Here is a 67331-nt window from a genome sequence, read left to right on the forward strand (position 1 = left end):
CACAGCTTCGAAACCTCCCCAGGGATGAGGACTCTTACCACTTTTTTTACTGCTCTACTGCTAACACATGCAGCCTGTTCCAGGCCTTGACAACACTTTGGGGGAAGAAATTGTTCTTCATGCCAAATCTAAACCTTCCCTGGTGCAACTTGAGGCCATTTCCTCTTGTCCTTGGCAGAGGAGACTGATCCCAACATGGCTCCAGCCTCATTTCAGGGAGTTAAAAGAACCCCAGGAAGGTCTCCTCTCAGCCTCCTTTTCCCCAAGCTAAACAACTCCAGTTCCCTCAGCCACTCCTCACAAGAATTATGCTCTAGGTCTTCTACCAGTTCCATTGCCCTTCTCTGGACCCACTCCAGGACCTCAATGTCCTTGTAGTGAGGGGCCCAAAAGTGAATGCAGTATTCAAGGTGTAACCTCACCAGTGCCAAGTACAGGGAGGCAATCACTGCCCTGGTCCTGCTGGCCCCACTGTTGTTGATACAAGCCAGGACACTGTTGGCCTGGGCACACACCAGTTCATATTCAGCTGTCAGCCAACACACCAGGCAGTTTCCAGCCACTCTGTCCCAAGCCTGGCACATTCATGGGGTTATTGTGACCCAAGTGCAGCACACAGCTGGACTGTCTTGCTGCCTCTCCTAAATCTCAGGGCTCAGCAGGTGGACCTTAATTCTGTAGGTCCCACCTGGAAGGTGAACACAGCCCTGGGTGCCTAGCAGGTTTTGGAATGTTTGGGGGCAACTGTTAACACCTTCCCCAGGTTTTCAAAGGTTGGTTCTGACTGCTGGGAGCAAATCAAAGGTGGAAAGCAGCCTTAGCAGAAGTTATTCAGGAAGAAGTGTGGGTTTGTAGAGGGAAGACTGTGAACTTCCAGCAAGCAGACTTGAATAAGTTTGGGTCTCTGTCTCTCAGTAAACAAGGAGTGGGAGAAGACATCCAGGGAGGTGGCAGTTCCTCAGTGGAACATCTGCAGACCATCCCTGTGCCGAAGCGAGGTAGAAAGAATAGCATGAGTTCAGCTTGGTCATCTCCAGCACAATAAGGAGCACGCACAGAAAGTATCAATCAGCCCAACCCCTGCTACCAAGTGGAAGGCAAAGAGTCAGAGCGTGTGAGGACAGAGCTGGGAGCAGCGAGGCAGCAGCCACAGGGCAGCAGCAGGACAGACAGACACAGAGAGGGAGGTGTGGGAGATAAGGACACATCAGTGAGGGTGTCGGGAAACAAGGAGAGGGAAGCCAGGTGGTGGTTCTTGGCAAGGAGAGACACAAACAACTGCAATAGGAGAGAGCAGAAGGGCTGGGGCTGTTTCAGTGAGGAACTGTACTGGGAAGCACCCAGCCAGGCAACTGCTAATAGCAGCCACAAGTAAGGGAAGGGGAGGTGGTCTGCAGAGAGAGACATCAGGGGGGTTGTGAATCACAGAATGGCTGCAAGAGCACATGCAGGAAGAAGGCAGGACCCCATGGCTGAGCTCCTTAAATCATAGAGTAGCTTGTGTTGGAAGGGACCTCAGATCACTGAATCACAGGAGGGCTCAGGTTGGAAGGGGACTCAGAGATTATCTGCTCCAACCTCCCCACCATGGGCAGGCATCACCTCAACTAGACTTGGTTGCCCATGGCCTCATCCAATCTGACCTTAAACACCTCCAGGGAGGGGGCATCCACAACCACCCTGGGCAGCCTATTCCAGAGTCTCACCAACCTCATACTAAAGCACTTCTTCCTCAGATCCAGCCTAACCCTGCTCTCCCGCCACTTCAAACCATTCACTCCTGTCCTGTTGCTAGACAGCCTCATGACAAGTCCCTCCCCAGTGTTCCTGTAGGATCCCTTTGGGTATTAGAAGCAGTTTAGAGCCAGGAAAGACTCTTAGAAATTATCTTGAGGTGGCCTGAAGAAAATAGGATGTGATTTGAAAGAAGGAAAGAAAAAAGGAGGAAAAGAGGAGTGCAGAGGTCTTAACAGCAGGAAGAAGGAGCAGCTGAGGCCAGAGTGGCTAGGTGGCACTGCTGAGGAGCACTTCCAGCTGGGCTTACAGTATCTGATGATGCAGAGCAGATCATCAGGGCCACAGAAATGATCCAACAGCTGGAACACTTCTGCTGAGGGGACAGGCTGAGAGAGTTGGAGTTGCTCAGCCTAAAGAGAAGGCTGCAGGGAGAGCTTCTTGTGGCCTTTCAGTACTTGAAGGGGCCTGTAAGAAAGAAGGGGGCAGACTTTTTAGCAGGGTCTGCTGTGAGAGGAGAAGGGTGATGGGTTTTTGTTTAGTCAGGGAGACTCAGACTAGATAGAGGGAAGATATTTTTTTTTACTCTGTGTGGTGAGACACTGTCCCAGGTTGCACAGAGAGGTGATAGATGCCCCATCCCTGGAAACATTCCATGAAAGGCTGTTTGGAGCTCTGAGCAGCCTGCTCTAGTTGCAGATGTCCCTGCTGACTGCAGGGAGGACAGACTAGATGAGCTTTAATGGTCCCTTCCAACCTCAAGCATTCTGTGGTTCTCTGATCAGTGCTGCAGGAGCAAGCAGTGAGAGGGAATGTTCTCATTACTGTCAAATCATTAGCAAGGATCCTTGCACCGAGGACCACTGCACACAGCACATCCCCTGGCTTCAGTGACTGATGCTGGTGAAGCTCCCTGCAACATCAGAGCTGTGGCTCTTGGCCATGCACTGCAGGAAGTTCTTGTGTGCCCTGTTATGCCTAAGGACATATCCTGGGAGCACACCTGGAGGCACCTCTGCTGCCTGGCTGGCAGGGCAGGGCTTAGAGAGTTGGGTGGTCCCCTGCAGGTCTGTGGTCTTGTGCTCTGTCGTGCCTTGGGCAGGGTGAGTTTTGCACAAGGCTGTCCTTTCCAAGGGGAAGGCTTCCAAGCCCTGAAGATCTCTGGAGGTCTTCTTCACTCAGTATTCCACTCTAAACAATAGTACAGGTGCCATTCATCCTAATTTTAGGAAGGAAGAGGACCTCTGTGTAGTCATAGAATACCTAACTTTAGGAAGAAAGAGGTAGCCAGGAGGGGGTTGGTCTCTTCTCCCAGGCAAGCAGCACCAGAACAAGAGGACACAGTCTCAAGCTGTGCCAGGGGAGGTTTAGGCTCAAGGAGAAAGTTCTTCCCAGAGAGAGTTGTTAGCCATTGGAATGTGCTGCCCAGGGAGGTGGTGGAGTCCCCATCCCTGGAGGTGTTCAAGGGGGGATTGGATGTGGCACTTGGTGCCATGGTTTAGCAGTCAGGAGGTCTTGGGTGACAGGTTGGACTTGATGATCCTTGAGGTCTTTTCCAACCTTATTGATTCTATGATTCTCTTTGTAGTCACAGAATCATCTTGGCTGAAAGAGACCTTTAAGATAGAGCCCAACCATTAACCCAGCACTGCCAGGTCACCCTCAAGCCATGTCCCTCAGCACCACATCTACACAGCTTTGAAACCCCTCCAGGGATGTCCTTCCTAGCCCTATTTTCCTGCAACAGGAGGGTTTGGGGGGGATTTCTTTTCCTTTAAGCTCTGTGTAATACTCATGAAATTACAGGAGAGTCTCTGTTTTCAGTTAAGGAAGAAATGTTTCCCTAATATTAGTGTGTGTGTGTGGGGGGGTGGAAAACCAAAAAGGAAGCATTAACCACTGCCAACCCTAACAACTGCACAGCAAAATGCAAATAAACCCAAATGAAGCCAATTCACAGAACCCTCCAATTATTTTATGAGGAGTTATGGCTGTTTGAATCCTCAGGCTTGTGACTGCCTCTCAAGATGGAGATCCAAATGGCTTTAGAACAAACTCAGAAGGACCTACTTAGACTTGCAATAGCTTGGTTCCATTTTTTAAGAGCAATCTGTGTTACTTTTAAGATTAATTTTTTGAGGTCAAAGCAAGTCCAGAAGTCCCTGAAAGTACACTTTGTGCTCTGGGTGTGTTTTAGGGTCTTAAATCCAAGCTGTATAGACTCAGCTATTGAGTGCTCATAAGAGGGAGGTCACCCTTCCTGCTCAGCTCTCACTGGGGATGTTTGCCACATCCTTAATTTGAGGTCCTCCTGCCTCCTGGGGCAGATCATCATGCAACACCCCACCAGTGCAAAAGAAGTACCACCTGATTACATAGGCAATAGGTAATTGTCAGGTGTCAGCCCAGCTCCAAGAGAGCTCCTCACACACTGACCATGGGGCACTGGTCAGTCTCTGCAAGCTGAGGCCTTGCCCTGTTTCTCCAGCATTTTGCTTTAATTTCTCTTGCACTAAGCATTGCAGCTAGCTTCAGGCTTTGGTCAGAAGCCCTTCCCTGCCACAGATGTTTCCTTTCTGAACCATTTATCCTTTTCCTCCACTGAGTGCAACCAGTGCCTTTCCTTTTCCAAGTTTCCTCCCCTTTTGCTAGGCCATGCCTGATAAGCTTCATTGTATGGATAGGATGAAGAATTCTTCAGTGTGGATGAAGAACCTCAAAGGTTTAAATTATCTTCTGTAGCCCAGCCTCAATGCTCCAAGGGGACCCAGAGGACACAAAAAGCCTCTCAGAAGTGACAGAGATTCTTAATGTTCTGGATGAGCTGATCAAAGGCAGGGTCCACAATAGGGTAATGAAGAACAGTTCTTCTTAATCAAGAAATACTATTACTTCTTTCACAAGGAAGAGCTCCATCCCACCCCAAAGAATGTTGCCTCTTTCTATCTGCTAGGCTTTATTTGGTCCAGCTGCCCCTGCCTTTTTTCCCCCCTTCCCCATGAACAATGGAAAGAAATCTAGGAAAAAAGGAAACATTCCAAAAATAAAAACATTGTTCCCTCTGAGTCCTCTGGAGGGTGGGCAGAGGCTGAAGAGGAGGAGGAGGAGAACACATAGAGGCCACATCTCCAATGCCAGGGGACTCCTGAAGCCCCTGCTTATTTTTCCCAGCATCACATTGGAACTGAACCTTTCCATCCAAAAAAGATTTAGCCAAAAAGGTGGGAGGAGGATGACCTGCTATGGCAGCCTGGTCAGTTGAGCACATCTCCCTTTCTTCTGGCACGGGTGAAACTCTCTCAGCATAACACAGGGCAGCTCTGAGTGCCAGCTGCATATGCAACAGAGCAGGGAACCTCTCAGAAGGAGGTTGTAAAGACTTTAGCCCATTTATGTTTTGGCAACAGCTGTAATATTTGCAGCAGCCATACAGTCAATTTTAACATCTGTGACCTAAAAGCTTTGGAATTCATGACTTCCCTTTGAGGAAAGCTCCATTAAATTGCAGAAAAGCATCCCTCAGTGATGTTAGCAACAATGAGGTCTCCTGAAGTCACAGCACGCAGACAGCACGGCCTCAGGTATCTCTATGAGCCTTTAGGACAAGGCTCCTGCTGCTTAGAAAGCCTTCACACAGCACTGCAATTCCCATTGCTGCTGCTCAGTGAGAGCTGAGATGTTTCACACAACCTGGTTTACTCTGGATTGCCTTTTCTTTTTGCTGCCTATGAGTTCTTGCCTCTGGAGTGAAAGTAGCTCATAGAATGGTTTAGGAGGGGAGGGACCTTTCAAACTCCTCTGGTCCAACACCCCTGCAGTCAGCAGGGACATCTTTGACTTGAGCAGGCTGCTCAGTCCCAGGCAACAGCTATGGGATGTTTCCAGGCATGGGGCATCTACCACCTCCTCTAGGCAGCCTGGGCCAGTGTCTCACCACCCTCATTAAAGAAAACCATAACAATCATTCTATCTAGTCTAACTCTTTAAAACCCAGCACCCCTTGTCTGTCACAACAGACCTTGCTAAACAGTCTGTCCCCATCTTTCATACAGCCCCCCTCGCAGTACTCAACGGCCAGCAGGTGGCCTCCCTGGAGCCTTCTCTTCTCCAGGCTGAGCACCCCCTACTCTCTCAGCCTGTCCTCACAGCAAGAGGGGTTCCAGCCCTCGGATCATTGTTGTGGCCTCCTCCGGCTCTGCTCCAACAGAGGAGCTGACTGGTCAGGGATACAGGGAGCCGGTGGGCCAGGGGTGATGAGGCAGTGGGGGCCAGGGAGGTTGTATAACGTGGTTTGGAATATCATTGTTCCAGCCAGGATGAGTAAGAGCCCAGCTGACACTGGTCACCGACTGCACTTCCATGTGTCTGGAGGGAGGGGGAGGCTGAGAGACGGTTGCACAGTTGAAAAATAAAGACAATAAGCCTATAAAAGTTTAAGAACTGAATAGATTCCTAACATTTGTTTCTCATTATCACCAAATAACATATAAATAAACATACAACAGAACCAAGAGCAACATCCTAGTTACCCGCTCGAGAAGAAGCTGTGTTCAGGCTCAACGCAGCCTCCCTCGGCCAAGCCCCCTCCCCTCTATGCTCTGTGATGAAGTGACATAGCAAAGCTGGCTGAGCAATTAGGCCTCCATCTTCCCTTTAAAGCAGAAAGGAAAGCAGAGGCTGGTCTCTACAGGAGGAGATGTCAATGTGCTGCCAATTCTTAGAAGTCAGTAGCAGAGGGAGAAGAACATGTGAAAATAAAGCACAGCAAGAGGCAGCAGGCTCCTTCCCTCCCCCTTCTCTGTACAAAGGACATCAGCACACATTACTCTTTATTATTACTATTATTGCCTGCTAATAGTTAGTGTAGCTCAAAAAAACATCTGTGGATGCTTGCTGGTAGGTGCTGCTTTTCCTCCCTCGCCCCCCCCCCAATTTAATGGTGTGAAATGGAGCCCCAAGTGATGCTGTCTGTGAACACTGTCTGGTGTGGGTGAGGAAAAAAAGGCTAATTCAGGCTTCAATTGCAGCAGCTCTTCAGCTGACATTGGGCTGTCAAGTGGTTTCTAATCATCCTCTGCCTTTCACATCTCGTGGAACTCTGCCACTGTGACTGCTGCCTGCCCAGCAAATGAAGCTGCAGGGTGGGAGACGGTCAAGCCCCTTCAGCCCCCAGCTTAAGCATTTCTGAAAGTCAAGTGTTTCTCCCTACCTTCCAAAGCTGAGCCTGCAAAGATGCCTCCCTACTGGAGGAGAGCTCAGTAGCTGCTGGAAGCCAGGAACCAGAGTCTTCCCACCTAGCTTTGAACTTCTAAGCATCTCAGGAAGGTAAGGCGAGTGCAGGGTGAAAACTGGAGTTCCTTGGTCAATCCAAGGAACTTCTAGCAAAGCAGGAGTGGTCCTAAGGAGGACAGGTGGATCTGTCTTTCTGCTCACTTCTGCAGCTATTGGAAACTACACTCCCAAGGTCCTGATCCAGCCAGGTGAGCTGGGATTTCAGCAACTTGCAGCCTCGAGACTGTTAATATTCCATGACAGCAATAACCAGGGGGAGGGAAACCCAAGTGTTTGTCCTCAGATGCATCCCAGCAGCTGCAGAATTAGGTGAGGAGGGAGACAGGGCTCAGACATAATATCCTACAGAAACACAGCCTTAAACCAGCAATTTCCTCTGTGGACCCCAGGTCAGATCAAGGCTCAATAAAACATGGGCATGGGTCAGAGGTTTTGCAGAGGGGCAGGAGCCATTTGTTATGGTATGGAACAGCAAAAATCCAGTTGCTGATTACAAAAGCAGCAAGCAGATACAGCTCTGACAAGTGACATTTGCCATCATGTCTTTGATTACAGCTCTGGCAAGCAGGGCTCCACAAGATCCATGGGGAATGCTGGTTTCTAGGCAAAACCCACCAATAGCAACACACAGGTTCCATCTGGACCAGGGTGTTCAGTTCTGGGCTCCCCAGATCAGGAGAGACAGGGAACTACTGGAGAGAGTCCAGCAGAGGCTATGCAGATGCTGAGGGGCCTGGAGCATCTTTGTGGGCAGGAAAGGCTGAGAGCCCTGGGGATGAGCAGCCTGAGAGGGGATCTGATCAACGCTCATCAATAGGTGCAGGGTGGGGAGCAAGAGGATGGGGCCAGGCTCTTGTCAGTGGTGCCCAGTGATAGGACAAACTGGAACCCAGGAGGCTCCATCAGAACATGAGGGGAAGCTTCTCTCCTCTGAGGGTGCTGGAGCCCTGGAGCAGGCTGCCCAGAGAAGCTGTGCGGTCTCCTTCTCTGGGGAGAACCCAAACCCACCTGGGCAAGCTGCTGTGGGTGCCCTGCTTTAGCAGGGGGAGGTTGGACTGGGTGATCTCTAGAGGTCCCTTCCAACCCTCCCTGTGCTGGGATTCCAGAACAACAACAAAAAGGAGGCTGAAAGAGTAAAATCCTGACCATTCTGAAAGGAGTCCTTAATCTGCGAGTTACAGCAACATACTTTTGGATGCTCCTCCGGATCGATGGGATGGAGACATCTGCTTTATTTCAAGGAGATCTGAAGAGGCCAAGGCTTGACAGCTCTTTGTTGAAGCCTTCACTATCTCCTTTGTATATCTAAATTACATTTATTGATATATAACATTGACATTTCTGTAATACTTCTGAATCTCATAACCTTCTGTTTCAAATTCACAGGCTTCTACCACTTAAGCTATTATTATTTTTACCAGTCCCAGGGGGGTGCTTGAGTCTCTTTGGTACAAATTAGAGAGGCTTTCATGAAAAGCTTAGTTTATATAAAGAGGTTCTCTTTGACTTCCTAAGCTCACCATCCCCAGTGAACACAGGGACAATTTCTAGCATAGGCTCACCCAGAACAGGCCTCCACAGCACCTGGTATCCTCCACCAAGGCTTGATTTGTTCACAGCTAGGCTTGAAGGGTCTGAAACGGTGTTAGAGACAGAAATGTGCCCCCAAGAGGGAAAAGCAAAGCCAAATGTTGATGAGCTTGTGCATATGAACACGTCTTCTGTGAGCTGGGCTTTCCTCCAGGCTGTCACAGGCTTACCTGTGGCCTTAGTGGAGGTTGGGTGCTCCCCTGGGCTTAGCACCAAGTGACAGAGGAAGCAGCTTCGTGAAGAGGGTGCTAACAAAGAACAGATTGTGGGGTAGAAGTGGCTGAATGATCCTTGCATGGAGAAGGTGTGGGGAAACCCTGCCAGTTTGGGACAAAGATGAAGTCATGGGTAAGAAGGTTGAGTGATAGAGGAGGGCAGCAGGAAGAAGCTGAGGAAGTGTGAGAAGTGGGGGAAGAAGAGTGAGAACTCGCTCATGCCTTGGAGAAAGTGGCAGATCAGATGTGAAGTGTGGTTGGGAAGCCTGAGAGAGAGGCTGTATTTTTAATTACCACATACATGGGACTCATTTCACAGCAAAACCACAAAGAGGACTGGTAGGTAGAAGGGAAGGAGGTGATGTGCCCTGCCACAAGTAACCCAGAACATCCTCCTAATGTAGCAGTGCACCAAGCAACTCCTGTCACTGGGTTCAGGACATTTGTCTTGATGCTTCCACATTAAGACAAGGAAAGTTGATGTCCTTTGACATCACATGGATTTGTCAAGGCTATGGATCTTTGCTTGCTCCTCAAAGGAAAGCCAGCTCCTTCACACTTCCTAGAGGAGGCTGCCCAAAGGGATGGATGCATGCTGGAGAACACTAGACTGGCACACATGGCCTCTGGGTCTACATGTCTGTGTTGCCCTGTGAAACACCAAATCCACCTCCAAAACCTCCTCCTGCAAAGCCTCAGCAGCTGAAGGCACTTGAGTGCTCTCACCAGGAGGAATTTTCCCACTGCACAGCTGATTCCATGACAGGGATGAGATGTCCGTGGAGGAGGCCAGAAATCAGACACTAATCTGAGGCTCCACCATTAAGGAAAGACTCCTCAGGGCCCAGGAAGTGCAGCTGGTTGACAGGGGTTAAAAAATAAACACAAACCAGTGGAATGCTTTGTAGGAACTACCACTGAAGCAGAAATAACTCCTCACTAAGCATATCCACCTTCCAGCCCTGTTTGCTCACAAGGAGGATTGCATCCAGTCCTCCTCAGCCTACAAGACCCAGCCTGACCTCAGCTAATCTCTGCCACTATTTAAAGGGAAGTGCCCAGTGTGGGACCTGCATGTTCCTGCTGATCACCACACCTCAGCAGCTAAGGATCTGCCCTTCTGCAGGCTTGAGGAACACAGCAGAGGTCAGCTCACTCCCAGCACTTCTCTCTCAGGCTTTGGAATTCAGCTTTATCTTTTTTCCCCCCAGAGTGCTGGGAGCTGCATTTTCACCTGCTGTGGTTTAATTAACAGGTTTTGGAGGAAACTCCAGGCTCAGAGCAAGCTCACAGGAGAGGATGATCATCCAAGTCCCTCATGGCACCAGCAACACCTTCGGTGCCTGACCTTTTCTTTGAAATAGGCAGCACTGAAGAGAGATGAAAGCAAGCAAGGAAACTTCTACAGCTTCCAGGTGAAGGCAGGGGGGGGGGGGAAAAAATCCCTTCACAGCCCTATCCCATCAAGGGGCTTCACTTCAATGCAATTAGCACTGAATTAATGAAGACGCTGATTCTTCCAGGGGAGTGGAAGCACCAGGATGGCCTTGGTCTTCCTCAGGCACCAAAACAAAGAATCAGAATGATTGTATGCCCCAGGATCATCAAGTCCAACAATTACTCTAACAGATGACACAGACCACCATGCAGCCTTAAGGCCATGACCCAAAGTGGGTGAAAGAGGCCAGAAGAGGCAAAGGAAGAAAGAGGGCACCCAGTGAAACCCATTTGTCTCCTAGCATCTAGCACAACCCCACCTTCTACAGCCTGTCCAGGCAACTCCTGCTCTGCTGTGGCAAGGGGCTTGCTAATGAAAGATAAATTGTGAGCTCTTACTTCACGCCCATCTGAGACAAAAAGAGAACAAAGGAGTCCTCCAGGCAACAAAATGTGGGAAATTACCCTCATTAATAATTTCTTCAACTCCTAACTACAAGGTTTTCATCGGTTTTCTGAGGTGGCATCATGCTAACGTCCCAGGCACACACAACACAGCAGCAGCCATAAACCCACCACAAATACCTGACTGCAGCAAATATAAACCAAGAACTCCCCAGCCAGCACCAAGGTGCTCTGGTTGCAATGTAGCCACCACAGCCAGGCTTTGAAATGCCTCAAGACATCCTTGAGCTTCCTGGTAGGTGGAAAACAGAGCCTGGAACTCTGTTCTACTGTGCCTCCTATTCTTCACTGGAAAAACACTCTCCAGCATTCTTGCCTCCCACGTTCAAATGCTGGTGTGGAAGAGGCCCCCAAGAGCATTTTTAGATCCACTGTAAGCAGATCACTGATTATGAGGAATCCTGAGTTCTCCTGTGCCTAGGGAAGATGGAGAAGCCTCAGGAGCTCTGAAGCTGATCAGGCATAGAATTGACACAGCTAACAATTTCTAGATGCACATGAGAATCACAGAATGTTAGGGGATGGAAGGGACCTCCAAAGATCATCCAGGCCAACCTCACTGCCAGAGCAGGAGCACCTCAAGCAGGTCACACAGGAATACATCCAGGTGGGTTTGGAATGTCTCCAGAGAAAGGACTCCACAACCCCCCTGGGCAGCCTGCTCCAGGGCTCTGTCACCCTCACAGGGAAAAAGTTTCCCCTTATGTGCCCATGAAACCTCCTCTGCTCCAGCTTGCTTCCATTGCCCCTTGTCCTGTCCTTGGGCATCCCTGAGCAGAGCCTGGCTCCATCCTCCTGACACTGCCCTCCACATCTTTATCAACATCAATGAGGTCACCCCTCAGGCTCCTCTGCTCCAAGCCCCAGCTCCCTCAGCCTCCTCACAGGGAGATGTTCCACTCCCTTCACAGCTTTGTGGCTCTGTGCCAGACTCTTGCAATCAGTTCCCTGAGGTCCTTCTTGAACTGAGGGGCCCAGAACTGGACACAATATTCCAGCTGTGGCCTCAGCAGGGCAAAGTAGAGAGGGAGGAGAACCTCTCTCGACCTACTCACCACAGCCCTTCTGATCCACCCCAGGATGCCATTGGCCTTTTTGGCCACACAGGCACAATGCTGGCTCACGGTCATCCTTCTGTCCACCAGGACCCCCAGGTCCCTTATGCTGCAGAACCTCATGTGCCACACATCAAACCCTATAAACACAGGCACAATGGGACCTCCTAGCTCACATCTAGGAGGGGTGATGTCACAGATCCAGATCCCACCCACCATTTCAGCGTCTGGATAGACCCATCCTGCACCTCAAAGGGCTCCCAAGCCTGGGGTTGGATGTGGGTCGCTGAGCTTTGTTCCTATGCCTCTTTCTTTCCAGCAGGAATATTTTCAGGCTGCCCATTGCAGTTTTTTATGGACCCCAAAGGCAAATTTGCAGCTGAAAAACTTCTTTCTTGTTCCACGCTGCCTTCCAGCTTTGATGTCCATAGGCCTATAGGCATGAAAATTTATATCCACTTCACTCACAGCAACTCCAAGCCCCTAGGAACAGGCACATTCCTGGGTGGATTTTCAGCTGCTGCATCAGTTTGGGCACAGTGTGGTGACTGAGACACTCCCTGTGCCTTGCCCCGTGCTCATTACAAGTTCAGGGGAAACATTGCTCCTTCCTGGGCAGTTGTCTCCTTGCCTCCTTCTCCAACACCATAAAGCTTGAGGTCAAGTCCCATGAGGTGCCTCCTGGAGGCTAGGAGACAGAGCATGCTCCTGGTACCTCTCTTCCTGGAAAGGAACCAAGGAGAGAGATGCTTGAGGTCTGTTAAACCACAAGCGTCCTGGGGAGCGTGGCTGAGGGACATCAAAGGAGCTGCCAAGAACAAATGCTTCTCAAGCACACAACATGGTACTGCAGCAGTCACTGCCACAGGGTGGAGGATACCAGGGGACTACCTGGGGCCCAGAATGCAGCTACACATCTTGTAGGGCTTCCCAGACCGCCTGCCACAGCAGCACACCTCACACCCTGAGCCCAGCAGCGCCACACCATGGTGTTATTCCCTACAGGCTCAGCAAGCAGCTCAAGCTGCATCTCCCACCCCCTGGCCCTACTCTCTCAGGCCAGGGACTTGACCTTTTAATCTCCACCAGCAGAACTATTTGAAAGGCTTCATAACAAACAGACACCACTTACCCAGCACAGCATGGCAGAGACACCAGCCAGGGGCTTTCTCATCACTGCAGCAGAGGCCGATAGAAGGAACCATGGCATGTGGCTCACTGGGACCTGTTCTGCCAGCAGGCATCTCAAAGGAAAAAGTGCTCCCAAACACATTTTCAGGTCAGCCTGAAGCTGTCTGGGTCCTGAGGCTGTGGAACAGCTCAGCCTCTTCAGAGGACTCTTATATGGAGCCCAGCTGAGGCCCAGAGCTGCCCCAATGGGGGCAGCTCAGGACACACCCATGAGAAACCCATCATGGGAGCTGAAGTTCAAAGCAAGTGGTGGGGCCTGCGGATATTAGGGCATGGCTGAGTCAAATTCAAGTGGCTTCAGCAGGGTGGGTGCTAACCTGAGGCACCTGAGGGCTCTTCTGGAGGTAAACCCTGGTCTGTGCTCTTCTGCTTGTCTGTGGGGATAAGCATGAGCCCCTCTGTACCAACGGTAAGAGACCTCCCTGGTCCTGCTTGCTGTCCATCATGCTTCTGTGTTGAATGTTTGTGCTTCACCCTGGAAAGCATCTTGAAGCCAGCCTGCAAACCAGCCTGGTTTTGTGCCTGCTGGCACCAGGAGATGGTACTCCCTGAAAATCCAAATAGGCTGGAACAAACCAGGACCAATGGATTTCAGAACAAAGGAGCCCACTGTCCTTAATTTGCCATGCTCCTGTATGGCATCCACACTGCCTCCTCCCTTCCCTGCCACAGCTGGGAAGGTGCCCTGAGAAACATGGTGGGAATTCACAGTCATTGCTGCTGGAGACCTTGGGAGAGGGTGGAGATGACTTAGAAACGAGTGAGCTGTGCAGATGGACTGAAATGTTGAGCTCTGGTTGCTGAAACTGGGAGTTTCAGGACCCTCTCACCTGCTTCTCCCAGCATCCCAAACCTCTGAGACATGCAGGGGATGGCATCAACAACAGGAGGTGTGATGCCACCTTCTGCCCAGTGAGTGATACCCTGAGCAAAGGAGAGCCAGGCCAGGGAAGGAATGTGTGTGTCCATGTGTGAAACGGGCTGCAGGCTGCTGGTGGGGCAAGACAGCTCTCTGGTGAATTTATAGATTTAATAATTCATTTAATCATTTAATTGGTTTGGGCAGAGGTGCACAAGAACCTCATGAGAGGCCTGCAAATAATCTCTTCACTTCTAGCCACGGGGAGGCTGAAGGAGCTGGGGGTGTTCAGCCTGGAGAAGAGAAGACTCCAGGGGGACCTCAGAGCTGCCTTCTGATAGCTGAAGGGATCCCCCAGGAAGGCTGCAGAGGGACTTTTCATGAGGGTGTCTGGAGACAGGACAAGGGAATGGTTTGAAGCTGAGGGAGAGCAGGGTTAGACTGGAACTGAGGAAGAAGTTCTTCAGTATGAGGGCAGTGAGGCACAGGCTGCCCAGGGAGGCTGTGGATGCTTCCTCCTGGGGGTGTTCAGGGCCAGGTTGGATGAGGCCTTGAGCAGCTGAGTCCAGTTGAGAGGTGTCCCTGCACACAGCGGGGGGCTGGAGCAGATGCTCTCTGAGGTCCTTTCCAACCTGAGCCATTCCATGACTCTATGCATTCTTCACTGCCAGCCCCTGGTGCAGACACACACCTGACACCCACCTCCCCCTGCCCTCCTGCGCCCACACCTCCCGACCCTGCCCCTCGCACTCCCTTCCGCTGTCTAGATCCATTTCTCTCCATCTCTGTCCAGCTCCACTCCTCGTTCCGCTCCTTTTCCCCCCTCCTCTTCTGTCCAGAGGGACAGGCCGGGGCTGGGGGCGGCGGCAGGGTCCCTGGAGCGCCCGGGGCCGCGGCCCCGCGGCAGCCTTCGATTCGGAGCCCGGCGTCCTCGCCGCCGCGCACGCCGAGGATCTGCTGTCCAGATGAATTAAATCCAGATTACATCTTGGGTGTGGACTTCAGCTGGGCAAAATTTGGATACCCTGGTTGAGTCATTATTCTCTGATGAATCTCTTGGTGACAGTCTTTGCCCCTATTGTTCTGAGGTGAGCCCCATGGCAAGGAATGTGAAGGCGAGGAAACAAAAGAATATAAAGAAAGGTTACGAAATCAGCTGCAGCGAGGCAGGGTTATTGTCCCTCTGCTCTGCCTTCTTCTGTCCTCCATCTGAGGTTGGGAGTTTGCAGAATGGGGGGAAAAGGAGGGAAAAAAAGACAAAACAACCCCAGCACAGGGCAGGTTCGGGGTGGGGGGGTGGGGGTGTTGGACCTTTGAAGATAAATTTAACTTGTTCTTATCTGGGCTTCATGCACTCAAGGAGATGTTAACGCGGGGAGGGCTGGCTGGGGCTGCTTTTAATCTGTAGCCTGTTCCATTTTGGGGCTCATTATAGTGACATTCATCACTCCAGGTAAATAAGTGGGGGTCCTTGCTGCAGCCCCAGCGGGAGCACCGCGGGCAGATAAAGGTGAGCTCCTCCACCCCGGGGCTTGTTAACGGGGGCGGTGCTGGAGAAGCCGAAAGCACTCGCGGGGATGTGCTTTTACTTCTCATCAATTAGCAGGGTGGGAACGGGGGTGGGGGGAGGCAGCAGGGCGACCCCCCTCCCCCCCAAATGAAAGCGCAGAGAAAAGGGAGGAGGAAAATTATCATCAATTCTTAACATTTTATTTCTTTACTGGGTTAAACAAGGAGCGGAGCAAACCCTCTGCCCCCCAAATACAACAGAACTGAAAGCATTACAGGTACAGAGACTATTGAACACAGAGAGTAGTAGGATAATAGTTTTAATACAACTGAATTATAGCGTGGGGGAGGGGAGGGAATAGGAAGGGGGAGGGAGGTTGGTTGTGGGTTTTATTTTTTTTTTTTCTTTCTTTTTTCGTGGTTTTTTATTTTTTTGGAAGGTTTTTTTTTTGTTTTTTTTTTTGTCTTGTTTTCTGTCAAACCGGTTTGGAAAATAAATGTAATAGGAACTAGTGCAAAAAAGTTCTAAACATGAAGCACAGTGTATAAAATGGCATAAGAAAACTGTCCCCTCGAGGACACAGTCACTTTTCTTATGACAGAGGGGAGAAAGAGAAACAGAAGGGGGGGTGGGAGCAGAGAGGGAGGGTCCAGGAGGCAGAGGAAGAAAGCTGGAAAGAAAGAGAAACCGGGCAGGGGGGTTAGAAAGAATATTTTGACTTCAGCAGTATGGTTTTTGTTTGTTATCACCTCGCCACCACAGACTGTAAAAGGACCTTTTTTGGGTGTTTGGTTTTTTTTTTTTAATGTGTTTTTCTTTTTTTTCTTTTTTTTCTTTTTTTTTGTCTTTTTTCCTCTTTTCATTTTTCTGTAGGTCTGAGCTCTGTAACCATCGACGTTTCACAAGCACTTGAGAAGGGTTCGGTCACAAGCAGCCCGGTCACACACACACACGCAGAGGCAAAGCCACCCCAGTGAGGGGGGCTGCGGTCCCTTGGCTGAGCTCTCCCGGTGCCCCCTGGCGTGCTGGGATCCCCCAGCCCAGCCTCGCCGGCAGCCGTGGGGCAGAGAGACCTCAGCTGCCAGCAGCAGCATCTCCCGTGCTCTGGATGGGGGTGGGCAGGAGGGGATGGACACATTCTCAGGGGCTCTCCTCACTCACCTCCCTTAAAACGCTTCCCCTTAAACCGCGGGGTTTGCCTCCTTCGCTCGGTGGGATCCCTCCCGGAGCAGCGCATTGAGTTCCTCCCCCACCTCAACTCCCAGGAACATCTGGAAGTACCTCTGGTCTTGAAGGCATCTCCTAACTGTGACCTCTGAATGTATCAGAGACCAGAAGGTGGATTCATTTTGGTTTGGGGAAGAAAATCAAGCTTGGCTAGAAGGACACCCGTCACCAGCTGAGCTCCTAGAGAAGAAGAGACGCTTCCTCCCAACGAATTCCCAAGGGCAACGTGCCCACGGGGGCTCCCAAGGTGAGTTATCCTTGGTTGAAACCACCCTGGCAGGAAAAGCAGCTTGCTTTCAGCCCCCAAGAAATTGGCTGGATGCTATTTTAAGTCGAGCTGGGTGGAATTCCTTACAAATTGCTATTCTCTCCCAATCCACTGCCCCCAGTTCCAACTGTGCGAGCAGAAAAAGTGCGATTTGAGGCTCGGGGGTTGGCTTGGGGGGTTTCTTTCTTTCTCTCTTTTCTTTTTCTCTCTCTTTCTCTCCTTTATTTTCTTTCTCTCTTTTCTTTCTCTTCTCTCTCTCTTTTCCCTCTTCTCTTTTCTCTCTCTCCTTTCTTTTTTCTCTCTTTTCTTTCTCTTTCTCTCTTTTCTTTCTCTCTTTTCTCTCTTTTCTTTCTCTCTTTTCTCTCTTTTCTTTCTCTTTCTATCTTTTCTTTCTCTCTTTTCTCTCTTTTCTTTCTCTTTCTCTTACATCTTTTATCTCTTTTCTTTCTTTTCTCTTTTCTTTTCTTTCTTTTCTCTCTTTTCTTTCTCTCTCTTCTTTCTCTTTTTCCTTCTCCTTCTTTCTCTCTTTTCTTCTCTCTTTTCTTTTTTCCTTTCTTTCTTTTTTCTTTCTTTCTCTCTCTCTCCTTCTTTCTTTCTCTCTCTCTCCTTCTTTCTTTCTCTCTCTCTTTCTTTCTTTCTCTCTCTCTTTCTTTCTTTCTCTCTCTCTTTCTTTTTTCTTTTCTTTCTTCCTTTCTTTCTCTTTCTCTCTCTCTTTCTCTCTCATTTTCTTTTCTGAAAACGAAAGGGCTTGTGGGGAAGGGCTGTGCTTGATCCATTTCTCAATGTGGGGGTTAAAACCAAGAGCAGTGGCCATAGCTGTGCCTATGGCTTGTTTTGACAAGTTTCAAACTGAAACAAAATAAGTTAAAATAGAAATAAAATCCCTGTCTGGCTCCAAATGTCTTTTTTGTTTGTTTGTTTTGCAACTCCAGCACATCCAGCTTCCAAATGGGTTTAAAAATGGTAAAACCAACCCCAAAGTTCATAAGCCAAAGCTAATTTGTTGTGTGTTTGCAGTTTACAGCCAAGGGAAGCTCTCGGCTTCCCAGGCTGAAAAAGGATCAGCAGGAAACTCCTGCCCTTGTTTCCAACAAAAAGTGCTGGGCATGCAGCCTGGGACAGGAGGTTGGAGGTGTTCAGCAACTCAGCCCAGCTCCTCCCTGCTCCTGAGAGCCTGGATAAAACCCCAGCAGCTTTCAAAAGGACTCATTTTTTCCCCAGTGATCCTTGTTTGAAATCATTTCTCCTTCACGTACGGACAAAGTGCTTCCTTTCCTCCTTCCATCCCCAAGGGGCAGAACTGAAGTGAGACCTGCCCTGGAGCAGCTGATGCTCCTCACAGCATCTCAGTGCAGCTCTGCAGACCCAGGATGGAGGTAAAACCCCTCTTTGCCTTACACTCCATGCTCCCCACCCTATGGGACAAGCATCCACCACCCCACACCCATGAAGGAGGCAGCTGCACCTCCTTCACAGGCAGAAGGCCACAGCTGAGATTCCCAGTGGGTGATGGAGTGAGTCCTTTTCTGGGGAACCCCAATTTTGGGAGGATGCTCTTCCCCACTTGGCCATGGGGAGCATGGTTGGTGCTGGCTTTGGTGCTTGAGATGTTTGGGGATGCAGAGATAATGTAAACCACCAGGATTTTCAGCACTGAGGTGCTGGCCTTTGGCTGGCACTCAGAGGACAAGCAGAAGAGCTTTTCCTGGCCCCCTCCCTGCACAACGCACAGGACAGGATGAAAAGAACACCCAAAATGAGCAAGAGCACCCAAAAGGAACTGCTGGAAAACCTTCCCTGATGAAATAAAACTCAATCATGCTTGGACCTGTGAACCCCTCCCAGAGCTGCCATGACCCAGGAGCTCCAAACAGGCTCCTTCTGGGGGGTGATCATGGGTTTTGAAATGCGAGTCCCTCTGCCACAACGCAGGGATGGCCAAGAGCTGACTTTGATGGGCTCAAGTAGATTGTTAGTAATGTCCTGCCTAAACATCAGACACTGCCCTTCCTAACATCTGAAGGATAATTTAAGAGAGATTTTTATCCAGGGGGCAGCTCAAAAACTCTACAAACAGAACTGTCTGGCACATGGTGTGGGATTCTAACAGGGACTCTCCCAGAATCCAAGCATCTTTGTCTCTAGCAGCGTCCATAGGCATTCCTTTCCAGGGCAGCAGTGAGGTATCATGTTATAATGTGTTAGAAGCTGCAGGGTGATGTTGGAAAGGCAGAGCCTTCATCCCAAAGCTGAGCACGAGGCAGTGCCTTCCCCCTGCAGCACAGGGGGTCCTTGTCCCACTGGCAGCTCCGACAGCCCCAGCTCCACGCTGGAAACCAGAAGGGACCTACAGAGCTTGGCAATGGGAAGCTCCATCGTGTCACCAAGGAGGATCCTGCCCTGGGAGCTGCAGATATCAGGGATTTTCTTGTTCTAAGCAGGGGCAGAAGAGCTGTCTCCCAGCATTGCCTGCAGTCCTGAGTGGCAGTGAATGAACTGCCTTGACATCTCCTATTGAAGCAAAGCAAAATGTGTTGAAGGAAAACCATTTCAAGATGTTTTCAGAGTGTTGCCAAGTTACTCAACATGTTCTGCTTTAGTTGTCAGATGCTTTCAAAGCGATTTCCCTAACTCAGAGCACGAATGGTGAGGGCTCTCCCTGGGAATCTTTTGCCTGGGGCTACCATGGATCTGTATTTTCATAAGAAAAAGGCTCAACTAATGATTAATCTTCACCAGAGGAAGCAGGGCCTTTCTTGGGGATTTTTCTTCAGTTATTTTTAATTAATTTGTACAACTGGCAGTTACATTAAAGTGCAGAACCCAGGACTAATGCTCCAGCTGCCCAGGACCCGGCTACCTTTCCTCCTGCAGCCCTGCCTGCTCTGCCCGCTCCTGGTCCAGACCCCTCAGCACTCAGCATCCCCCCTTGGCTCCTCAGACTCTGCCATGGGGCAGATAAAGCCCTTCCCAGGGAGGAATCCTTGCTTTCCAGTGGGCATTTCCCTCCAAGCAGGGAGTTTATCCACAGCAGGAAAGGTTGTCTTTAACAGATTAATACCAATGTGTGGCACCTTCTTTAGGGAGGAGAAATAAGATCATTGCACGAAAAGGACAAAGCACCTTGGTATTCAATTCCTACTGGGATAAATCCCTTTAGACCAAGTGTTTTCCATGATGCCAGGCTCTGCAGAGTGCTCCTGGTCTGCTGGGCACCAAAGGGGCTCAGGTTGAAGCATACCTGCACTGTTGGGGCAAAGAAACTCTTCCTTTCCTCATCCCAGGGGCAAAGAAAGAAACTCTTCCTCTCCTTATCCTAGGGGCAAAGACTCCTTATCCCAGGGGCAAAGAAAGACACTCTTCCTCTCCTTACTCCAGGGGCAAAGAAATCCTTTCTCTCATGCCATGGGCAAAGAAACCCTTCCTCTTCTTATTCCAGGGGCAAAGAAACCCTTCCTCTCCTTATCCCAGGGGCAAAGAAACCCTTCCTCTCCTTATCCCAGGGGCAAAGAAACCCTTCCTCTCCTTATCCCAGGGGCAAAGAAACCCTTCCTCTCCTTATCCCAGGCACATCACTTTGTGCTTTAATAAAAAGAAGGTCAGGGGTATTAACTGAGACAATGTTAACATCTCCTCTCTGGGCTCTTCTCTTGCCTAGCAAAGAGCAAGCCAGCGAGGATGGAGGATTATGAAGGTTGTAAAGTCAGACCAAAGAGAAGATTTTTATCCCAGAGCCTTATAATGATGGACTGTGACATGCACTGCTTCCAGCTGCTCCGTCCTGCTCTGTGAACAGCCCGGTCTGGATTCATTTAAGGAGATTGGCAAAGTGTTGAATACAGCATATGGTACCCTAAAACCACAGAGCTTATTGACAGCAGCCCAGACTCGCTAAATAAAAGAACTCCTTCCAAAAGCCCTGCTCTGTGAAGACTCAGCACTTTCCTCCCAGTCACACTAGGTAAAATCCCAGCCCTGTCCCTGCCTGCTGACCCGGCAGCCTCCCGGCCCGGTGTCCGTACGTGAACACCTCCTGGGAAGCCACAGCTGGCAAAACATCAGCATCTCCTCTGTCTACAACGTGACTGCTCCAAAGAGCCTCCCTGCTCCCTGTCAGACACAACTGAACCTCCCCAGCAATCACACCGAGACCTGGTTTTTGAGATGGCTCCGCTTCCTGGGATGCGGTGTGGGCTGCACCCTGAGACGAAGCCCATGAGCTGATCATGAGATCATTGTGGTTGGAAGAGACATTTAAGATCATCAAGTCCAACCATTAACCCAGCACAGAATGTTGCTACAGAAGGTCTTCACCTTCACACTTGTCACAGCTCCCTGATTATTCTTTCTAAACCCTGCCAGAGCCTCCCCTGGTCCCTGAAGCTAGCTTGGGCCCTCTGACCTCACTGTGTTAATCACCCGTCACAAAGCCTCCCGCTTCCAGTGCCACCAGCAACTGCCCGAGCCTGGACGTGACACTGGTCCACAGCTCTGCTTGCTGGCGGTGCAGGGGAGCCTCAGGGCGTGCAGGAGGACACCTACCCCTCGAGAACGCTCTCTGCAGTGGAGTCACACACGTGGTGCCTGTCCCAGCGTGCTGCCGGCGAGCACGCAGGCTCGGGCACTGCTCAGTGTCACTCCAGCAGACAATGAAGAGTGACTCAGGGCCACTTGCTGACGCACCACACTGGGCTATTCTTCTCTCTCTAGATGAGCTGCTCCAAGATTGGATGCAGCCTATCTCTGAGAGAGGCGCCTGGAATTAGCTTAACTCTTGGCAGTACATGAGCAATCTAATTTCCTTAAGAGCGAGCTGGATCCGGCTGTCTCAGGGCAGGCACAAGGCTGGGCTCCCTCCCTCGGCCTGGCTGAGAGCTTTTGCCAGTCATCAAAGCAGCCACACGGCTCACTGCTGGGCAGCAGAGCACCCGGAGGAGCTGGGTCCCTGTTTGCACCTCCCCAGCTCTCAGGCTGGTGTAAGCGAGACCCAAACCACTCAGAGGCTGTGAGGAACAGTCAAAGGAGAATCATCCGACCTGCTGTGGGTGGCAGCAGCAAGGCAAGCTGCTGGGGAAACGCTCCCTGGCTGACTGGTTTGGGTGGGAAGGGGCCTTTAAAGGTCATCTAATCCAACCCTCCCTGCAGTGAGCAGGGACATCTGCAACTACATCATGGTTGCCTCCATGAGCAACCACTTCTCCTAACCCCATCACCAGAGGACAGTGGGTTCACAGGCTTTGTATCTGCAGGGCTTTGGTAACAGGCAACTGGTAACATGTAAACATCATCCCAAAGCTCTGAGATTCAAGTCAAAGCAGAAAGCAAACATTCAGCTGCTTCTCAGAGCCTCTTTGGTCTGGAAATGGGCTGGAAACATCAGGAAACCTGTCCTCCCCATGAGATGCCTGGTACTTCCTTCTTCCAGCCAGGTAGGAAGTAGCTTTGCTCATGGGCTCTGCTCAGTCTTGCTTCACCTCAACAGACCTGAAACCACGAAACTCTTACACTCCTCAACTCTGGGACTTCTTGGACCCAGGCAGGGCTCTGGGATGGGTGTGAGATGCAGCAGGATATTCCTCCTGTTTCATCCTTGCCTCCCGACAGGGCTGCAGTGATCCACCCTGGGCTCTGCTGTAGGCTCCCCATCAAGAAACACAGGGACCATCACACCTCCTCTGCAGGCAGCAAGCAGGTTCACATCCACGCTGTGACCAGGATACCCTGCACCTGACTCGTGCTAAAACGCACCACCCTCCTCCATGCCCACACTCAGCATCCACCTTCCCATCTCCCCTGTGCACCACCTCACAGTATCCATGCTGGGAACAGGTCCTGGTGGGTGGGTGGGTGGAGAATGCAGGAGTTTCCTAGGAAAGCAGGGTCTGATGTCTTGTTTGGGGCTGAAGCATTGAGCTCAGGTTAAAACACCCAACTGACTGAGGTTGCACCAGCCAGCACCTTGCCCAGCTGAGTCCTCCTGTCCCTCTGGGCTCCTAGAAACTCCCTGGTACCTCAGGGGCATCCACAGACAGAAAGCAGTCACAAACCCTTCTTCCCCAGCTGGGCTTTCTCAGTGCCTTGCCTTTCTGTGGGAGACTCTCCCTACAAGCCAGATTTCTCCAGCCCTTTTGCCCAGCCCTTCTGCCATCCAGCCAATGATTTGTAGCTGGGAAGCGTGGAAAGATGCCTCCAGACACCCTGCATCCAACTGTTACCACTCATGATCCCACTCCCTTGCTTGGCCTGGGTGCTGCTGGAGTCACATCTCCCCCCCTCCCCTTGGAGACCAGCCACTCCAGTCAGGAAAGCAAAAAAAAGGTTAAACCAAATCATCAGGACACTTGGCAAAGTGGGACATGGGAATGCTGGGAATGTCCCTCCTGCTCCCTGTCTCCTCCCTCCCTTGCACAGAGGAGCAGGAGAGAGGAGGCTGGAGGAGCTGGCTGGGGGTGTAAGGAGACGGACCCCGAGCAGTACCACAGTGTAGCGTAACAGCATCCCACTCCTGTCCCCCAGGCGCCACCGCGAGGGCAGCGCCACGCTGAGGCGGCACGGGGAAGGCTCTGCCTCGGGTCGGTGATTTTTGCCACGGGCCGGGCCGGCCCTGCAGGATTGAGGGGCCGAGGCGGGACAGGAAGGAGGTTGCTGAGGTGACTGTCAAACCCTTGGCGTGTTGCTGGCGGCTGAGCTGCGGGCGCCCGAGGCACTCGCGGCGGCCAGGAGACGCGCGGCAGCCCCGTGGGGACACCTCTTCCGAAGGGACCCCCCCCGCCCACCCCCCCTCCGCCTTCCCCGTGCCCTACCTTCCGGCGCTGGCACCTCGGCGGGGCCGGGCCGCTGCTGACCGAACCCTTCTCGGAGCCGAGCGCCGCAGCCCTGTGCGCGTTAGAGACTCTTCATCACGGGGATGCCCCGCGGCGAGCAGCTCTTGGGGGGGCGCGGGGGTGTGTGCGCGGCACCCCCGCTCCCGTGCCTCCCATTGGAGGAATAGCAAGTGCCCCCCTTCGTGGAAAAGGATCTGGCCTTCGTCTTGGAGGTCGGCTTCCCCCCCGCCTCACTCGTCCCGCGCCACGCTCTCCTCCAGGGCGGGCAGGGCCTCCAGGCTGAGCCCTCCGCCGGCCGCCCCGCCGCCCCCGCCGCCGCCGTGCACGCCCGAGAAGGACACCATGGTGTGGAGAAGCATCAGGACCAGCACGCAGAGCCTGATCCTGCTGCCGCCGAGGCGAGACCCCGCGGAGACCGGCAGCAAGGACGGGGAGCGGGGCTGGTGGTACTGGTGGTGGTGGTGGTGGTGGTAGAGGTGGTAGTGGTTCTGCCGCTGGTGATGGAGGTGGGGGTCGTGGCGGTGGAAATGGAGTGACTCTGAGGCTGTGGATTTGGGGGATGTGTTGTCGTTGCTGTCTGGGGGGTGGTCGCAGGAGTCCCATTGCACCTCGCAGCACTTGGCCTCCTCCTCTGGCAGCTGGCTCTCCAGCAGCCCTGTGGGAAGGAAGCGGAGGAAGAGGAGGGAGTCAGCAGGAGCCCAGGGCAAAGCGAACCCCAGTACCTGCCAGCAGAATGGGCAGAACCTGAGAGCTGGCACATCCAGAACCCCCTGGGACCAGCCCGGGAAGGGGCTGCGAGCCTGCAGCCCTGGGGCGTGCTCAGGACTCCCCGAACACTGCTTACAGCAGTTCAATGTCCCGGCCCTTGTTTAAGCATAGAAAGGTCTGGGTTGGAAGCAACCTTAAGGATCATCCAGTTCCACGGGCTGGGACACCTCCTACTAGACCAGGTTGCCCAAGGCCCCATTCCAACTTGCCTTTGAACACTTCGAGGCTTGGAACATCCCCAGTTTCTCTGGGCAACCTGTTCCAGTTCCTTACCCCCATCATGGCTCATCTAAATGTCACCCTCCTGTCACTCCATGCCTTTGTAAATGTCCCTCTCCCTTCAAACACTGGGAGGCTGCTGTCCTGGAGTCTTCTCTTCTCCAGGCTGAACACCCCCAACTCTCTCAGCCTGTTCCCACAGCAGAGGTGCTCCAGCCCCCCAGTTGCATTCATGGCCCTCCTCTGAACCTGCTCCATCAGGTCTATGTCCTTCCTGCATTGAGGGTCGAGGGCTGGAGGCAGTAACCCAGGTGAGGTCTCACAGGAGCAGAGACCATCACCTTCAGCCATGACATGCTTTAGCTTCCAGCGAGAGGAAGGGCTTTCATTTCCTCTCCTTTGCTGCTGGGCTGTTGCTGGGTCTCCATTAACCACCTACACCCACCCCAGGCAGCCCCATTCTGGCACTCAGGCCATCTTCATGTGTTTCCATACTGCACCTCCTCCCTCTCTCCACCCTAACCAGCCGTCAGAGCCCGGCTCACGGCTCGCAAAGCGATGACGCTCACCAGCAGCCACCCTGTCCCCTCGTTCCCCTGGGGCGTGTGGGGGCCTGGCCCCGCTCCCCGAGACCTCCTTACCCGTACAGATGAAGCCAGGCAAACCTCCATAGATCAGCTCATCATTGTCTGGTAACACAAACGGGCACCTGGTCTGCACCTCCAGGCAGTATTGCTTGCATGGGATCCGGTGTCGGCACTGCTGTTGGGTCACGTTGAAATACTCGGAGCACAGCCAAGCCTTGTAGACAGCCTAAGGGAAGCCACAAACGGTGACACGTCACTTCCTCAAATGCCAAAGCACGGCAGAGACATGGGGGTGACAGAGGAAGCTCCTCTTGCAGTGTGTCAGAACATCAAGGCCATTGCTCACCGATGCGTTCAATTACACCGCTGAAGCCTTGGGACTGTGGAACTCATCTAACAAACTCAAGCCACCACAAATCCGTGAGGGAACAGGCTGCACAGAGAAGTTGTGGAGGCTCCAAGCCTGGAAGTGTTCAAAGCTAGGCTGGATGGGGCCTTGGGCAACCTGGTCTAGCAGGAGGTGTCCCTGGCCATGGCAGGGAGTTGGAACTGGATGATCCTTAATCGCAGAATGTTAGTGGTTGGAAGGGACCCTCCAGTCCACCCCCCTGCCAGAGCAGGAGCACCTAGAGTAGGTCCCACAGGAATGCATCCAGGTGGGTTTTGAATGTTTCCAGAGAAGACTCCACAACCTCTGTGGGCAGCCTGCTCCAGGGCTCTGTCACCCTCAGAGTGAAAATGTTTTTTGTTCTGCTCATGTGGAACTTGCTCTGCTCCAGCTTGCACCCACTGCCCCCTGTCCTATCACAGGACATCACCGAGCAGAGCCTGGCTCTGTCCTCCCGACACCTGCCCTTCTTTGTCATGGGTTGAGCTGAAATCTGCTGGAGCCCTGCAGCAGGCTGCCCAGAGAGGTTGTGAAGTCTCCTCTGGAGAGATTCCAAACCTACCTGGACATTGTGATTGTGGGCAGGCTGCCGTGGGTGACCCTGCTTTAGCTAGGGGGTTGGACTGAATGATCTCCAGAGGTCCCTTCCAACCCCCACCATGCTGGGATTCTGTTATACACTCACCTTACAGACATACTTTGACACCTGAAGCTACCAATGGTAGAGATGCCCCTGTGCCTTCCACTTACCTTTCCACTGCTTAGACCTGTGCTTGGCAACACTTTCAGAAGCCAAAGCAACCCAGGATTCACTTGCAGCTGCAGAAGCCACAACCCTCTGAGGTCATCAAGTCCAGCCCATGACCTAACACCACGACATCAGCTAAACCATGCCACCAAGTGCCACATCCAATCTTAAAGACCTCCAGTGATGGGGAGTCCACCACCTCCCTGAACAGTCCATTCCAGTGCCTAATCAGCCTTTCTGTGAGGCAGTGCTTCCTAATATCCAACCTAAACCTCCCCTGGCACAGCTTCATCCCATGTCCTCTTGTCCTGTCACTAGTGGCCTGGGAGAAGAGCCTGACCCCCACCAGACTACAACTTCCTTTCAGCTAGTTGTAGAGAGTAGTAAGGCCCCCTCTAAGGCTCCTCTTCTGCAGGCTGAACACCCCCAGCTCCCTCAGCCTTTCCTCATACAACTTTCCCTCCAGCCCCCTCACCAAGATGATCTTCCTCAGCAAAAGTCAGCTCTTCCCTCCCACCCTGCGTGCGTTCGTGCCCATCGCAGCCAGCTGGGCACAGCCCAGATGGCTTTGGTTAAGAGCGTCCCTCCCGCACCCCTCTGCATCTTCCAGGCATCGGGCACGGGTGGAAATTGTTTGTCTTCACTGGCTGGAGAAGGGAGGGAGATGTCTCATTGCTCCTGGTGAGGAATTACTCCTCGGGCTGCAAGAAAGCCTGGACCCCGCTGGGCAGAGCTGCACCCTCCGTGGCACTTCCAGCTCATCTGTGAATCCATCTAGGCACCAGCGCCGGAGCTGAGCTCGTGCTGATGACCACATCCTTTGAAACCAGCTAGAAAGGGCTCCCCACGATTCAGAGAGAATGAGCTTCCCTCCCTGGCACGCCTGGAGGAAACCCTCTGCTCCTTCCTCCAGCTGAAATTCCATTTTCTTGGAGGCTTTAAAACAAACAAACAAACAACAACAAACCTCCCTTCTTTGTTTCCCCATGTTTCCACAGATCCTTATCGCCGCTGCTTTGGAGCAGGGCTGTGGCTCAGGCTTAAAGCTGCTTGGGAAATTCTTGGCAAGTTCTTTTGAGTTTCCTTTTCTTTTTTAATTATTTTTTAAAATTCTTTCCCCCCCCCCCCTCTCCTGGAAAATGCCAAATCATGAAACCCAGACTTTTCCTGGAAGCATGTTAAGGTTTGGTGAAGCTTTCGGCACAAGACGTTGCACGGGGACCGGGACACGCGGGGAGCAGGCAGTGAGGACCTTCCAGCTGTGGTCCTGCTTCTCCTGTTTTTAGGGTGTCAGGGAATGATAGGACTGGGGGGAATGGAAGGAAAATAGAGATGAGTAGATGCAGATTGGATGTTAGGAAGAAGTTCTTCCCCATGAGGGTGGTGAGACACTGGCACAGGTTGCCCTGGGGCGTGGTGGAAGCCTCATCCCTGGAGGTTTTAAAGGCCAGGCTGAATGTGGCTGTGAGCAACCTGCTGTAGTGTGAGGTGTCCCTGCCCATGGCAGGGGGGTTGGAACTGGATGATCCTTGAGGTCCCTTCCAATCCTAACAATTCTATGATTCTATGAATTGGACAAAGTGAAACAGCTCCAGAGAAGGCTCTGACTCTGAGGACACAACTGAGAGGTCTCCCTTCTGCCAGACCAGGTGTGGGTGAAACGACCACATGGGGCACACTGAGTCCATCTCTCCTGCTCAGCCTGTTTTCCAGGCCCTCACTTGGCTTAGTGAGGAACATCTCCATCACTGGGACTTCCTCATGTTTCCTGAGGAGGTGGTTGTAGAGCTGAAAGCACTTCTCTCACTGCCTACAAGTTTTCCTTCATACTTGACCTACATTTTCCCATCCAAAAGTTCATTCCCTTCAATCATTCCCTGAACCATCCCTCTCCCTCTTCTCTGTTTACACACTTCTAATATTTGCAGATGTATCACGCTCCCTGTTTAGTCATAACTTAGCTGTGCTTGACTGATTTACTCTCCAGCACTTCCTGCGAGCTCCTTCCCAGCCCTTCAATCATCTCCGACTCTTCCCCGCGCTGCTTTCCCAGGTCCCCGCTGCATTCCCAGCCCCCACCCGGGGACACGTGCAGCCCCACGAGGAGAGATGCCACACTGCCTTCCTCCTAGTGCTCACATGTCTGTGACTTGCCCCATCCCAGCTCTGCCCCTGGGCTGCAGCAGCCTCTGCTCCAGCCCCACCAGCACAGGAGGCTCCTGAGGACACGGCAGGAAGATGGCTGGGCTCCTCTCGCTCTCCTGTGGAAGCACAGCTTGCACAGACTCCACGTGGATCTGCATGCTTGCCCCCTAAAATGTTTCTGGTGGCTCCTGTCAGGCAAGTTTGGCATCAAGTTGGGATCTCAGACACTGACACTGCTGTGAATTCAAGGGAAATCGTGGAATCACAGAACCATTTTGGTTGGAAGAGACCTTTCAGACCACCGACTCCGACCGCTAACCCAGCACTGCCAACTCACCACTACACCATGTCCCTCAGCACCACATCTACATGGCTTTTGAATCCCTCCAGGGATGGGGACTCCACCACTAGCCTGAGCAGCCTGTTCCAGAGTTTGACAACCCTTTGGGGGAAGAAAGTGTTCCTCATGTCCAACCTAAACCTCCCCTTAGGTCATTTCCTCTCATCCTGTCATTTCTCACCTGGGAGAAGAGACCAACCCCCAGGTGGCTCCAACCTCCTTTCAGGGAGTGGCAGAGAGCCAGAAGGTCTCTCTCCCCTCTTCTCCTTTTCTGCAGGCTGAACAACCCCATTCCCCTCAGCCACTTCTCACCAGGCTTGTGCTGTAGACCCTTCACCAGCTTCACCTCTCTCCTCCAGACACGCTCCAGCACCTCAGTGTCCTTCTTGCAGTGCAGGGCCCAAACTGAACCCAGTATTCTCACCCAGGATCAGGTTGGCATAGGGGCAGATCTTTGGGAGACACCAGCATCCTCCTGCCACACACCTGCAAGAGGCAAACTCCCTGGGCTGCTTACAGCTCTCAGTATCTCTGAGCTTACCCCCACACAACCTTGCAGGCTGGTGAGTTTAGGACAGGAAGCAAATGATTCTTTGCTTAAAGCAAGGGGGAAGGCTCGCCGCTTGCCATCCGCTCCTCCGGGAAGTCAGTTTGGTTGCAATCAGCATCTCTCCCATTCTCTTCTTGCTTTTTGGCTGATCTCCAGCCTGGCCAAATAAATATAAGTGACCTCAGCTCCAAAAAAAGCTCTCTTTCAGTGCTCTCTCCCTGCATTTTTAGCTCAGAGGACTGGCTAGATGGCTCCGAGAAAGCACAGGGAGTTTTGCTGCCTAGGAAAGGAGCCAACTTCACTCAGACACCCAGTTTGTACATGCAGAGGACAGGCGACCTGTCTGCAGCTGAACTCTGCAGGCACCCCCAAAAGCCCCTCACCACTGGAAAGAAACAAAAGGAATTGGGTTTCCAAGAGGCAACTAATTAAGCTACCTGTCTGCTCTCACTCCCACCAGCACCTGAGAGCAGTAGGTACAGGGACAGTCTTTCCACAGCCACTTCACTGCCAAATTGAGTTCCTCACTGCCTGCACTTCTTCCCATCCCTACACTCCTGCTCCCTGCCCTTCTCCCCATCCCTGCACTCCTGCTCCCTGCATTTCTCCCCATGCCTGCACTCTTCTACTGCTGCCTGCAGTTCTCTCACTGCCTCCTGTCTGCACCAGGACAGCAGCTCCCATCAAAGAGCTCTTCCAAACTCTTTCTCTGATCCCATTTTTGGAAGCAATTTGGCCATCCCAATCCCAATCTGGTCGTTGCCAGTCTTTTGCAGATGCTGGCATTGCTTGTTGAACCACCCCAGGCAAATTCTGGGGCAGGGATGGAGAAGTATCCTTGGGATGTGACACCTTTGAGGAGGACAGAGTGTTCAGGGTAGTCTGGATGCCCCCTGGGATCACCATCTCTAAGTAACCCAACAAGCTGCTGGTTTCCCATAAAAGCAGGCAAGTTTTCCCAGGGGAAGTTCTGCTAATGGCAGGATTTTTCTCCTCACTGATAGGCAGGGGCTGGAGCAGCATCCTTAGCTCAGCACCTGCTTTTCTGGAAGGGTGATTTGCAGACTGAAGGGGAAGGAGGATAAGGAGGGCAGAAGGAAGGAGGAAATCTCCCACTTCAAAGTAACTTCAGGCAAGACTTGGTGCTTGCCCTCTGCTAACCTCACACTGAGCAAGGCAGGGATTTCCCCTTGTATAAATCATGGGGGGGGACACTTAAGCAGGAATCTCAGGGGACCCCTAACTATGAGAGCACTCAGCACCCCCCAGCATGGTGCCACTGGCCAATCTTCCCAGCGAGGGGAGCGGAGCCCCTGACCAAGAGTAACAAATGGCCACACCAGGAGCAGGCAATTGGGTGCTTCAAGAAACCAAGTGTGAGTTGATAGCTTGGCAGAGCTGCCTGAGGCTGTATTTAATTGGAGTAATATTGGGCTCTGCTGACTAATCTGAGGTCAGCTCTGGAAGGAGACTCAAGAGAATGCCACAGCTGGTGGCTACTGGGTTCTGCCGTCATGACTATGACACAGGACAAAAGGAAATGGACTCCAGATGCAGCAGGAAAGGTTCAGGTTGGACATGAGGAACCATTTTTTCCCCAAAAGGGTTGTCAAGCTCTGGCACAGGCTGCCCAGGGAAGTGGTGGAGTCCCTGTCCCTGGTGGGGTTTAAAAGGTGGAGATGTGGTGCTGAAGGCCATGGTTTAGTGGTGAGCTGGCAGTGCTGGGCTAACAGCTGCACTCAATGATCTTAAAGGTCTCTTCCAACCAAAATGCTTCTATGATGCTATGACTCTCCTCCTCTTTGCTGCTGCTGAGGCCATGAGTGCTGGGCTTGGTCACAGCTGTGTGAGGCTGAGGTGGTGCATGGCCACCCCAGGAAGCCCCACCAGCCTCCTTGCCAGTCCCTCCATCAGGACCAGACCCCAGCAGTGCCAGACAGCCTCCTTCCCTCACTACCCACTTCCCCATGTCTTGCTCACTGGGACACAGCGTGCACCCAGCCATCGGTTTCCAGAGAGATCATCTCCATCACCTCCAAGATGATGAATCCTTCCTGCCCCTGTCAGACCCACCTCAGGCTCAGAGCTGCCTCTCTTCCTCCTGGAGCAGTTCCTAGGACTCACATTTCCATCACGGCCTGAGATGAGCATCTGGAGTGGCTGTGCCTCATTAATCTTGGACACAGGGAAATGAGTCCTGCTAATGAGCCTCTTGGGCAGCTCTCCAAGCTCTGGCACATCAGGATGCAACACGGGAAGCAGGATGTGCCAGAGGGGGGGGAGGGGGGGAAGAGAAGAATCCCCTTTGGATAGGGGAGGATTAAGGGAATGCTGACATCCACAGCCGGCCAGGAGTCACCGCACACGAGCTGCAATGTCCAATTACCCTCGGATTCAATTACTGCTGCCTGCAATTCTGACATTAATGATGCTGAGCTTTTCAGACAGCTTCTTTTTTGCTTTAAATTAGCCTTGCTGCTCTAACATCACATCTGTAACAGCTGGCTTTGGGTAGCTTTGATAGCTCTGGAGCTGCGTTATCCCCACCTCGCCACCTCCCCATGCTCTGCTTTAGCGGAGGGAGAAACTCGGCCCGACCCCAAAGCCCAACAACTGCCTGAGACTGGCTCCTTTTGGTATTGCTTGTGGTTATTTTTGTCACTATGAAGTTGTCTTGTGCTTGGTGATGACAGAGCTGGAGCCACACATCCTCCATTTCACAACCAGGGAGGCAAGGGCCACTCAGCGTCTGCAGTGCCGGGCAGTGCCGCCGAGCCCGCTGGAGGGAACGGCGCGGTTCGGGGACGGCTGCCTGGTGGGAATGGCACTGCCCACAGCCAGGCCAGGCTGAGGGTGCTGGGAATGGCAGTGGTGGGAACTGCAGGCAGAGGAACTCCCAGCTGTGGCTCTCACTCATATCTTAGGGCCTCAGCCACAGAATCACAGAAAGGTCTGGGTTGGAAGGCACCTCCAAAGGGCATCCAGGCCAACCCCCCTGCAGTCAGCAGGGACATCCTTCACTACAGCAGGTTGCTGAGAGCCTTGTTGAGCTTGACCTTGGATACCCTGAGGAACCCCTAGGGTCTCAGCTACCTGTTGAGTGTTCCAGCATCTTCCTGGTGCAGAACTTGTTCCTAGCATCCAATCCAAATCTCCTCTTCTCTCATTTCAAACCACTGGCCCTCGTTCTATCTTTGCAGCCCTTTGCAGACAGCCCCTCTGCAGCCTTCAGGTACTGGAAGGCTGCTGTTAAGTCTCCCTGGACAGGACATCTCAGGACCAGACCCACATCCTGGGACCAGACCCACGCCCCTTGAACTCACTGATGAAGCTACATCCAAAGGGCCCAGAAGCAGTGGCTTCCATTCACACCACCCTAGTGACCTTGTGAAGCAGCTCATAGTTTCTAGTATTTCAGTTTTAATTTCCAGGTTTTGGATAAAAGAGACTACCTGAATATAAGGAAGGCATTTTTGATGCTAAGGGTGGTAAGACACTGGCCCAGGTTTCCCAGAGAGGTGGTAGATGTCCCATCCCTGGAAACATTCCAGGTCAGGTTGGACTGGCCTCTGAGCAACCTGACCTAGTGGAGGGAGACTAGACTAGGTGGCCTTTAAAGGTCCTTTCCCATCTGAATGCCCCTTCTTTTATAGGAAAAAGCATAAAGCCCCCCACAAATAAATCCCCCTGAAAACAAGTCTGAGACACAGACACACACAGACACACAGACACAACTCCCTAAGTGCTCACCTTTCAGAACAAGCAGGAGGCAGCTTTAAAGCCTGCCCTTCGAGCACCTCAGACACCCAACCCCCAGCTAACAATCCCCCATCGCATGAAACAGCTACCAGGGAACTCCACACACACCTTGGGAACTCCTGGAGTGAGCAAAGGACAGGAGAAGCAGCACCTCAAGCTGCCTCTGCAAACACTGCACACCCCTTCAGCACCCCGGGCACCCCTAGGCACCGGTCAGTGCGGCCAGCTCCCAGCCCAGGATGCCATCAGGGACGGGCACCACGCTTGCAGCTCCTGTCTTTGCTCATCTGCTCACTGCAGCCAAGGGCTGCTGCATGTGAGGCCAGGGAAAAGCCTGGTCTCATCCCAGCAGATGCAACTGTCAGCTTGGACCCAACCCAGGAGGAATAGCCTGGAACTGGGGGTTGTCCCCACATGGGATGACTCTGCTGGAAGAGTGGAGCTGGAGGCCTCGCTTCGGCCCCCAGCCAGCCCTCAGCAGCACTGCAGCCAGGACACAGCCCTTGGCACCCCCTCCACTACACAGCAGGGAAGGAAAAGTCATCACCCTGCTTAACGTCACAGCTGGATGGGGCAGTGAGCAGGGCACCCCTGCAGTGAGACTAAGCCTGTGGCCTCCCAGAGAAGCTCCTCACACCAGAGTTTGTTTCGTGGAGAGGACAGTGGGCAGCAGACAGGCAGAGCCCCATCGCCTGCCTGTGGCCATGTTTCTGCACTGGGCCCTGACAGAGCAGGGTCAGGAGCCTGGGATGCTGAGAGGGCTCAAGGCAGGAACAGAACCTCAATAACCCAGTAGTAAAGGATGAGTGACTCCAGCTGCCCACATGCAGACTGGTCAAGCATCATGGCAAGCCAAGGATGAGAAATAAAACTTCCCCCAAGCAGCCAGTCTGAGGCCACAGGAGGCTCAAGCAGCTCCAGAGACAGATACTGGCTGCAGGAGTCACCAATGACTCCCAGAATCCCAACACAGTGGGGGCTGGAAGGGACTTCTGGAGATCATCCAGTCCACCTCCCCTGCTAAAGCAGGGTCACCCACAGCAGCTTTTCCAGGATCACAGTGGTCAGGCAGGTTTGGACTCTCTCCAGAGAAGGAGACTCCACAACCTCTCTGGGCAGCCTGCTCCAGGATCCAGCACCCTCACAGGAAAGAAGTTTCTCCTCAGGTTCAGATGGAAGGAACAGCAGCTCACCAGGGGCTGAGCTAAATACTTGCACCAAGAGATGGTGAGTGCAGAAAGCAGGCAAGAAAGATGCTGGGAGAGCAACAGCTCAGCTACAAAACGAAGGAGATAACCCATCCCAAGTGCTGCTCTCCCAAAGGTGCCTGCTGAGCCATGGGAACCCATCTGCAGGGAAAGGGAATCCAGAGGACCATTAATCAACATCCTAAAAGTATCTCCTAGGGGCTTTAGATCACTTTGGAAGGTGGGAGGGCTCCGCCAGGCAGACAGGAGCGGTGCCACGAGCACGGAGATGGCTTTGCTGTAGTCTCACTAGGCAGCACGGCCCTGCAAAGACACATGCCCCTCAGTGAGGCTGCAGGTAACCAGTGGGTTAGTTAGCAGCCTGCTCTGCCATCAGCCCAATTACTTAAAAAGTAATTAAAGACTTCAGGTACAAAGCTGAACACAAGCTGGGACAAAGGGAAAGTCAGGTCCCTGCAATCTATTAGCACCGCTTGAGGAATTCGCTCCCATTAGATACTGCTGCAGCCAGGAGCTGAGCAGGACCCAGGAGCAGATTAAACATTTATGCAGATAATGAGAACAGCCTGGAACATGAGACAGGATATAAAAAAATAAAGGCCAGACACTTCAGTGCCACGAGCCATCCATTACCCACCCGCTGGTGGGGGCCAGGAAGAAGAAGTTCCTCCACCCGAGCAAGTGCATCGGCCTCCCAAGGAAGGGGCTGGGCTGGAGCATTGCTTTGGAGAGAGGGAGGTCACATCAGGGCTGTCCTCAGAAGAAGGAAGGGCCCAGTCCTACACTTTGCCAGGAGACCTTTATCCTCACTCATGTGCATCCTGCAAGGTCCTGTTCAGTGTGAACATGGTGTAGGGCCTAAGGCTCAGCCCACAGTGGAAGGAACCCGGCTTGATTCACCCCCGTGGACCTTTCCAAGGGGTGAGCAGCAGGGCTTGGCCTGTCCCAGCTCCCTCATGCAGCAAAGGAAGGGAAACAGAACCATCCCAGCTCAGCACCCTTGGCTCCCAGGCACTCTTTGGGGTCAGAGGGAGGTGCTCAGCTTCCCACACCAGCGTTGGGGTTGTTGGGGCAGTCGCAAGGGCCTGCTGCACTTAACTTGTGCACTCATCACCCACAGAGCCTCGAGGCCACATACTTAGCATCCCAACATTCACAGAGAGTAACCAAATAATCCCAGAATTCCAGCATGGTAGGGGCTGGAAGAGCCTTCCAGAGATCATCCAGTCCACCCCCCATGACAAAGCAGGGTCACTCCCAGCAGGCTGCCTGGGATCACAATGGCCACACGGGTTTGGAATGTCTCCTGAGAAGGAGATTTCACAACCTCCCTGGGCAGCCTGCTCCAGGGCTCCAGCACCCTCAGAGGAGAGAAGTTTCTCCTCATGTTCAGATGGAACCTCCTGCATTCCAATTTGTGCCCACTGCCCTTTGTCCTACAACTGGAAACCACTGAAGAGTCTGGCCCTGTTTTCTTGCACCCCCACCCTGTACCTCTTGACCAGCATTGAGCAGATCCCCTCTCAGGCTGCTCTTCTCCAGGCTAAACAGCCTCAGGGCTCTCAGCCTTTCCTCCTCACAGAGATGCTTCAGGCCCCTCAGCACCTTTGTAGCTTCCATTGGACTCTCTTCAGTAGTTCCCTGTCTCTCTTGAACTGGGAAACCCCAAACTGGACCCAGTACTCCAGATGTGGCCTTACCAGGGCAGTGTAGAGAGGGAGGTAAACTACCCTCAATCTCAGGCAATTCAAATGAACTTCTGAAAACATCTTTGCTTGTCTCCTCTCCCTCCATAGGCAGCAGCAAAGAACCCTGGGGGCCTGTGCAGCATGGGGCTCACAGGGTGGTACACAGGCACTGGTGCTGTCCTCGCTGGGAAGCCCCTGTTCCTGCCACTGGTGCCAGCTCATCTTCCCTCTCTCCAGCTCCCCTCACGACCCCTCCACTGCCTCCATGCAGCAGAGGCTGCTGAGCAGAGCTAAGATGTCAGATGAGATGCCAAGGGGATGAGCAGGGCAGGCAGCATTTCCCTGCCCAGCTGGGCCAAGGAGCACTGGGAGGCTCACGCCGGCAGAGCTCTGGGAAGCCAAAAGTACACTGGGTGATGTCACTTCTTGATGCCTTTCTGGCCACAGCAGCCACAGCAGCAGAGTTTGGGGGAGCACATCCTGGCTCTGGGCACCCAGCTCCTCAGGAGCATGGCTGGGAGAGAGGCCCCAGGGAGCAGCCAAGAGCAAAAGTCAAGCTTTTGCTGAAGAAGAGCCAGGCCAAAGCGGTGAGGGCAGGCAGCTGCCAGCTCTGGCTGCAGGCAGCGTGGACAGAGAGCCACTTCTCACCCAAGCTACCTCCTTGTCTCATTCACAGATTTGCTGTCCCTGAGTCATTGCCCTTCAAATGACAGAGGAGCTGAGCTTCCTCTGCGAGGAGTCAGGCATGAGTCGCATCCTAATGGCATCCTGGTGACAGCAGGATAGCCCCTGGAAGCCAGGTATGTCCTGGAGGAGCTCTGGGGCCAGCGCTGGGGTTGGGGGGTGTTTCCATGAGAGCCTGTCTCCTCTCTCTCTCCATGTGGGGTGTGGAGGGGCTGGGGCTGCTGCCTGTGGTCCCTGGGGCTCACAAATTCCAAGCTGAGAGATGGTGTCTCTGCCACAGGCTGTGTGTGACCCCTGCTTCCTTGCCTGGTAGAAAAGATGCCTGTTCCTAGACAGGCACCACGTGAAGTGCTTCCACAGGCAGCTTCAGTGATGTCCTGGGCTCAAGCAGACACTGTGCACACCCTCTTCCCCCTCTCAGTGCCCAGCTGTGGGGGGCATGCTGCTTCCTTTGCCCTGGCAGTGCCAGGATGATGGCACTGCAGGCATCAGCGTGCCAGCAGCAGCTCCCTTTGTCCATCAGGACGGCAGCATCGCTGCCCAAGCTGTCCCCAGTCTGGGCCTCCCCAGGCAGCCTGGGGCAAGGGATGCAGCGAGCAAGGAGGGGACTAGTGTTGAGGATTAAAATAGTTACAGAATATCAGGACTAATTGGGCAAAGGCTTAAAAATTAAGCTAAGCTGAGACTTGGTTTGCTTTGCTCAGCATGAGGAGGTGGATTTACTGAAGCCTTAGGCCACAAGCAGTGATCTTATGCTGAATTTAGACTTAATTACAGGAAGGGAGGCCTTGAGACCACTGCATCATGTGAAAAACAAGGTAGCCACATTCAACAGCTGAAGCTGGATCCTTGAGATAAGAAAAGGAACTACCAGCCTGGAGACAAAGTGAGGAACAAGAAGACTCCAGACTCAGTTACCACCATCATGGGAGAGGAACTGAAATTGTCAGGGTAGAATCACCCAGGGGCTTCTGCACTCGGGGTCCCTCTCTGGAGGCACCAGCTGGGGCTGCTTTTCTGCTGCACCATCTCAAGAAGCTATTTTTGTAAGATCCAATGCCTGAGACCCTGCTATGGCAAACTGAGAGCGAGAAAACTTTTTGAGCAGCCCGGTGGGGCTCGTGTCATTTCCCCAGGCCACCCATTCTGCCAGCACCGCTGCTGCTGAGCTCTCTGATCCCAGGGGCCGCCCGACCCCAGCAGCGCCTTGGCACAACGGACTCCTTCCAAAAGACATCACCAGCTGGTGTCACAGCGTGTCTCTGCCACCAGGGCCGAGCCTGCCTCTCCGCCGAGCTCATCCCACCTGGCCAGCGAAGCCCCTGCGCACGTGGTGCTGCCAGGGCCAGGCACAGGCTGAGAGGAGCCGGGACTCGCCCGCAGCCGGCGCCCGGGCGCAGGAGCCGGCGCTGGCACCTGCGTCGCTTGTAGCTACTCAGTGACAGCCTGATGGAGACAGAGCTCTCGCCCTCCCTCACGCTCTGCCCTGCACCATTTGCTGACCTGCTTGTCGCTGCATGGGGATTTGCTGCCTTTGCAGACTGACTTTGCACCCCCTCAGCGCCGCTGACAGGTGTCGACGGGTGAGGACAAACAGACGAACCCCCAGCCCCGAGCAGGCAGCCGCTCAAACGGGAGCTGAGCCCTGCCCCCGTTCAGCACCCAACAGCCCAGCCACACGCTGCGGGGGAAGCACTTCATGGCCACTACCCACACCCCAGGCAAATGCAGGGCTCTGGCCCCCGGGCTGCTGCACACCCCCAGGCATGTTCCACCCGGGAAAGAACAACCCAAGGACCAGGACAGGCTGGGGAATGACCTGCTGGAGAGCAGCATAAGGGAAAGGGACCTGGGGGTCATGGTGGACAGGAGGATGACCATGAGCCAGCAATGTGCCCTTGGCAAAAAAGGCCAATGGCATCCTGGGGTGGATCAGAAGGGCTGTGGTGAGTAGGTCAAGAGAGGTTCTCCTCCCTCTCTACTCTACCCTGCTGAGGCCACAGCTGGAATATTGTGTCCAGTTCTGGGCCCCTCAGTTCAAGAAGGACCTCAGGGAACTGATTGAAAGAGTCTGGCACAGAGCCACAAAGCTGTGAAGGGAGTGGAACATCTCCCTGTGAGGAGGCTGAGGGAGCTGGGGCTTGGAGCAGAGGAGCCTGAGGGGTGACCTCATTGATGTTGATAAAGATGTGGAAGGCAGTGCCAGGAGGATGGAGCCAGGCTCTGCTCAGGGATGCCCAAGGACAGGACAAGGGGCACTGGGTGCAAGCTGGAGCAGAGGAGGTTTCATGGGCACATAAGGGGAAACTTTCACGTGGGGGTGACAGAGCCCTGGAGCAGGCTGCCCAGGGAGGCTGTGGAGTCTCCTCCTCTGGAAACATTCCAAACCCACCTGGATATATTCCTGTGTGACCTGCTCGAGGTGCTCCTGCTCTAGCAGGGGGATTGGACTGGATGATCTTTGGAGGTCCCTTCCATCCCCTAACATTCTGTGATTCTGTGATCTCAAGACCCCTCAACCCCAAGCAAAGCTCCAGATTGTCCAAGGTATATCCTGGATACACTACACAGGGCGTAGCACCTCAGCATCCTCCTTCCTGGACAGCACTGGGGCATTTCTGACAGCTTGATACTGACTTTATGACAGAGCAAACTCCCTTCATCAGCTCAGCTTTTGGTCTTTTTTTCTCCTCTCTTTTCCAGCACCTTGGTGGCAGCCGACACAGGGCGCAGGACCGGGGCCCAGCCAGAGGCCGTGGCTGCAGTAACCACACGCCTGAGCGCGCACATTCCTCTTGCTCAGAGCCCTCAAACCATTCACCCACATCTTGGTGCAGGGCTGAGAAACAAATCCCCTTTGCTTACCCAGCCCTGGTGTGCAGGGGGGAGCTGCATGCCTGGCTAAGCTGGGGCATGTGGGCTTGCTAAAGCTGCCAGAGAACGAACTGCGCCGAGCCGCTGGAATTACTCTGGAATTTACTCTGGGACTCTTTATCACCTCATGAAATGCCAGGAAAGCTCCACCCCACTGGCCAGGCTTGTTCCTGAGGAAAGGCTCCCCTGCCAGGGCTGCTGCTTCTGGTCCCCATTAATGCTGCAAGAGGGGACCAAGCCTTGGGTGCGGCTTTGTGGTCACCCACCAGTGGATTCTCAATGTAATCTTAATGGAACCTTCATCTTTTATGACACAAAGCACAAGATTTTGGTGAAACCACTTTGCTGTGGCTCTCATGGGACCTTCCTGATGGGTGCAGGTTGCTGTGCAAAGAGCCATCCAGGCTTGGAGCCAGACTATTTGGATAAGCCCAGCCCAGATAAACTCGACTCAAGCTGCTTTTGTGAAGGTAAAACGCTGCTTTGGTTCCCCCAAGAGGTGTCCCTGGCACCAAGAAGCCCCCAGGATATGGCTCTCTCCAAGCTCCCAGCCCCAGCACGCCTGGCATTTGCTGTATCTGCTCCATAGGGAGGGATGTTCAGCAGAGACTCTGATTGCTGATGCTATTTCTGGCTAAACAAGAACAAGAAAACAGGACCCTCAGAGGGTGTTGAAGCTGGGCACCACAGCTTTGCTCCCCAGCTGCTCAGCGAGAGCGCTGCCAGGTGCAGTGCCACGGCTGCTGTACAGCAGAAACCAGCTTCCGTCTCACACAGCATCACCCACACACCCACAGCAGGGAAACACCATCATGAACACCTCTGGAGTGAAATCCTGCCCTGCCAGGCTCCCCCCACACAGCCTCTCTGGGAGGCAATGGGGAAACCAGAGGTGCAGAAACAGATCTGGCCGGGGGCACGGAGGGGGTGAGCAGCCGGTGGCCCATGCACGCAGAGAAACCCTGGTAATCTAATCTCAGCTGAGATGCTACAGGTCCTGTCCAGCCTGCCCTTCCCACCAGCACTCTGATCCAGCCTCAGCCCTGCAGCTCCTGGCTGTCAGAGCTCCTCTCTCCGCAGCTTTGTTTCTCGCAGCCTAATGAGTCCTTAATTCAGCAGGCTTGGGCCCATAGATCTTGATTTGCTCTAGCACCAGTAGGACTCACTTTCAGGAGAGCTCTGCCTCCACAGCAGCCAAGCTCTGGCCTGGTGGTGCCTGAGCTGGAGCAAAGCTGCTTTTTGCTCTCCAGAAAGACTGGGGGTTAAAAAGGCACAAACCAGCCAGCAGCATCCCATGGGCATCACTCTGGGGAAACGGGGAGCCTTCCCTGAACTATGCCCTGCAAAGCCTGATGGCTCACGTGCTGAGAGGGCTGCCACCACCCCGAGTTTCCCAAGGGACATTTGGCCACAGCATCCACATCCTCAGGCTGGGAACCCCCAAGCCTTTCTGAAGGGTGCTACCAAAGCATCACCTCAGCAGCGCAGGAAGCTCTCTGTGTCTCGCCGTGATGAAGGGTACAAGTCACGCAGGAAGAGGGGAGGTGGACATGGCAGGGAGCTGCTCCTGACTAACTGAATGGATTTTCTCTCTGACAGGCAGAAAAACACAAGTATTTTCCTCCTCTTTTATGCACATCACCACTAACTAGCCCCACGACCCCAGCAGCCTACAATCAGGTGTTCACTGTGGGAAGTGAAGGGCGTTTCAGACCACTGATGGACTCTGCAGACCTGCTTCGTCCCCTCCCTGCCCTGGGGGCACAGTGCTGGGGACCCTGCCCACGAGGGGCTCCAAGAGCCACCCTGCATGATCAACTGCCCCCATCCCATCAGACACAAAGCACAAACAATGCACCCAAGAAAGGTATTTTCTCACTTCACTCTCTCAGCCAAAGCGATTTTTGGTGTCAGTGGTAGGAGTAAGAAGTAAAACATTTTCAGAGTGTGATCTGGGAGCTGATGGTGCTGCATGGAGTGACAACAAGCCAAGCAGAAAGTGGGATCTGCCCAGGAATTACTCCCATTACTTCCAAGCAGAACACAAAAGAGTATTCAGCAGAGAGCTGTTACAGAGACCCCACCACCTCACAGCATTTCCAGCCCCTAGGGAGATTTTGGCCCAACCTTCCCTGAGCACTCTTGCAAGCTCTGGGCACAGGCAGATCCAGGGTCTGGATACTCAGGATGCTGCTCATCCCCCTCCAGCAGCACTTGCCTTTCCCTCACCTAGCACAGCATCCCAAGCCCCCCCAAAATGGTCTACTAAAGACAGGACTTCTGTATCTCTTGAAACCAGCCCACCACACTCAGCCACTTCCAGGGTTTTAATTCATGGTCAAGCCTGCAGCTGTAGGAAGGAAAGGCTGCTCCAGAGGGGCTTTTCTGGCTGCTGCTGTAGGTTTAAAGCAGATGCAATAAAGAGCCAAAATTACCTGAGGTGATTCAGCTGCCCAAGAGCTCCGTGGGTGCTCCTTATGGAGCAGCACAGCTCCTTGGGGATGGAATTACTGGGGGGGATCTGTGGCCCTGCAGAGGGAGGCTGAGTGCAGGTGAGCTGGAGATGCTTTGTTTCCTCACTTTGTTTTTCCAGCTGCTATTATGGAATAGGAAGGATGTGGATGGGAAGCAGCACTGGCCCCTCAGCACCAGCCTCTCATGGTCAGCACAGACCCTGGCCCCAAAAGTATTATTTCAATCCTGTTTCCCCAGCTGCAGGCTCTCTGCAGCCAGAGTCCTGCCACAGGGATTTTGCAGGAGCCTCTCACAGTGGCTGAGCTGTTGTGTTTTCCTCCACTCCTGTCCTGTTTTGCTGTCATACCATAAAATCACAGCATGATTTGGGTTGGAAGAGACCTTAAAGATCACCCAGCTCCAATCACTGAGCTCTCTGCTGTCACATCTGGACAGGAATGACAAATCTGGGCAGCTTTAAAACCCTTGCCAGCCAGGCTGTCCCGATGCAAGGAGCAACTGCAGCCTGAGCTGAAGTCCAGCACACTCGAAATCAGGCCAGAACTTGCCAGGCACCACCACAATGGAAGAGTTTGGCTCCAGCCTCCTCTCACAAACAGGAAACAGCCACAGAAGAGGGCAAGGTTGAGACTCACATCAGTGAAAGTCTGAAGTCACCTAAATGTACACTGAAGCACCATGAATCAGGGGCTTGATTTTCACAAGAGACCAAACCAAGCAGGAGCTGTGAGGGGTTGGAGTTGGTGTGTGCAGACTTGGACCCTCTGTTCTGGACATCACCTCATGGGGGGCCCAGGCAAGCCTGCAGAGTTTGGCCCCACCACCTGCACCCTCTTGTTGCTTCCCAAACAGTCCTGGTGACACCACAAAGCTGAGGCTCACCAATGCTCTCTGCCAGTGTGACACGGAGTGAGCTTGGAAGTCTGCACCTTGCTGCCACTACCTTCACCTCTGCCTCTCCTAAGCTCATTCCCTCCTTTCTCATCAAGGATGGTAAGGCCAGGGACACCTAATGAAGGCTCATCTAAGCACATCTCTGTTTCTAGATGCTTTACAGTCCATAGGAACATCTCCTTGATCAAGACCAAAAGAGAATCATTTCCTTATCTTTCTTTGCTACAGCCACAAGGTTTCTACACCAAAAAGCTCAAGGAGGTTGGACTCAGCAGAGCAAAGATGGACACTGAGGCTGAAGTGAGAGTGTCTGTACACATGACAGGAGACAGCATGGGAAGACCCTGCATGGGAGCAGGACCAGCACAGTGGTGGTCAGTGTTGAATCCCTTTCGTCACTGCAGAAGTGGAGCAGCAGGACCAAAGTGCTCGGTGCAGGCTGCATACCATGGACCTTAGAAACTGCAGGGGGAATTTGGGCAAGCAGATTGCAATTACCTGGCCTGGCTCTGGCCCAGAACATCACCACCAGGTCCTTACAAAAGCCATAAATGAGAGCAGCAGCCAGAACCTTGCCGTTGTGCCCTCAATGAAGGGCACCAACCACCTTGCTGTCCCCAGCGCTGCTCCTCACTGCTGCTCCTGCCCTTTCCCTGGGGACAAGCACCACACTGAGAGCCGCCTGTGTCAACTCCACAGCTCCAAGTGTCCCTCAAAACTCTCCCAGGAGAGCCCTGTCCTGTCACCAGGGGATGCTCTGCCGCCATCCCTCCGGGGACGACGCTGTAGCACACCCAGCTGCCTCTCCCCTGGGACATGGCTCTGAGAAAGGCAGGCTTAATAATCGACACCATTACACTTCCCAGAGGTGATGTCCAGAAGGGACATGTGCAGGTGAGAAAGGCAGCTTGGAGCAGGAGGAGGCTGCTCATGAGAACACAGAGGAGCACCCAGCAGAACCAAGCCAGGCTCCTGATGGAGATGCTACTGTGGGTCTTGCTTTCAAGACGAGATTGCAAGGCTCTGATGCTCAATCTGGTTGATGCTGGGAGAGGCAACCTATTTACTTTTGGAACACGGACCATGCCACAGGGCTGGGGTCAGTCAGTGATGCTGGGAGAGGCACACTGCAGCACCCTAGGACCATCTCCCTGGGGAGAATGGGTGGAAGAGCTGGAAAGCAACTGGGAAGGGGCTCCCTCACTATGGTTCATCTCAGGTCACTGCTTCTCTACACACCTCAGCTTAGCAACAGCTGGGCAGCCCAGCCCAGCCCTGCTCAGCTTCCCTGCATGTGCACGAGTGTGCATGTGGCATGCAAAGGGGTGATGCTGGTGGGCAGTGGTGCATCTGGAGCCTGTCTGCGGGTGGACAGGTGTGAAGGGACAGGTGCTCAGGTCAAGCTCTGCCCTCAGGTTCCAGCATCCTGTCCCAGCTGCCCCGGGGGGCTCCAAACCCATCCCACCAGCACTGCCAGGCTGGGGCTCGGGGGACAGAGGGACACCCTCAGCCCTCTGTCAAGCCTGTGGGCAGGAGGCTCACGACACCCTCCCAAAGCCAGGACCCCCATGGCTTGGTGGGGCTGCGGCCCAACGCGCAGCTCACCCCAGGCTGCCCAGCAGCACCGGGCTGGGGGGCAGACCCCAGGACGCCCCGTCCTACCTTGCAGTCCGTCAGGCAGGATCTGACCGAGTACTCTTCCGATTGCAAGTACTTCTCCAGCAAGAGGTCGAACTCCTCGTATTTTTCCTGAGCGTGTTGGTCCAGCCGCTGGTACGCCTGGACGCAGCTGCTACAGGCCTCCCCGCCCAGCGCTCCGGCCGCCGCCACCATCAAGTCCACCATCAGGTTGTCCACGCTGCAGTCCAGACCGTCCGGGCCGGCCATTTCCCGCAGCAGGTCCCAGATCGTGTAAGTATCACAAAAGGAGAGGTTGAAGTTCCTAAAATAAGCCTGCAGGAAAGTCCTCTTGGAGGAGGGAGAGGCGAAGAAGGGGGCGGCGGCGGGGGGCGAGCGGAGGGGCGCGCCGGCCAGCGAGCCCCGCGGCCTCTGCAGGGCGTGAAGCCGGGCGCAGGCCGAGTCCAAGTCGCCGCGGGCGGCGGGGCAGGGGCCGGTGGGACCTGGGGCCCGGCTGAGGTTACCGAGCAAGGCCTCGCAGCTACCGCCCGCCGGCTCGGCCGCCAGCAAGGCCCGCGGCCCGCGGCTCCGCGGCCGCCCGGCGCCTCCTCCGCTCCGCTCCCGCGCCCGCAGCTTGGCCCCGGCGCAGAGCCACAGATGGTCGGAGAGGAGGACGGTGAAGAAGAGGAGCGAGGCCAACGAGAGGCGCCATTTCTGCGCCCGTTCGGGGTCGGCTACCGGCTTGTCGCTGCGGCGCGGCGCGCAGCACACCGCCCCGCCGGCGGCTCCCCCGCGGGGGTACATCCAGGCGCCGCGGATCATGCTGCGGGGGCGGCGCGGAGGGGGGGGAGCGGCGGCGGCGGCGGCGGTGGCGGGACGCGCCGCGCTGCCGCCGCTGTCACCTGCGCCCGCCGCGCCGCGCCGCCGCCGCCGCCATGCCCGCGCCCCCGCCTACAGGCCGCCGGCCACCGCCGCCGCCGCCGCGTTACCTCGGCCCCGCTCCCCGCCCCGGCCCCGGTTCTCCGCCCGCCTCTCGGGGGCATGCCCCGGTCCCGCTCACTCGGCTTTCCGCTTGCCCGTGGGCTGCGCCAGCTCGCGGGCCCCGCCGCGCCCGCCGCCGGGCCCCATTGCCCTCAGTCTGTCGCCATCTTCGGCCGCGCCGCCAACACCTTGAGGAGCCGCGCAGCCCTGCGCCTGCGCGACCCACCGGCTCCCCCCCCCAACGGCCGCCCGCCGACCGGCCCGGCCTGGCCCCGGGGCCCCGCCGCCATGGCTCGGGCACCGGCAGGTGCCGTGGTGCTGAAGGACAGCTCCACCCGCCCGCCCCGCCGCCACCGGGGCCGGGGCAGCGCTGCCCGGGGGAGGGGGAGCGGCTGCGGGGCACCCCCCCGCCTCGCCCGGTCCCCCGCACCGGGAGCACGGCGGAGCCGCCGCGTTCGGCTACGGCTGGTCCTGTCCTCACCCCGGAGGAGGCACCGCAGCCCGCGCCGGGCAGCGCGCCCCGCTTTGCGCCCGCAGCGGGCAGACCCTGCGCGGAGGGGGGTCGTGGGGCGCCCCGCCAACGGGCAGGGTGCCCTCGCAGTGGCGCCGCTCCCCCGGGGCGCTCAGGTGCTGGGTGTGCCCTGGGCGCTTGCTTGCCTCATTGCCCCGAGGAGACAACCCCCAACAACTCCATTTCTGTGTGACCAGGAGAGAATTCTGACCAGGCAGGGAAAGTGCCTCCAGGTGATGTCACTTCTCTGTGTCCCAAACCCTGCTGCCGCCCCATGAGGGGTTTCTCAGGCCAGTTCAACAAGAGACTTTAGGGAGTGAAAGATAAACAGCGCTGCAAAATGACATCCTGCTGTCAGCAGAGCAGCAGGTAGAGTCTGCTCTGGGGCTCCTTCCCATACACAGAGAATCGTTTGGGTTGGGAGAGACCTTTGAGATCATCGAGTCCAACAACAGACCCAGCACTGAAAGTCAGCACTAAGCCATGCCCCTCAGCACCACATCTAGGTGGCTCATAAACTCTCCCAGGGATGGGGACTCCACCGCTTTCCTGGGCAACCTCTTCCAGAGCTTGACAACCCTTTGGGGAAGAAAATGTTTCTCATGTCCAACCTGAATCTCCCCTGGGGCAGCCTGAGGCCATCGTAGGAACTGGTTCAAGTGTTCTTATTCCTGGAGGAGGTTCCATCAAACTCTGCCCCAGAGTAAACCAGTTCCTTAATACCACTCAGTGGTGCCCACGACCCTGCAGTGACCTGGTAATGGTTGTCTGGGTTCCCTCAGGCTGTGCTGGGTGGAATCCTGCAGACATGGAAGAAAGAAAAGGTGGTAAAGTTTCCCACCTCCCCTGCTCTGCAGCACACCCAGAGCAAAAAGCATGTTGACATGAGGGCCAGGGTGTCTGAGCTGCGTAAGCCCACAGCTAGCTCTGCTCTGGCTGAGGCACTGAGGTGAGAAAATAGCTGGTGTAGAGCCAGGAGAGGTTTTACAGCCGGAACAAACAAATGTTGAACATTGCTGGAAGTGATATAGGGAAAACCACAACCCAGGCTGGAGACTGAGCTTCTCTGAGCCGTGGCACAGACACCTGCAGCTCCTGGAGCACAAGGCAGAGCTCTGCAAGCACCTTCCCTCCGGCTCATCCCCCCCCATCTCTTCCCTGTTCCTCCAGCGTGCCCGTGATCCAGCTGGGAGGAGACGCTGTGAGAGATTTCCCTGGGGGTCTGAGGGTCCTCTCTTGGGACTGACAGTGTCTACCTTATGCACACAGGATCACAGCAAGAGCTGGAGCCATTATTCTGGCAATAAATACTAACTGTGCTCCCTTCATATGCAATGGCTCCAAGAGCTCAGGCACAGATGCCTCACGCTCTCATGCAGGGCGTGGAAGCAGCTCACCGGGGTGCGAGCCGTGGGTGGGAAGCACAAGGCTGTGACCGTAGCAACTCCTTGCTGCTAGAAATGGAGCCCCAGCCTGCCTGGAAGAGCTGAGCAGCCTGCTTTCCAATGGGGTTGAAGAACCAGGCACACAGGGAAAAATCCACAGTTCGAAGACAGGCTTCTGGCAGGGGCCTCGGCTCCTTAGCCGGCAGGCAGCAGCCCTGGGACTCCGGTTCATTCCTCTGCTCTTGTCAATCCATGTTGTCCGGGGGCTTTTACCCCCCCCACAGTGAGGTGCTCCTGTTTCAGCCTGGGGAGGTTTAAGCTCCGTGCTGTGCAAATCCAGAATGTCTGGAGGAGAGAGCTGCAGGCAGGAGCCAGCAGTTCAGTGTGTTGTCAGGCCTGAAAAGAGCCAAGAGAGAACAAGAGAGCCCCTCAGACCCTTGCCATACTCCGTCATTTATCTGACACTGAGCCCCACCATCCTTTGGCCCTGGCTGCTGGAGGCAGCTCCTTCCCTCCCAGTGCACTGCACCCTGGTGCAGGAAGGAGGACAACATCTCCCATTTCCAGCAGTGGGCTTAGTGGTCTCTCCTGAAGCCTAATTGGCTCCCAGCTAAGCCCAGCACTTTGTGCTCTGTGTCAGTAGGTCTGATCTTCTTCTCCTCCTGCCCTCACCCAGAGCTGCTCTTCAAGCTGTTTTTCAAACCTTTTGTTTCCTGCATACATCCCCCAAGCCTCACTGTTCCCATCCTATTTCAGTTTTTTTCCCCAGCCAGAGGACTCTTTCTCCTGCACTCTCAGGTGGGTACCTGTGGGCTGAATGCAACCAAAAGGACAGGCAGCAGGGAAGGGCAGCATAGGGAACCCACCTGCATGGGCACAGCCTGCAAGGCTGAGCTCAGCCCCAGCCTCAGCCTCCCCTGGGGGCTCACAAAGGGCTTTGATGGGAGCTGGCTGTTCCCATACCCACTGGGAGCAGTTCTCCAGCACACAGCCTCAGCATCACCCAGCTGGGAGGTGGCTTCACAAGCGCTGCCCTGTTTGAAGGGCTCCGTTTCCAGGGCACAGAGATATTTCCACCCGGGAATTTCCCCTTTCTGGGAAAACATTAACTACTCCTCCCACTCCCTGCTCTTGCATTGCAAAACCAGCAGCTTACACATGGCCCTTTGTGAGATAAGGGCTCATTTGCTCAGCCTTCCTCTGCTTTCTCTCCATTTACTGCTGCTGCTGCTGTTTGAAGGGCAGTGCGCTTCACGGATGGCTTTCTTACATAAAGCAGGGATGGGTGAGCCAGCCCTCAGGCTTCCTCAGGTGCAAGGAGCAGCTCTGGGCCAGCTTCTGGCCTGGTGTTCAGGAGGCTACCACCTCCTGGGATTTGGAGAGTTTCCATCATTAGCTGATGCTAATCAGCCAGCTGATTAATCCCCTTGGGTGGGGATGAGCTAGCAAAGAAATTGCCACCGGCATGGCCAGTGTTTTCTGAGCACACACTGCAGCTGACAAGGGTCAGCCTGGTCTCTGCACCGCCTCTGCATCCAGCCGGTGTTTGGGAAGGGCCACTTCAGACTGGCCCCGGGTGCCCAGGGTGCTTTCTGTGATTGGAATCAGCTGGAGAACAGACAGAGCCTGGCTGGGTGCTTTGGGGACTGAGCCACCAAGAGGAGGGCACAGGACAGGCAGCCTCCTGTACTGCAGCTCCTGCACTGTGGCTCCTGCGTGTGCCCTTGCTCGGGGTGACCCCGGAGGAGAGCCTGGACTTGGGAGGTCACCACCAGTCTCACAGGACAGAGGGAGGATCTACAGCAAGAGGAAATGCAAGGGTGGCACTCCTGCCCAAGGGCTTGACCCAGGAGCAGTCCCAGCTCATCCCTGGGTATCCTGCCTCCAAACCTCGGAGCTCAGCACAGGATGTAGCTGGGCTCATGTTTGTGTTCACTTTCATATGCATGTGTGTGAGCTCTCCTGCCCAGATTCTTCCCTCCTTGCTCTGCAGCCACCTCCCTCTTCTCCTTTCCTGGCTTCAGGGCTCAGTGTCTAGCTTGGAGTTATGGAAATCCCACCCTGAGGCCCAGGCCCTGGAGGCTGGCAGCAGGAGATGCTTCACCCATCATAGGAGCGGAACTGAGCCTCGCACTGTGATCACATCTTGTTTGCAATGCGGTGTCGGAGCTGGCAAGCCCTGCTAGTTCACCAGCTCCCAGCTAGGAGGGAGGTCAGGGACCCTGGGGTCTCAGGGGGATGTCCTAAGGCCATGCCCAGTGTAGGAGGGTTTGCTGCATTCTGGATGCAGCCAAAGTTGCATTGTGCAGAGAGAGGTCCTGGGGGCTCCCCAACCATGGCAGCCTTTGCTCTGGCAGCAAGTAACCCAAGTGCAAGCAGATACTGAAGGTGGTATAGAAGTGGATGGATGTCCTGGACCTTTCAGTGAGGCTGAGGAAGCCACACCTTGGTGCCCATGGTTTGCCACTTTCGTGCCAGACCTCGGCAGCCCCCTGCCTGACCCTGCCCGTGGGACGCAGTCACTCTTGCCCGGCGCCAGGCTGTGACAGGACAGCTGTCTGCAGGGGCTCAGGGAGTCCCTCTCCACGGGGGACCCCACAGCCTCGCCCCACTGGCACTGCCCACGCTGCTCTTGCTCACACCCCCTCGTGCCCAGGCTGGCTGTGAGCCCTGCTGACCCAAGTGGCCCTTGCCCGGCGCCACTTGGCCGTGTCTCGACACATCTCCAGGATGATGTCAACAGGGTCCAGCCCTGCTTCTATACAGCCCTCCTGGGAAAGCCTTCAGACCACATGGCTGAGCTGCTGCCCAGACCTGCCAGGCTCCCAGCTCCTTGGGCAAGGGCTCCTATTGCTTCAGCTCCCAAACAATGTGTGGTGGCTGGGGCACCCAGCTGGCCTCCAGGACACAGAGGCTGCTTTTCCCGTCAGGTCCCCCTGCATCACCTCTCGGCACAGCCCTGTGTCCAGCCAGCCACTGAGCACAGCCTGAGAAGAAGCTGCCTCACGTTCCTGGGAATGGCCACATTCACATCCCGTTTCTCCCAGGGAACTGGGGAGCTGCTAGGTGCAGGCCATAGCTGCAGCAGCAACGGCAGCAATCATGAGAGAGCTCACAGAACTGGGCTCCCAGCACCACCAGCGCTGCCAGAAGAGGAGCTGTCCTGGTGGCACCTTAGCAAGAGCCTGTGCCACTGGTGGGAGGGACTCAGCAGCTGCCTGAGACCTTGTGCAGTCCTGTTGTGCCACGGCAGTGCTGCACCAGGCTGGGGAGGAGGGTATGGCTGAGCTCCCCATCCCTGGTACCTGCCTCCTTCCCTGCACTCACCAGCCCCTTTTCTTGCATCATTGCTGAGGGATTATTTCATTGGCATTTCCATTCTATATTTGCAGGACAAAAGCCATTCCTGCCTCCCACTGGTGCTTCCCCTTGCTGCCTGGCCCTCAGCTTTGCTGGCAGCATTTTGGCCCAGCAGCCTGGAGCCCCTGGGACCCAGCTCTGAACACGATGGTCCTCTCTGCCCAGCCTGCCCCAATTGCTTGCTCTGCAGTGGGGTGAAGCAGCCAGCCTGGCCTCAGCCTGGTATCTCCAGGAGGCAGGGGAATACAGAGAGCACAAAACTCATTGCCCCCCAGTGCTGCTGGAGCAGGTGTATCCTGTGGGCCCTATGTGTGAAAGCCCCCAATCCCTGCCCACCCTAGAGCAGGTCCTGCTGCCCTGCACCCCAGCATGTCAGGGATCCCATCTCAGAGTAAAGGAGGGCAAGAGTGGGGTGCAGCACCCTCTGCTCTCCCTGCAGGCCTGTATCCTAGGCACTTCCCAGTCCTTCCCTGATGTTTCTTACCATCTCCTGGAAGAAACCTGGATGCCCCACACTTCATCAGGGTTCCTACACTAACTGGTGTGAGAGGTCTCTGTTTCAAGCTCCTATGGCCCTCTGCTGCTTATCCCTCACCTGCTCTGCTCCTACAGCTGCAGCCAGGCTGTGGATCCAGGGGCTCAGGAGAGCAGTGGCAAAGGTGGCAGAGCACAGCACACTGGCAGGACAGCCACCCAACCTTGGTGCCTACTCAGCACAGCTCCCCTGGCCCAGGCTGGCTGCAGCCTCATGCTGCTCCCAGCTGTGAGTGCTTGGAGGGAGGGAGGGGAGCAGGGAGAGGGTTTTACAGCCCACAAAGGCAGCTGTTGCTAATGCAGCCTTTGAGCTGCATGCCAAGCCGTGGCACGGCGGCTCTGCCCGGCTTTCAGAACCACTGCCAGGTCGCTGGCTTTGAAGACAGTGGGGGTGGGTGAGGAGGAGGCCATGGATGTGTATCACATTGGGCATCCAGCCTGCAGCCAGGCTGCTGGACCTGTGTCTCTGCTTGGGAAGCACATCCCACTGGAGCAAAGGAGCCAAGGAGTGAGGGTCCTCACACATCTGCTCCTCAGCCACGGCTGAACCATGGCAGGTTAATGCCTCGAGGCAGGAGGGGAGCACCTACAGAAGCTGGTGGCTGCTCCTTTCCTTTGTATTTGCTTTGATGGTTGAAGATGGAGAAACCCTTGATAGCAATGGCAGGTCCTGGAACTGCCTGGAAAGGAGAAAGGAGCTAACACATGACTTGATCAGAGTGTCATCCCCATCAGCCTGGACACTTGCCAGCTTCCACAGCCTCTGACCAGCTGGTCTGCTGATCACAGAGCCATCTCTCACTCTCCTAACCCTCTGGTTTCCCTTTTCTCTCCTTTAGGGCCATGCTGGGTTAGAGCCTGGGCTTATCTCACTGCTGTCTGACTGCCCAGAGAGCTGGCACCATTCCTGCTTTCGGGCTGTGCCAGTTTCTGTCTGTCCTGGCAGGGCCAGGGGAGCCATGGTGTGACCTGGGTGCAGACAGCCTGAGACAGTGGATGTCACCTTGTGTGCATAGATACACCAGGCCAGGCCCTGCATTTGTCTGCAAGCAGCTCCCACCACAGCATCTCCCTGCTTGCTCTGGGCACATCACCTTTGCCACAGAGAATCCCAGCACTGTAGGGGTTAGAAGGGACCTCTGGAGCTCATCTAGTCCAGCCCCCCTGCTAAAGCAGGGTCACCCACAGTGGGTTGCCCACGATGACATCCAGGCAGGTTTAGAATCTCTCCAGAGAGGGAGACTCCACAACCTCTCTGGGCAGCTTGGTCCAGGGCTCTGGCACCCTCAACATAAACAAGTTCTTCCTCACATTTGGATGGAACTTTCTGTGTTCAAGTTTGTGCCCATTGCCTCCTGTCCTGTTGCTGGGCACCACCGAGAAATCTGCTTCCATCCTTTTGATCTCCACCCTTTAGATGCTGATAAGCCTTGAGAGGATCCCCTCTCAGTCACCTTTATGGGAGCACCGAGCCTGGCAGCCCAGCACACAGGTGTTTGCATTTTAGAATCATGGGCTGGTTTGGGTGAGAAGGGATCCTTAGAGGTCAGCCAGTCCACCTGCCCTGCACCCACCAGGGACAGCTTCAACTAGATCAGGTTGCTCACAGCCTCGGACAAACTGACCTGGAATGGTTCCTGGGATGGGGCATCTACCACTGCTCTGAGCAAGCTGGGCCAGAGTCTCCTCACCCTCAGTGCATAAAACTGATGCAGTCTGAACCTCCACATCAGATGGGGAAGCATCGCCCCCTGCTCAGGGCAGTCCCCACATCAGATGGGGAAGCATCTCCACTGCTCAGGGCAGTCCCCACGGCAGGTGGGGAAGCATCGCCCCCTGCTCAGGGCAGTCCCCACGTCAGGTGGGGAAGCATCGCCCCCTGCTCAGGGCAGTCCCCACGGCAGGTGGGGAAGCATCGCCCCCTGCTCAGGGCAGTCCCCACGTCAGGTGGGGAAGCATCGCCCCCTGCTCTGGGCAGTCCCCACGTCAGGTGGGGAAGCATCGCCACCTGCTCAGGGCAGTCCCCACGTCAGGTGGGGAAGCATCGCCCCCTGCTCAGGGCAGTCCCCACGTCAGGTGGGGAAGCATCGCCCCCTGCTCAGGGCAGTCCCCACGTCAGGTGGGGAAGCATCGCCCCCTGCTCAGGGCAGTCCCCACGGCAGGTGGGGCAGCATCGCCCCCTGCTCAGGGCAGTCCCCACGGCAGGTGGGGAAGCATCGCCCCCTGCTCAGGGCAGTCCCCACGGCAGGTGGGGAAGCATCGCCCCCTGCTCAGGGCAGTCCCCACGGCAGGTGGGGAAGCATCGCCCCCTGCTCAGGGCAGTCCCCACGGCAGGTGGGGAAGCATCGCCCCCTGCTCAGGGCAAGCAGCGCCGTGCCTGGGGCTCTGCTGCCCTCCCGTGGCCCATCGTGGTACTGCGGCTGTCCCGCGGGAGTCGTCGCCTGCCTGCCCTCGCCCAGGCGCACACAGCGCTTCGGCGCAGGGGTGCACCGCGGCTGGGCCGTGCAAACTCCTCACACTTGTGCAGCCAGAGGTGGGGCACCCCCCTTCCTCTCCAGCTCCCAGAACCTCCCTAACACCTCCACGCTATTTGCTGGTTTTCCCATGGAATCAGGGAATTGTTTTGGTTGGAAGAGACCTTTAGGATCGCCAAGAACCACCATTAGCCCAGCGCTGAACCATGTCCTTCAGCAGCACACCTACACAGCTTGGAAACCCCTGCAGGGGTGGAGACTCCACCACTGGCCTGGGCAGCCTGTTGCAGGGCTTGACAGCCCTTCTGGGGAAGAAATTGTTCTTCATGTCCAACCTAAACCTCCCCTGGCATGACCCGAGGCTGTTTCCTCTTGTCCTATCAATCATGCACAGGAGCAGCTCACCCTCCCCACCCATCCTAACACAGCCCAGTCAAAATCTCCATTCCCACTAAACCAACCACTGCCAAAATCTGCAGCCATCACCCCAGGACCACAAGGCAGAACATGATAGGATGGGAGGGCAGGGGCACTGTGGGGGGCACCAGGGCAAGAGGGACTCCAAACCAGCCCAGAGTACCCAGTTCAGTTGGGGGGCAGCTGGTGCAGGGCCTGGGGCTCACACCCACCCCCAGGGCTCAGGGCTGGGTGTCCTTTGTGCAGCAATGATTGTGGTGATGGAGCCCACAGCCCCAGAAGAGACAGGACAGTGTCACCTCGATGGGGCTGGAATGGGTTGGAAGAGCTAAGCCTGTGCCAGCTCCCTAAGTACTGTACTGGGTGGTAGCTGCATCCCTCTGCCCACTCAGAGCCAGGAAAAAAAAAGTGCCTTCCCAAAACAGTGGGAGATAAGGGTGAGGTCAAAAAGACTGGAGGCTGGGGGGAAAAAAAGGAGACCAAGCAGAAGTGGAAGGCTGAAAACAAGTGGTGGCAAACAGAGTGGGGTGGCTGACTGAGATTTGGGGTGGCTAAAAAAGGTTGAGGGCATTGTAGGGGAAATAGAAGCTGAAAGAATCTGATGAAGTGTAGAGGACAAAGAAGAGTGAGAAATAAAAAGAGAAGCAGAGAAGACAGAGTTGAGAAAAGATTGGAGTTGGAACAAAGAAGGCTGAAAAAGAAATAGAGGGTAAAAAGGAGGAGGAGGCTGGAAAGGAAGTAGAGGCAAAAAGATTGGAGACGAATTAGAGGCTGGAAAGGAGTGCAAGGCCCAACAAAAGCTTCTTTCAGCCTTTCAGAAAGAAGAGAGGCTGAGAAAGAAAGGTAGGAGGCCAGGAAAGGTTGGGAGGAGGACAGAAATGCAGAAGGAGAGGCTGAAAAATGAGAGGTGTTGGTGGGACAGGGCTCCCTCCTGGCCCTGCCCTGCCTGCGGTGTCATGGAGCCCGTCGCGCACTAGAGGACAGCCGAGCTCCACGCAAGTGCCTGGCCAGGCCCTGCCGCAGATCGTGCCCCGTCTGCCGGCACCCCCTGCCCCGTGGCACCCTGCCCTGCCTGGGAGCACCCCCAGCCCCGTAGCACCCTGCCCAGGAGCGCCCCACAGCCCCCAGCATGCCCACAGCCCTGAGCACCCCTGCTGCTCCTGAGCACCCTTCCAGCCCCGAGCATCCCCTGCAGCAGCCCTGCAGCCCCCAGCGTCTGCACAGTCTCAAACGCCCTTCCGTCATCCCTGCTGCTCCTGAGCACACTGCCAGCCTTCAGCACACTTCCAGCCCCAAGCAGCCCTGCCAGAGGACCCCTGGCAGTTCCAATCAAGCCTAGCAGCATCCCTGCAGCACCAAGCACACTTCCAGCCCAGAGCATCCCCGCCAGCCCCGAGTAGTCCTGCTGGTCCTGAACGCCCTGCCAGCCTTCAGCACACTTCCAGCCTCAAGCAGCCCTGCCAGAGAACCCCCAGAAGCCCCAAGCATCCCTGGCAGCATCCCCAAGCACAATTCCAGCTGCAAGCAGCCCTGTGACCCAGAGAACCCCCCAAAAGCCCCCAGCATCCCTGGCAGCATCCCCCAGCCCCAAGCACAATTCCAGCTGCAAGCAGCCCTGTGACCCAGAGAACCCCCCAAAAGCCCCCAGCATCCCTGGCAGCATCCCCCAGCCCCAAGCACAATTCCAGCTGCAAGCAGCCCTGTGACCCAAAGAACCCCCCAGAAGCCCCCAGCATCCCTGGCAGCATCCCCCAGCCCCAAGCACAATTCCAGCTGCAAGCAGCCCTGTGACCCAAAGAACCCCCCAGAAGCCCCCAGCATCCCTGGCAGCATCCCCCAGCCACAAACATCCCTGCCAGCCCTGGGCACCGTTCCAGCCCCACGCAGCCCTGAGGCCCAGAGAACCCCTGGCAGCCCCAAACACCACTGGAAGCATTCTCCAGCCTGGAATATCCTTCAGCCTTGAGCATGGCCAAGCCTCCCTCAGGCCTCCCAGACCTGGAGGCTGTTGGGCTTGGGGCCTCTTACTAAATCCCTGCCAAGCAAGACAACGCAAGGTGAAGCTGGGGGGTATTTTCTGGGGGGGTTGGAGATCCTTGTGCATTATCTAAGGCCAGAAGCAAGAGCATTACTTCAGGGCAAGCTGTTGTGAAGGTTCCCATTCACAGCTCTGGCCAGGAGCTCATATGGCTGCCCAGTAAATGTGGGAAATGTTGCCTTTCTCTGCAGTTCCAGGTCAAATGGGGGTGGGAGCTCCGCAGGTTCTGCTGCCAGGAGCTGCTGCTGCTGCTGTTAGAATGAAGGAAGAAATAAAGGACAGGAGAAACCTCAGCCCTGGTGGTGTGGTGGGCAGGCAGCCCACGCTGGGGTCCCCCCCTAGTCACCCTGGGAGCTGGCTCTGCTGCCCAGATCCTGGCTGGAAAGTGTTTCCTGATGCTTAACCTCCACTTCACCCTGTCTTCCACGTGGCTGTGGGCAGCCATGTCCTCCCACACCAGCCAAGCATGTCCTCTTCCTCCTCCATGTGCTCCCACACCAGCCAAGCATGTCCTCTTCCCTCTCCATGTCCTCCCACACCAGCCAAGCATGTCCTCTTCCTCCTCCATGTGCTCCCACACCAGCCAAGCATGTCCTCTTCCCTCTCCATGTGCTCCCACACCAGCCAAGCATGTCCTCTTCCTCCTCCATGTGCTCCCACACCAACCAAGCATGTCCTCTTCCCTCTCCATGTCCTCCCACACCAACCAAGCATGTCCTCTTCCCTCTCCATGTGCTCCCACACCAGCCAAGCATGTCCTCTTCCCTCTCCATGTCCTCCCACACCAGCCAAGCATGTCCTCTTCCTCCTCCATGTGCTCCCACACCAGCCAAGCATGTCCTCTTCCCTCTCCATGTGCTCCCACACCAGCCAAGCATGTCCTCTTCCCTCTCCATGTCCTCCCACACCAGCCAAGCATGTCCTCTTCCCTCTCCATGTCCTCCCACACCAACCAAGCATGTCCTCTTCCCTCTCCATGTGCTCCCACACCAGCCAAGCATGTCCTCTTCCTCCTCCATGTGCTCCCACACCAGCCAAGCATGTCCTCTTCCCTCTCCATGTGCTCCCACACCAGCCAAGCATGTCCTCTTCCTCCTCCATGTGCTCCCACACCAGCCAAGCATGTCCTCTTCCCTCTCCATGTCCTCCCACACCAACCAAGCATGTCCTCTTCCTCCTCCATGTGCTCCCACACCAGCCAAGCATGTCCTCTTCCCTCTCCATGTCCTCCCACACCAGCCAAGCATGTCCTCTTCCTCCTCCATGTCCTCCTTCCTCTGTTGCTCTTGGCCCCAAGCTGAGCAGCAGGTCCCATGCCCCTCCTGGGCACCTCCTTCCAGAGGGGATCTGCTCATCCTCTCCTTCCTGTGCAAGGAAAGAGCCAAGGCCAGCCCCACTGGCTGGGCACCTCTTTAGGATGCCTCCCTGGGGCTGGGACCTGCCTTGCCAGGCAGCCAGGAGCCCAGCACCACCTCAGCACCCACCACACAAGGAGGGAGGCTGAGTGTCCCCACCCAGCCCACGCTGCCACCCACTCTGGAGGCTCAGAGCTCCCGTGGGCCCCTGTGGGTGTGTGGCTGCCTGGGCAGCACAGCATCACAGAGGACCACCATGGGCTGGGCAGGGAGGGGGGGTGGTGCAAAGGCACTGCTGGGGTGAGCTGAGCAGCTGTGTTTACTTTCCATCTGCTGGAGAGAACAACAGGGGATTATTAGTATTTTTTTTAATTATTTATTTCATTTTAAATCTTTTTTTTTTTGAGGCTTTTGTGTGTCCCTCACCATCCAGAAACCATCATGTAAACATCCTGCTGCTTCGCCTGGAGGAGAGGGCAAGCTGGGGATGGAGGAGGTGTCCTGCCTCCTGCTCTGCAGGGCTGCTCCTCCTGCACCCACCCCTCACAGAATCACAGAACCACACAGCTCTTTGGCTTGGAAAAGACCTCTGAGACCAGCAAGGCCTCTGAGATCATCAAGTCCACCTCCACCCACCACAGGGCCAAGCACCACAGGAGGCTGCTGACATCCCCCCACCAGCTCAGCGTGGTCCCAGTGGCCCCCCAGGGAAGGGTCTCCAGGTGTCCCCACAGCTCCCCAGGAAAGCACAAGGCTCCTCCTGCTGCTGGTGCCAGCCCTGAGCACAGCATCCCACAGCTGAGAATCCTGTAGGCAGCAGCTGCCTGGGATGGCTGGAGGGAAAGGAGGTGGTGTTGGGGTGTTTTGGGGGGTAGAGAGAGGAGATATGTCCTGGGGCAGCGAGTTGGGAAGCCCCAGGGGATGCCATCAACTTGTGCTGCTCCAGCTGTACCCCGTGGGCAGCCAAGGCTCAGCAGGGGAGCAGCAGGGGAGCAGCAGGAGGCAATGAAAGCCTCAGGCAGCATCTGTGACTCACAGAATTCTGCTGGCTGGATGAGACTTTTAAGATCATCAACTCCAACCATTAACCCAGCGCTGCCAGGTCACCACTAAACCATGGCCCTCAGCACCACATCTCCATGGCTTTGAAACCCCTCCAGGCACAGGGACTCCACCACTGCCCTGGGCAGCCTGTTCCAGGGCTTGTCAATCCTTTAGGGGGAGAAATTGTTCCCCACGTCCAACCTAAACCTCCCCTGGTGCGACTTGAGGCCATTTCCTCTCATCCTATTGTTTGTTCCTAGGGAGAAGAGAGCAACCCTCACCTCCCTCCGACCTCCTTTCAGGCAGTTGTAGCAAGTGAGGTCTCCCCTGAGCCTCTTCTTCTCCAGGCTGAACAACCCCAGATGCCTCAGCCTCTTCACCAGCTTTTGTGCTCCAGACCCCTCCTGTGATTTGAATCTCCATGAGCAGGGCACTCCTGCCTGAGCAGTGCCTAGACAGGAGAGGATATTCAATAGTCCTGTGGGGTGTGAGGGGCACTTCTGAAGTCCCCAGGAGCATAACACTGGGAACACCTCGGGTGTGCAGGTCTGCTGCCTCCCTGCAGCTCTGCTGCTGCCCTGGTACCCTTCCCTCCACAGCAGAGCCAGGACAGTGTCTCTGCAGCTCCTCCTGTGAGCCCAGACTGCCTCCCTCCCATCTCCCCACACCTCCTGTGTGTCCAGACTGCCTCCCTCCCATCTCCCCACATCTCCTGTGTGCCCAGACTGCCTCCCTCCCATCTCCCCACACCTCCTGTGTGCCCAGACTGCCTCCCTCCCATCTCCCCACATCTCCTGTGTGCCCAGACTGCCTCCCTCCCATCTCCCCACATCTCCTGTGTGCCCAGACTGCCTCCCTCCCATCTCCCCACATCTCCTGTGTGCCCAGACTGCCTCCCTCCCATCTCCCCACATCTCCTGTGTGCCCAGACTGCCTCCCTCCCATCTCCCCACACCTCCTGTGTGCCCAGACTGCCTCCCTCCCATCTCCCCACATCTCCTGTGTGCCCAGACTGCATCCCTCCCATCTCCCCACACCTCCTGTGTGCCCAGACTGCCTCCCTCCCATCTCCCCACACCTCCTTTGTGCCCAGCCCCTGTCAGTGCTGGGTGGATGGACACAGGGGACGCAGGACACACGGTGGGAGGTGGCTGCAGTGCTGGTGGCAGACACCTCCAGAAGAATGCAGTCAATCACTTGGGAAAGGTTTCTGACCCCTCGTGCTGTGCCTGTGCGGGAGGCCAAGGGAAGCTCTCAGCGCCTCCGCCAAGGCTTAATCAGCAGGTTTGTTCCGAGTTGTGGCCAGCCTGATTAATCCAGGCTGCCTCTGCTGGGATGCTGATTTCACAGCCTGCTGCTGAGAGCAAATTTCTGGCCATTATGCACAAAAAACCATTGCTCAGGTTGTGGCTGAATCCTTGGTGCCCGGGGGACCCGAGGCGGGCCTCGGCGGCACCAACGCCACCGGCCCGCGGCGGCGCCGCTGCCCCTCTGCGGGCGTCCGTCCCGAGGGCTCAGGGGAGCTGGCACAAACCCCAAGGCCTGGAGATGCATCAGCCCTGCCCTGCTTGGGAGAGATGAGCCCCACTGGCGAGCCAGAGCATCGTGGTCTCCGGCCAGGAGGAGAGGAAGCATCTGACTTTGAAGGCAGCATTACCCTCCCGACCTCGGCGCTCGGGCCAGCTGTTGACTCATCAGCCCCTCCTGGGCCAAAGCAAGCTTGGGAGAGCACAGGCCAGAGATGCTGAAGCACAGCTGCCTTCTCTCCTCGCAGCCCTGAGCGGGGCAGGGGCCCTGTGTGCTGCCCTGGGGCTGGGGAAGGATGAGGCTATGCTGAATTCAGTGTCTGCTGCCCTGCCCTGAACGGGGCTCGCTGGAGTGCGCATGGCGCTGCCAGTGCGGGGGGTGACGCCACAGCCATGTCAGCAGAGCACCCCTGGCACTTAGGATCATCAAATAGCAGGGTTATTTTGGTTGGAAGAGACCTTTGAAAGCATCAGTCCAACAGTTCACCCAGCACTACTAGCTCATCACTAAAATGGCCTTCAACATTACATCTACATGGCTTTGAAACCCCTCCAGGGATGGGGACTCCACTGCCCTGGGCAGCCTCTTCCAGGCCTTGACAACCCTTCAGGGGAAGGAATTATTCCTCAGGCCCAACCTAGACCTCCCTTGGGGCAACCTGAGGCCACTTCCTCTCATCCTAGCAATGGGACAACCATTGTCTTGACCCACCCTTGAGGCTCTCACAGGGGCAAAGATGTTGAGCTGCTGGAAGGTGTCCAGAGAAGGGCAACAAGGCTGAGGAGGGGTTTGGAGCACAGCCCTGTGAGGAGAGGCTGAGGGAGCTGGGGTTGCTTAGCCTGCAGAAGAGGAGGCTCAGGGGAGACCTTATTGCTCTCTACAACTACCTGAAGGGAGGTTGCAGCCAGGTGGGGGTTGGTCTCTTCTCCCAGGCAACCAGCACCAGAACAAGAGGACACAGTCTCAAGCTGTGCCAGGGGAGGTTTAGGCTGGATGGTAGGAAGAAGTTTTTCCCAGCAAGAGAGATTGGCCATTGGAATGTGCTGCCCAGGGAGGTGGTGAAGTCACCATCACTGGAGGTGTTTAGGAAGAGCCTGGATGGGGTGCTTGGTGCCATGGTCTAGTTGATTAGATGGTGTTGGGTGATAGGTTGGACTTGATGATCTCTGAGGTCTTTTCCAACCTGGTTAATTCTCTTCTCTTCTCTTCTCTTCTCTTCTCTTCTCTTCTCTTCTCTTCTCTTCTCTTCTCTTCTCTTCTCTTCTCTTCTCTTCTCTTCTCTTCTCTTCTCTTCTCTTCTCTTCTCTTCTCTTCTCTTCTCTTCTCTTCTCTTCTCTTCTCTTCTCTTCTCTTCTCTTCTCTTCTCTTCTCTTCTCTTCTCTTCTCTTCTCTTCTCTATCCTATTCCATTCCATTCCATTCCATTCTATCCCATCCTATGCTATCCTATCCTATGCTATCCAATCCTATGCTATCCTATCCTATCCTATCCTATCCTATCCTATCCTACCCTTTGAGTGGTCACTGGGATGAGGGCTGTGCAGCCCCTGGAGGAAGCATCCCGCTGCCGTCAGGACCGGGAGCTGCCGCCCCGTGGCCGGGCTCGGCGGCGGGAGCTGCGCTTTGTTTACTCTGGAGCCTGGGCTCTGGCTGGAGTTTGTTAAGGGGTCAGGCTGATTGGGCTGTTTTCCTGTGCTTTACGATTTCCTATGTGGTATTTAATAGAGGCTGGGGCGCCTCCAGCTACAGAGGAGCACTTCATTTTATTTCAGAGATGGAGGTAAATAAAGAAATAAAGGCACCCAGGCACTGCCTCCCCTCCCAGGCACTGCCTCCCCCTCCCAGGCACTGCCTCCCCTCCCAGGCACTGCCTCCCCTCCCAGGCACTGCCTCCCCCTCCCAGGCACTGCCTCCCCTCCCAGGCACTGCCTCCCCCTCCCAGGCACTGCCTCCCCTCCCAGGCACTGCCTCCCCTCCCAGGCACTGCCTCCCCCTCCCAGACACTGCCTCCCCTCCCAGGCACTGCCTCCCCCTCCCAGACACTGCCTCCCCTCCCAGTCACTGCCTCCCCTCCCAGCCACTGCCTCCCCTCCCAGTCACCGCCTCCCCTCCCAGCCACTGCCTCCCCTCCCAGGCACTGCCTCCCCCTCCCAGACACTGCTTCCCCCTCCCAGGCACTGCCTCCCCTCTCAGGCACTGCCTCCCCTCCCAGGCACTGCCTCCCCTCCCAGGCACTGCCTCCCCCTCCCAGACACTGCTTCCCCCTCCCAGGCACTGCCTCCCCTCCCAGGCACTGCCTCCCCCTCCCAGGCACTGCCTCCCCCTCCCAGGCACTGCCTCCCCCTCCCAGGCACTGCCTCCCCCTCCCAGACACTGCCTCCCCTCCCAGGCACTGCCTCCCCCTCCCAGGCCGCCTGGCTCCCTCCCTATCTCTCCACAGCCCCTCGCTGCCTTCCTCTGGCTTGCAGGAGCCTCATTTAAACCAACCACAATATATTTTTAACGAGGCCTGGTAATTAGCCCAGGCCCCAGCTTGCTGTGCATGGCTTCCTCGAAGCTGGCCTGGGGTTCTCCAGAGCAGCTCAGCAGCTTGGCTGCGGCTCTTTCCTTGGGGCAAACACCAAGGTCCCGATGAGCACCGAGCAAGTGGCTTTAAGCTCTTCCCCAGAGGATGCTCCTCTGGGAAGGGTTTTGCTGGAGGAGCCCAGGGAGAACAGGGAGAACATGGGCACGGTGCTGGCACGGCCCTGGGCCACATGGTCCTCGCCCCTCTGCCACTGGCTGTGACCTGGCAGGTGCCAGCCCCATGCCCATGCCCTGCCACAGCCCTCAGCTCAGCGATCAGGTCCCTGAGGTGTGTCCTCCCCGGCACAGTGAGCGGGTCCCCCGCCACCTTTGGGGTGCTGTGCCCCCACATCTCACCTCAGGCAGGTTTCATGGCCCAGTGGGCAGGTCTCCCATTGCTGCTAAGGTGCAGAGTGAACAGGTCCCACGGCAGCAGGGGCTGCTGCTGGGGTGCCGTGACCCCCCCGGCACAGTGGGTGCCCGTGTGCTCGGCGGTACCCCGGCACTTGCTGGCATCCTGCTGCAGGGTGTGGGCAGCTGCTGCCCCGGGGACCTGCTGCTGGCACTTGCTTTTGCTCAAACAGTGTGGCTGGTGAGCCGATAAGGTGCCAGCGGTGCCTTTCCCTGGGCCTTTCCCTGCTCTCCCAGGCCCTGAGGACAAACATTCCTGGCATATTTGTCGTGTTCAGCTCAATACAGCATCCTTCAGGAAAGGAAAAAAGCCAAATAAAAGAAAATCCGGTTCTTCCACTGCTGCCTTCAGCCTCCTTTTACACTTTAAGCTTTTTAATTCCAGCCCTGAATAACTCTCTTTATGGGGAGGCCTGAAAAGCTGCAGCCTTCACCCAGCTGCTGCCGGGGTAGAGGGTGAGGGCAGCTGCTGATGGGGCTGCTGCAGGAGGGTGCAAAACCCCTGGGTGTTGCCCCTGCTCCTGGCACTCACAGGGGCACTCCTGTCATGTGGCACGGGGAGGAAGGGGCTGGAGGTGCCAGGCTGTGTGTGGTGGGTGGGTGCCCATGGGGACTGAATGTAGCAGGGACATGGGAAGGGTGGCATTGGGTGGCTTTCCACCAGCCCTGGGGAGCAGGGACTGATAAAGAAAAGGGTTTCATGTGTATGATTACACTGAGGGGAAGCCAAAAGGTGCCTGGCTCCTAAGGATGCCCTGTCACCCTTAGTGCCCAGGGTGCTGAGCCCACCATGCTGGGCTGGGGCAGTGGCATTGGACCTGCCACGCTGTGGCTGAGTGCTTGCAGGAGATATGTGGTGGTGGTCTCCAACACAGCTGCTCCCTGCTTCATCTTACCACCACTCCTCCACCCCAGTCCCCACCCCATTCCCCACCCCTCCTTGCCTCCTGCCCTCCTTTTCAGAGAGTCATAGAATTGTTTTGGTTGGAAGAGACCTTTAATATCACAGAGTCCAACAATCAACCCAGCACTGCCAGGGCACTGAACCACGTCCCTCAGCACCACATCTCCGTGGCTTTGAAACCCCTCCAGGGATGGGGACTCCACCACTGCCCTGGGCAGCCTGTTCCAGGGTTCAACAACCCTTTGGGGGAAGACATTATTCCTCATGCCCAACCTAAACCTCCCCTGGCACAAATTGAGACCATTTCCTTTCATCCTATTACTTGTTCCTTGTGAGAAGAGACCAATTCCCACCTTGCTCCAAGCTCCTTTTGGGAGCTGTAGAGAGCCAGAAGGCCTCCCCTGAGCCTCCCTTTCTCCAGGTGCCCTTTCTTCCACCCAAACGAAACCCATCATCCTGCATATGTATAAATGCTCATTTCTGAGGCTGGGCTTTGGCAGCAGGTGAGTTTCCATCTCAAAGCCCCACAGCCGGTGCCCACAGCCCTGCCCTGCCACGTGGGCACTCCCCAGTGTTGCCCGTGCCAGGGCTTGCCGGGAGCTGGGGCTGCCTGCTCCCTTTCAAAGGACACCTGGGTATGGGGGCGAGCAGCAGCGGTTTCAGAGAGCTCTCTGAGCTTGGGAAAAAGCCCCCAAGGCTCTTCCCCAGCTGCTCTGCCTCCCCGAGACTCGTGGATCAGACCACGCCGTCGGCGCGCCGCCGCCTCGCTGCGCTCCACACCACCTCTGCGGCGGACACGCCGCAAGCCTGGGCACCGCCAGGCGGCTGCCAGGGGCCAGGCTGGGCTGGGGACCGCGGCACAGGGGGTGGGCTCCGGCCCGTGGGCTGGGCTCTGGCACGGATGCTCCTCATCACGGGGGGCTGGGAGAGGGCAGCGGGGCTGAGTGCTTGATGAGGGCGGCCAGGAAGGGGTACAGGCAGCTGGCTGCAATGCGCTGCCGGGGCCCCGGCGATGCTCATTTCTTTCCCACTCCTTCCCCCTCCTCCCCCCCCCAAGGAAAGTGATGTTTTTGGAGAAGAATGAAAGGAAAGCCAGGGAACACTCGCTGTGCTAATTCTGTCAGGGAGCCAAGGAATATGAAGCGCCCCTTTGTTTTTTCGAGCAATTATCCTCCACCATTTGGCTTTTTGTATCTCTGTGCGTGTAAAACCAGTCATTATATCCTCCCTTATCTGCAGGGAGCGTGCTGCTGCCTCCTCTCTGGCCTGCCCTCTGCTCCCACCCCTCCTCTGCTCCCTCCCTCCCTGTGCTCCTCTCACCTGGGCGCTGGGCACCCGAGCCTGCTGGCCCTGTCCTCGCTGTGCAGCAGGTCAGAAAGGCACAGAGCATCCCTAAGATCCATCCTGAGCACAGGCGCTTGCTCACAGCAGTCTTTGACCAGAGTCTTGTGGCTGTTTCCCCTCAGCCATCGCCTGTGGCATCCTCAGCAGCTCCCTAGAAGGGGTCACTCCCCAGCTCTACCCCAAACTTACCCACTCAGTAACTTAGAGGGCTTTGGGCTGGTCCATCCTGCACCATCTGTCTGTAGCTCTCTGGGAGGGGTCAGCCTTGCTCCAGCTCTACCCCAAACTGACCCATTGTGCAACTTAGAGCAGACCTTGGGCCTCTCCATCCTGCACCACTGCCTGTAGCTCCATCAGCCTTCTCCCTTAAATAACTTCTGCCCCCCCCTACTAGCTGCAGAGCACTTGAAGGCATCCCTAAAACTCTTCTGTGATTGGGATGGTGCAGGAGGCTCTGCCACCACCAGCTCCTGGACAGCACAAAGGAAGAGGTCCAGTGCCACCTGCCCTGTCCTTGGCCAAGGCTGCTCCATCCTTGGCCAGGGCTGCCCCAGCTGCCCTCTTGCAGCTCTAAAGGGAATTTACTCCACCCCAGCTTTTTATGACTGTTTAAACACACAAAGCTGCCACATGCTCTACTCAGCCAAGCCCAGAGGATAGTAAGTGGCCATGTCCTGCTTGGCAGTTTCACCTCCTGAGGTGTCCTTTGATGGGAGACCATCTCAGTTCCCCCCCACTGTGATTTCCTGCAGCCTATATCCCCAGCAACACATCCTGATGAAATTTCTCCTTCCTTTAGCTTCTTATCAGCCCTTATCAGAGTGTGTTTGAGACTTGCAAGCAGGTATGGCTGTGATGAACTGTGAGGGGGTGGGAGACAGCAAGGAGGGGCAGCTGCTTTCTGCCTCTTATCCAGCAGCTCCAAATCCATAGAGTCACGGAATCACAGAATGGTTTGGGTGGGAAGGGGCTTTGAAAAGTCATCTAGTCCAAAACCCTGCAGTCAGCAGGGACATCTTCCACTAGAGCTGGTTGCTTAGAGCCCCACACAACCTCATCTGAAATGTTTTGAGGGATGGGGCATCCACCACCTCTCTGGGCAGCTGGGACACTGTCTCACCACACTGTAAACAAATTTGTCCTTCTATCCAGTCTAAATCCCCCTCTTTTAATTTAAACCCATCACCCCATGTCCTGTCCCAACAAGCCCTGTTAAAAAACTCTGTCTCCAGCCCTTCTTTAAGGCTCTGCCCCAGCCCAAGGGCACCCCCCTCTTTTGGCCACCCCCAGGCTCTGCTCTCCATCACAGAGGCTCCTTCTGCAGAGCCTTTGTCATCCAAGGGCTCCTGGAGACTCCTCTTATCTCACTGCAGGGCTGGCAAATTTTATGAGGGGCTTTGCTTTAAGACACAGAGCAAATGTGTGGCTTACAGCTGCAGAGCCTGGTACGCTGTGGGGACAGAGGGTGCTGCAGGCACCAGCCCTGCCCGGTGGCACAGCTCTGGGCTCCTCTGCATGAGGAGCACTACCAGTGTGAAACATGGCATTGGAAGGAGCTGCCAGATAAAAACGTGTTTGGTCGAAGGATCCAAGCAACTTTCCGGCTGGGTAAGCCACAGCAGGATAAACAAGGTTGTGCTCCTGGGGCCCCCCAGCTCCCGAGAGCATCGCAGAGCCCCCTCCTGCATCTCTTCTCCAGCTGCAGCTGCCTCCGGTTTGCCGAGGGTCCGTAAACACTGCTGGCGGCCGTAAACAGCCCGGGCTAAACAGGACGTGAGGCATCGCATCCGTCCTCGGGCTGCGCCAGGGCCGGGGAGGGGCGAACGGGCCGGCTGCCAGCGGTGCTGGGGGGTGCTGAGCACCTCGCTGCG

General features: G+C 55.5%; 1 protein-coding gene across 1 annotated transcript; it reads right to left on the bottom strand.

The window, feature by feature from the left end:
• Positions 1–23670: 23670 nt before the first annotated feature.
• On the bottom strand, positions 23671–45769 carry NALF2 (NALCN channel auxiliary factor 2). The gene is made up of 3 exons (XM_054169707.1): positions 44657–45769; positions 25296–25467; positions 23671–24322 (listed from the first exon to the last, which is right to left on the bottom strand). Exons 1-3 carry the CDS (start codon positions 45431–45433, stop codon positions 23898–23900), a joined length of 1374 nt encoding a protein of 457 aa, XP_054025682.1. The 5' UTR covers positions 45434–45769; the 3' UTR covers positions 23671–23897.
• Between the last annotated feature and the right edge of the window lie 21562 nt (positions 45770–67331).

The sequence above is a fragment of the Dryobates pubescens genome, chromosome 18 (genome assembly GCF_014839835.1).
Source record: "Dryobates pubescens isolate bDryPub1 chromosome 18, bDryPub1.pri, whole genome shotgun sequence".
Classification (NCBI taxonomy): Eukaryota; Metazoa; Chordata; class Aves; order Piciformes; family Picidae; genus Dryobates; species Dryobates pubescens.

Bases quoted from the DNA above. Each gene is read 5' to 3' on its own strand.
- NALF2 (XM_054169707.1), bottom strand. From the start codon at position 45,433: ATGATCCGCGGCGCCTGGATGTACCCCCGCGGGGGAGCCGCCGGCGGG. The intron at 25,468-44,656 runs GTAGGACGGGGC...GGCTTCCCTTAG, and splicing joins CCTGCCTGACGGACTGCAAG to GCTGTCTACAAGGCTTGGCT. The intron at 24,323-25,295 runs GTAAGGAGGTCT...TCCTTCCCACAG, and splicing joins GCCTGGCTTCATCTGTACGG to GGCTGCTGGAGAGCCAGCTG.